We start from the raw sequence: 72089 nt of genomic DNA on the forward strand, positions 1-72089 counted from the left end.
CTGAGAGACAGTGAAATCACCTTGTCTGCAAGATTGAAGTTCCTCTTGCAGATATGTGATACAAAACTTATAACCATGAAAAACGCTGCAGAAGATTGTTCCAAATCTCACATGACAGATTGTTTGATGGGAAGAGACATAGAACATGTTAGCCATGAGATAACTATCTTGTTACATCTCTTCAAGGCTTCATGAAGAACATCATTAAGGGGAGGGCAAGAAATGGTACTGAGAACAAATATTTCTTTGTTCTTGGTTTCACGGGCCACAAGCACATCATGTCTCCATAGTTGAAAATTGGTGTCTGAGAGAGGAGGGGTAACAAAAATTAGGATTGGATTTTTTTCAAGTTGAAGATATAAAGGATGGACAGAATTAAAAAGATGATTGAAGAAAGAGATCGAAATGACCATGAGAATATAAGAGATATTCAATCTAATATCATAACGATGCTTGACATAATACTCAAAGAAAAGATATTTCATTATTAAAGAGAATAGACTAGACGTATAGCAAACAAAAGTTATATAAAAAATAAAACAAATATAAATGGTTACAACAAAAAAAGAAGTACATTATCTCTCTATCAAACACCCATATTATATTTGAATAATATTCTTTTTCCTTTCAAATGTTGGTGAGTATTGTTAAGATGATCAACTTACATGAGTTATGTCTCAAATAAATTAAGGATATCAAAGGAAGTTAACATTTAATATGTTTGAAAGTATACTGGTGTTTTCTTTATAATTGGGATACGATAATAATTTAATCTTCTTATATAAAGGACAGGAAGAGTATTGTACAAAGTTACCGTACCACTTGTTGAATAAACAAAAGACTGACCTGGCTTTCATCAAAGACAATAAGAGGGAGAGATTGGTGTTTTTTTTTTTTTTAAAAAAAAAAAAAAGGTGTCTACAGAAAACATTTTCATTCAAAAACAACATTTCCTTACTCTTTTTACTTTCTTTTGAATGGTGATGTTTAAGGTTTTCAGTGTGTCTCTCTCTCAATGGTTTTCCACATTAAGATAAACATTATAACGTGTTTATGAAATTTTTATAAAAACGTTTTATCAATAAAAATATCATTTTAATATGAATAATGTAAATATGAATTTTTTAAGATTAAATAAATTTACTTATATTGTAAATCTTCTTTAACTTTAAAGTAATATTTATAACCCAATGCTAAAGTAATATTTTTATTGATAGAAACTCTAGTCAAACAAGTTTCATCGAGACTATTTCTATTACTTTTAAGAATATAAGTTTTGTTCCCCTTTACTACGAGTCATGTTTATATATTATATAGCACAAATAAGGTTATATTGGTATAATTTTGAATACATGTTAAATGATTTAATAACTATATATTCAGATATAACCATAATACTAAGAAAATACATTTCATTTATTACAACTTATATTGTAGACTTTGAATTAGAAAAGTCTGCCCTCTCAAAATGGTCAAGGTCAAAGATTCTTTCATTAATAAATAATGAATGCTAGTTAGTAAATGAGATTACTAATATTGTAGCATTTTCTCATATGCAATCTAATTCGTAGCATACACCAAAATGTAACACACAAATTGAAAGAAAAAAATGTACCCTGAACTTATGATTTTGTCCACATTTTTCATCTTTGTTGTCAAGCGTATGTTTCTTTATCGTTTATAGAATTCTTAAAAAAATTTGATAATGATTTTAAAAAAATTAAATGTATTTTAAATTGATACAAAATATTATTATTATTTTCAATAGCACAAACCAATAAAACAGTTATATAAAAGAAAAAGTTCAAATAACAAACCACATGAGTAGCATGTTATTTGTTTAGTAGAGTTCATTGTTGACCACTTAAACAAAAATATTATTGATGAAATGAAAAATTAAACAAAAAAAAAAAACAGTGAACAACTATTAGAAGAGTTAAACACTCATAAAATCTAAGGACTAAAATCATATTCAATCTATATAAATTTGATCTAGCAGTACCATAATCCCTTATGCATTATTTTAAATATTAATTTGAAAAATAAAATCCTAAATCTGAGGTTGAATGAGTCAATATTTAATATCACACATTGCTTGCACCAAATGAAATCTTAAATAAAATCCAAATTAATATAATTGTGAAAAACCAATATTTAATAAAATATTTTTATAGTAAGTAAATAGTTTTTTAAACAATATATGTAGAATCATATTTTATATAAAAAATAATTTTGAATATATATATATATATATATATATATATATATATATATATATATATATATATATATATATGGGGTTTGCTAACTTGCGTACGNTATATCATGAATTCTAAGTTTTAAGGTTAAGGATATTTTAATAATTTTCATTCTCAAAATTAAAAAAATAAAAAAAAAAACCTTAAATCCTTATCCACCTCTCTCATTCCTCTCAATCCTTTTTCTTTTATCTCTTTCCCTCCAACATTTTCTCTGTCATCCATACTTTAACTCCAATTGAAAAAAATAAGAAACACTTGCCTTATTTTAATAATTTTCATTTTCAAAACTAAAAAAAGAAACCCCAAACCCTTACTCACATCCTTTATTCCTCTCAACCCTTTCTCCTTCATCTCTCTCACTCAAACATTTTCTCTCTCATCTCTGCCATAGCCCCAACTAAAAAAACACTCATTATTAAATGATTTACTTTTGTAAAGAGTTGAGTCATTGACATATTCATCTTACAAAAAAAGTTCATTCAAAATCTCTTTAATTTCATTATCTTCACTATACATATTATTGCCGCCGGGCAGAAAAAACAAATCAAAATACAATAAAATTCCGATAAAATCAAACAATAAAAATTCTAAATCTTGAAATTTTATTTAAAATTATATAAAGAAAAAATTAGGTGCTTTAATTTTTTTTATTTATGTAAGTATTTTTTTTTCTAACCATTTTATTTAATAATGAGTGTTTTTTTAGTTGGAGCTAGTGCAAAAATGACAGAGAAGATGTTTGAGTGAGAGAGATGAAGGAGAAAGGGTTGAGAGGAATGAAAGATGTGAGTAAGGGTTTGGGGTTTCTTTTTTTAGTTTTGAGAATGAAAATTATTAAAATAAGGCAAGTGTTTCTGATTTTTTTGAATTGGGGCTAAAGTAGGGATGACAGAGAAAAGGTTGGAGTGAAAGAGAAAGGGTTGAGAGGAATGAGAGAGGTGGACAAGGGTTTGGGAGGTTTCTTTTTTTATTTTTTTAATTTTGAGAATGAAAATTATTAAAATACCCTTAACCTTAAAACTTAGAATTCATGATATAAGGGTATTTTTGTCTACTGAAACCCGGTACACATTGCTAAAATGTACCAACTGAAAAACAGGCGTACAGAAATTAGCAAACCCCTATATATATATAAAATCTAAATATGAGTATAAGTCTCACACTTATTAAAAATAAAAAAAAATCGTTAACTCATTCTTTATATAGTTTCACTCAGATATTAGTGATATTTAATTAATCCATAGATAACTTTCTCCTAGATATTATTATAGTTGAACTCAATCTTTTATAATATTTAAAGTAAATATCAATTACCTAAGATTTTCTCGAGCTACACCGATATTAAATTATCATGCATTTATATTAAACGTTCTTCTTTTATAATTTAAAAAAACGTTACATCCTTAACTAAGAAGATAGTTGCAATGATAATTAAAAATGGACTGTAAATATGATTTGAACAAAATCTACATCAATATAATTAACTTTAACTTATATTTGTAAAGATAATTATTTCAAATAATTTTTACGTTTCAGATACTGTTTTTGTGTTCTGTATTCAATTACAATATTGTATTATACTACAAAATATTCCAGAAAGAGTTTACAATAAAATAGAAATAACATACACAAAACAACCGTCTTGCTTTCATTATGGTTATTTGTATGTTAACAACATTTTAAAAGTTAACAAAAATATATGAAATGTTAAATGGCAAAAACTTAAAAGCTAAATGAAAAGAAATATCAAAAAGTAATATATATATATATATATATATATATATATATATATATATATATATATATATAAATATATATATGGTTTAAAGATAAAGATCAAATACTATTAGCACATAAAAGTTAAAGTATATAGAAATATAAAAATATATGTAGTTATTTGATTGGTAGTAAAGAAAAATAATTGTGGTGCAGCGGCACTAAAAAAGCTAGGAATTAAAAGTTTGGGGGTCTAACTAGAAAAAATATAGAAAATGAAGCATTAATTTATAGGCCTGCCTCAATGGTAATGTCTATATGGATAAGGACACGTAGCTACAGCAATTTGTTTCCATTAGCATAGGCAAATGCAACCCTATCATGGATTATAAGTAATTAGTTAGGAAAGTGATATTTTAACACTATTTTTTGACATCATTTTGACATTGCACACGTGTTAAAATGTGATTGGACGATTTCAAATTAAAAAAATTGAAGTAGGGATATATTTGAAAGAGAAAAACCAAAGTTTGTTTTTTTAATTTGAAATCGTCCAATCATATTTTGACACGTGTGCATTGTCAAAATGATGTGAAAAAATTGTGTCAAAATATCATTTTCCAATTAGTTATTATTGAAAACACTAAATGAAAGTAATTTTTTTACATTTTATGATGAGTTTATTATAATAAAGAAAAATAATTTTGATAGAAGCATTGTGGATAAAGTGAGAGAGAGTTGGTTAATTTTGGATAGGTTAATGAAAAGTAGGTTATGTATCTAGGGAATAAGAATGAAGTAGGAAAGAACAAAAGTGATGGTGATATTGGAAATTATGAAAGTAGGACCCCTTCAATGAAATTCTTTAAACTTCTCACCTAACAAAAGGGAGTAACTTTTTGTAAGTCACAGAAAAGCAAAGCCCTACTATAATTAAAGCATTTGCATCATCTACAAAGATAGATAATAACAATCCCGTGTAATGATGCCCTTTTTTTTTTTTTTCAAAAATCAAAAGCACCATCGATTTAAATTAAATCCCTATCTATTCTCTTTAATCACTAATACAGTAACCCATTCCACATCATTGTGTTTCCCTAATTGCAAACCCTTTGCCTTTTTACCATCCTAATCATAAAAACAACATAAAAGATACTTTATTTTACCGATAAACTTAACAACAACTCTCACGTTTTCAGATCAAAACATTTTCGCTCACTTTCTTCTTCGTCAGAACCTTTCTTTTGTTCACATTTTGTGTCCATTTCCTCATGTAACTCGGTTTCAATTCTTCATCTAAGACTTTCACTTTCACTATAATTTATAGATGTCAAAACAAATTCTATGAAGGTTCTAGGCCAATTATATTTAATTTTTTTTTTTCATGCCATGTGTATATGGATATGTACTTTATTATTTAATTTGATTAAGATACTATCGCATACAAGGATGCTAAAACCATTATAGAATTTCTCATTTAATAATATAACAAATAATTTTCCCTTTTTGAGTAAGAATAATTTTTCTTAAGAAAAAACGATTATTTTTGTGTGTGTAGGGTTTAAGTCTTATTATGTGTTGGTTTTAAACATTGAGAAGAGAATTAAAAATGTAACAAGATGGTAAAAATATAGTGTAAGAGATACGAGAGAGATGTTCTTATTGTAAATCTTATGTATAAAATGTTGCTGAAATTGCATCGTAATATTATATGAATAGTTGAATTCTCTCATGTAGAGGTTGAATGAAATCAATTCTAATTCTTTATACCTCTACTTCTTGAATATTATTTGTACTTTTATTCAATAGTTTATGGTTTGATTTATGTGTAATGATGAATTGACAACTCATTCTAATTGGTTTGGATTGAGTTGAAAGACTAGTGGTCTAATCAAATCACCTCATTCTTGTTATATGCTTCCACATAACTCTGAATAATTACAACTTTGAGAGTGTTAATGAGTATGAATAATAAGTATTTTTCACACTTATCAATGATTTGTATAGTAAGTATACAAGATCAATAATGCTGCACTAGAAGAAGAGAATGAGATGAAATCCAATCATATCCTCCACTCCACTCAATCTATATAATATATAATACTATATTTTCATACAAAAAAACCCCAAAAAGAAACTATCAATATACTTGCTAAATCTCTCTAAATACCATAACCCTCATTAAGTTGTATTACAACTAACTTGACACACTTGCTTATAGGTCATACAATCAAATAATTCTTTTAAAACTTAATATTATGTGATGTTGGAGCTTAAGCCTAATGAACATAAAATTCTCAACCCAAGTTTATCCCCATCGATAGTATCCTATAAGAGTGAAAGCTTGTATAATTGTGTTAGAGTTAAGAGGCTAGGTAAGGGAAGGTAGCCCAATTTTCAAATTTTATTATAAGTTAGATTGTTTGGTGTGAGTTGGTCACCAATTTTTGATAATTTTATGATATTTTATGCAAATATAAAAGTTAATATTGATGAAATGCGAGTGAGATTCTATTAAGAATGAATTAATGTTGATTTGTATATTTTACGTGTATTTAAGTAGCACATATTATGATGATTATGCTTTTTATAAGAAATGGATACTGATTATGAATATTGAATGAAAAATAATTAATCAAAAAGTTGTGTTGAGTGAGTTATTGAATAATTTCTATATATCAAATTGTTCTATGTGAGCATATTTTTTAAACTTAATGTAATATTTTTGACATGAGAAAGGAGTAAAATTAGCCTTGAATTATCAAATGTATTTGTTGAGTGTTTCTGAATTATGCAAACTTATTGAATGAGTCATTCATTCGTTTAGAGAAATTTTTGTTTTTAAAATCCAATAAACTTTCTATGCTTTACTCGTTGAGTTAGCCAAAATTTGTTAGACACGCCTTTGAAATTAGACTCCTAGATTTTGGGTCATTAAGAAACTAAATCACTTATCGAACAAAATTGTTTTCATAAAAATATAGAGAACTCTGAGTAGTATAGTCCCTAAGCGAGTTTAGTCTCATTGGGAAAATTTATTATATTATGCTCCCAGTACCTAATTGCTAGGCAGGTCAATTTCCTTGTTGATTGAAATTAATTTGATAAAAATTCAAAGAGCATAAAGGGACTTGATCATTGCTTAGACGATTAAGCAAGGTTGTCGATATTAGGGAAATCTTGTTGGAGACTAATATCCATTGTAAGCTACATTGAAGAATATTATAAACATCCTTGATATTCACCTCAATTTGATCTATATACAGATACTTGATGAAGGTGGTTATCATAATTCTTTTGATGATGAAAATGGAATGAACTAAAGAAAAATGATGGTAGAAAAAAGAGAGAAGGAAAATATTCTTTATTAGACATCAACAAAGTGGTATGTGCCTCAAGTAAATGAAGTTGATGATTGTTCCATAAGACTATAGCTAGCATAAACGACTTGGTCACTTGAGTGAGAAAGACCTTGTTAGAATTGTAAAACGAGTTGCTTTCCGTTAGAGGTTTATCTCTTGAAACTTGTTCCTATTGTCTTATTGGTACAAGCAAAGTTTTTTTTTTCTCACTTATGCTTTAAGTAGAAGACCACATATCTTGGATTTGATTCAAATTGATATTTGTATTGTGGATGCTAAATCAATTAGTCGTTGTTACTTTGTTACTTTTATTGATGTTTGAGTATATATATATATATATATATATATATATATATGAATATGGGTAATACTTAATTTTTCAAGGTTGTTAAATTATTTATTTTCAAGTAGAACAATGAGACTATCCTGATTCTACTAGTATCTAACTCACATAGAAGGAAATAAGTAGGTAATGAGAGTACAATGAGACTTTATATAATAAATGACATGGTATAAAAAAGAATCATGCTCTAGAAGTTAGTGAAGTTAATCTTATTTATAACATATATTATGTTTTACTTGATTGTGTTGTTGAGGAGGAGAAAAGAGACAATATAGCATAAATATTAGTCTTTCAAAAATAATATTTGTTAGTTTTTGAATTTTTGAATTTTACACATGTATTTTTTTTTTTAAATTTCTAAAAATATGTAATTTATTAGATTAATTTTAATTCTTAATTTTGGGATTTATTTATAAGAAACATTTTATCATTTTTATTTATTTTTTCTTGTTTAATATTTATACAATTTCTTTTAGATTTGATATTAAAATATAAAAAATGTATATGTTCTTTTATGTTGAATACTTTATGATATTTTGTTGTTTATTTTTTATAAAATAATTATTTATTTAATATTTAAAATAAAAAAAATATAAATATCAACCAAGTATGAGTATATTGCTTTTTATACCAATTAAACATGTCAATGAATTTTTTCTTTAAAAACAAACATAAAATTGCCAATAAAATTGTTAAACCCTAACATGTTTCCCAAATCGAAATCTATATTAGCAGTTTACTTCCTTAAACAACATTTAAACTTGTAAATTAACAACTTGAATGAATTATTAGGTGTAAATTTGTTTCCATGTATCTGAGTCAGTAATACAAGTTATCAAAGTGTGTTTAAGATGAAGATCATTAAATTAATCTCAAATAATATGACCTTAAAGTTAATCTCAAAACAAAAACTGACTATATTATATTGAAAATATACAAATAAAACACAATCACTCTTACATTTAAAATATTTAATTTTGAGAAAATAAATAATATATATTAAATTAAATCCAGCAAAAAATTTCCCTCTCTTAAAACTTGTTTCCCAAGACTTTAGTCTAAAAAAAATTTCCTCTCTCATTTCACATCAATGGGTTCAAATTTGATTAATGCAGAATCAGCACGATCACAATGCAGTCGGGGTGGTTTTCCATAACCCCCAGAACACGAGGGGCATCTACCCGATATTCCACGTAGTGGAAAGGGTACAACAGTCAATTCATCTAAAAGAACCCCAATGCTTATGGCGCACTATAATCACTATAATCTTTCTCAACACGCGTCACCAACTTAAGTGCTCCGTGATTTTCTTGGCTATGCAGATCGTCCATTCCTCATAGATCCTACGTGGCATATAAAGCCATGTCAGCAACTTTGCCTCTTTGCTATAAATACCCTTCCCTCCTCACTTGCACCTAATCCAGAAACCTAAACAACCAATACACAGGTGATTTTGTTTTTTTAACTCTTTAACATTCTTCACTGTTTTTCTTCCAAAACTCGTGATCTACCTCCTCCGGCGACAGGGATATCGCCGGTGAAATGAACATTCCGGAAAAACTATCTTCTCTCTCTATGAACAATGCACGTCTCTCTTATAATCGCAGTCATGTTTTTCAGGAAAACCTTGATTTCCAAATGTTTTTCAACTTCTCCTCTACTCTCTTAGTCTAGAAGTTATTAGATACTTCTTCCCTTAAAATGGAACATACATGATAGAGTGTTTGTTAAAGATAGATACAAGTTTTCCTAAGATTTCTATTTTCTAGAGGTTTTCCTCCTCTGCTTTGTCATTCATGCCTCCAATGAAGATCCAACCCATACCTGTGGATTCACAGAAGCTAGCGGTGGTTCGGAACGACCCCGTTAAGCCGGTGCTGAAGTCTCGCTTGAAAAGGCTTTTCGTGTTTGACCGTCAGTTTCCAAATGTCCTCAAGACTTCCTCCTCCTCCTCCTCCTCGGATAAACCTGCTGCCGGGGAGCCTCCTCAGTCCAACGGTAGAGAAGTGGCTGCGGAGTTCGAGCCCAGCTCCGTCTGCCTGGACAAAATGGTGCAGAGCTTCATAGAGGAGAGCAACGAGAAACCGGCTCCGACCACCGCAAAATGTGGTCGCAACCGCTGCAACTGCTTTAACGGCAACAGCAACGACAGCTCCGACGAGGAACTCGACATCTTTGGCGAATCTATTTCCTCTGGCTCGTTCGGCGAAGCCAGTGACGCTCTCAAGGTAACTAGCAAGCTAACTTCTCAAATTGCCAATACCTATATAGCTAGTTCAGGATTTTCCCTGCATCCAAACACTTTAGTTTGAATTACTTACTTTCCTTTTTCGCAGAGCTTGATTCCTTGTGCGAGTGTGGTGGAGAGAAACCTCCTAGCTGACACATCCAAGATTGTTGACAACAACAGCAAGGTCTACAAGCGAAAAGACGATTTAAGGAAGATCGTTACCGAAAGCCTCTCGTCTCTCGGTTATGATTCCTCCATATGTACATCAAAATGGGACAAAACCCCAACCTTCCCTGCTGGTAATCTATTTTACTTATTTTCCCCAAATTTTCTGAAAAAGAAAATATCCAGGATTCTTTAAATAATTATGGAGAGGTGATTGTTGTGATGTTGGTTCAGGTGAATATGAATACATCGATGTGATTGTGGAAGGTGAGAGGTTGATAATTGATATCGATTTCCGATCGGAGTTCGACATAGCACGATCCACAGGGACATACAAGGCCATCCTTCAGTCCCTGCCGTTCATTTTCGTCGGGAAATCGGATCGTCTTTGCCAGATCGTAGCCTCTGTGTCGGAGGCGGCGAAGCAGAGCTTGAAGAAGAAAGGGATGCATGTTCCGCCCTGGAGGAAGGCGGACTACATGTTAGCCAAGTGGCTCTCCAACTCCTGCACCAGGGTGAATCCGCCGTCTTCCTCTTCCTCTAACGTCAATGGGTCGACGGAGAACTTGAGCGTCGGCGACGGTGCTGCGGCCGAGAGTGATTGTGGTGAATTAGAACTGATCTTCGGCGAAAAAATATCGTCGCCGGGGTTGGAGATTTGTTGCAGTGGCGAGAGGAACTTGCCTCCGGTTGCGACTCCGTCGTGGCAGCCACCTGCATTGAAAGTGAGGAGTCTTGAGAGAGGAACGAAGGTGGTCACCGGATTAGCCTCTCTTCTCAAGGACAAGCCATAACAAAATTTTGCACTTAGTTTTTTGAAAAAAAAAAGTTAATTAAAAATTAAAAGTATAACCAAAAAAATTTGGATAAGAGCAAGCCCTTTTTCTTTTGCCCTTTAAGTTTTACTCTCTTTTTTCTTTTGTTTTTTTTTTTTTTTCTTAAGTTTTGCAAGGGGACTCTGTAAGAAGCATCAATGAGTACTCCATGTAATAAAGATGAGTAAATATTTGCAGAATCTAACTTTAGAAGAAGATACATTGTTTATTTGAAGTTCCAAAAACTGCATTAAGTTATTTCTCGATATTACAGTGAGAGAATAATTGTTTAATTATATCCGTGTTTGGGTTTTTATGTGTGTATGTTTGTAATGATTTCTTGAAACAAAAATAGTTCCATTAGGAAATTGTTGTTTGGTAATCATGATGTATTTAGGAAGTGGGATTTTAGTAAAAAGATTTATTAACAGCTTAGCCTTGAACTTTCACAAATGATATTCCATCACCACTGTGGTTGGGTGGTTGATTTCTGAGATGGAAAGCAGGGATAGAGCAGTCACAAGGTCTCTGTCCGTGTAAAGGGGACAGCGGGTCTCGTTAAATTTTATCAGTAGTATTAAAACTTGTATTCATGTTTTTATGACTTTAATTAGTAAGATCACAGTTTATGTTTTCATCAAACTACAGCAGCAGAGTAAGCATAGGAACCAAGGTTTGTATTTTTTGGTTTCTTATTTTTATTTTTTCCTTTTATATTATTTCCAATATTACCCTCACGTTTCCTATCTTTTCTCCTTCCTTCTGCTCGTTGCCGACACTACTGGAGTTGATTTCCGGCAGCTGCGATTCATTTGTTTTCTTTTTTCCTCTTTCTTTTTTGTGTCTCTTACCTTGGGACATACGGAGGGGTTTCCCACCCTATTCGAAATGAACTAAAACAGGAAATCCGTGAAGAACAACAGAGACCACATTAATCTATCACTTATATTATTACAAGAAAAGAAAACGGAGTTTTTATATTTATGCCATTATAAAAAATGGAATATTATTAGAAAATTTTATTCCAGAAACGTTAAAAAAAAATAATAATGAAAAATGGTTGTTCCCATGATTTTACAACGGATGGAGGGCCCACAGTAAAGAAAGAAAGGTGAGAATGCGTGAGGAGGTAAATTAAGCTAATTTGACTGTGACTCGCTAGTAATGGCATATTATTCCACTTTCTCAGTCTGTGGGAACACAGGGAAACTGCCTTCTAAATGCATGACACGTGTCTACCATCACATTCGGTGTGCCTTTTGAAAATGCTGAATTTAAACGTTTTCATACTTTTTTACATTATTATAAACCAATCATTTTTAAATTATTATTTTTAACTAGTAATATAAATAAATCTTCTCGCTGCCCTTGTTACCAGAAACAAAATTAAATAATTTAATATACAAGAATATTTTTAAGCACAGGGATTTTTGTATTTGAAAATTAAACTAGTTAGAAAAACCTCGATACTCCTGAGTTATAAGTTCTTACCACCGACCACCGTTTTTACTCTTTTACCCTCAAAAACCTTGGTGAAATCTCATTTTGAAGAAGGATTTTTTGTTTTCTTGCATACAGTTAATAACATTTTTATCTATTTGAAACATATTTAACTATATTGTATTTAAGTTAAACTAAGAGCTATAAATCTTTCCTTAATTATCTTTGTCGTCTTTATAATTAAGACATCATTGATTGAAGGAGAAAACCAACCCATTTTTACTTCACGATTACTTGTCTTTTGGTTTAAATCCTAACCATGATCGAGTATGACTTTCATGGTTGATCATAATTAGTGTTTATTATTTGGAATAAACTCCTCTAATGGCCTTTCCAATCCAAAATCTATTTTCGGATGGTTAATTAGTTATATTTGTTACTATTAAATTTAAATTATCTATATATAGTCTCTTTGTGTTGTTTTCTCACACCTTTTAGACTACAAACATATTTAGTTTTATTGTTTTTTAAGTCATAATCGAGCTTTAAATTATTGAATTTTGAAATTTAAGGCAAGATTCTATTCTGTGTGACTTTATCCTTAAAATGAAACTAAACAATTAGTATCACTTTTACATCTGGATTGAAGAGACGTGAAATGTGGGATATCATTTTTCAACTCCAATTTATAATAACCAAATTTATTTATATACTATGTACAGTAGTCAACTTGTTGTAGACAAATTAAATCTAATAAATAATTATACAAAGAAAATTACTCACTAATAAAAGGTAAACTTTTGACCTTAAGAATATACAACATTTCGCATTCTTACATATATCACCTCAATGAAATGTATTTGTTAAGTGAATTTATTGTATTAAATTTTACTCCTTGTATATTTTTTTTTCACACATTTATATTATTTTTATTACATGCCAAATTCTAGCTTTGAGTTAACAATTTTGGAATGGAATTTAAAAGTAGACTATATCCATTTTGAGTTAACATTGTACTTTGTTTGTGTATGTATGTAGAAAATACAATACAATACAATACGAATACGAATGAGATTGGTGTCAATGATTGCAGTGGGCCTGTGTAATGAATCCACTGTGCTATGTAAAGACATAACATACGTACCCTACAAGGTAATATTCTAGAATTTGAAAAAGTTTATAATAGGTTATTTATTTTTTCTTTAAAATGGGTAAAGCTAATCACAAAGTTGTCAGAGATATTATAAGAAAAACTGTGGGGTCCTCTCTACTCTCATCTCTTTTGCGACACCTATTCTCATCTTTATTATATATTAAAGTAATTAATTAAACCTTATTTCAACAACATCTAATATACCTAGGACAAAACTTAAACACATATTTTTTATTTTATTTTAAAAAATTAATTAAAAAACCCAAAAGTATGTTCAATCTTAATAGCAACAGACGGAGGATTAAATCAAGCTGTGTAAGTTTTCTCCTTTAGATAAAATTTATTATATTTCTTAAATTTACACGCTCAATAAACAGAGAGTGAGTAATTACCAGATTATTATATTCATTAGCAATATTGTTAAAAAAAACAGTCATTTTCCAAATATTTTATACAATTAATTAATACTTGAGTTGGATCCCACATAAATTTTAAAAAATTATACAATTTCTGCAATCATAATAAATTTAGTTAATAAATAAAAACCGTGTTGTAAAAATGTTTTAAAAGAACATTTTATTAATGATTTTTTTTTTCAAAAGTAATGCTCCATTGATATCAGAAGTTGACATTTAAGAACCTGATTAAAAAATATATTATAAATAAGATTTATTAACATTAATGATTAAAAAATCAAATCAATATTTTCTGAATTTGACTATTAAGATATATTATTAACTTTAAATAATTAACAATTAACGATTAAGAAAATACAAATACATAGTTTGATGAAAATATTACTTTTTATTTTTATACTTCCTTATACCTATTTCCACGATTAACTTAACAAAATTAATTAATATATTAAGTATTTGAGATATGGAGGTCAACAAACATTTATTAGTCAACTTTGGTGCTATTTGGGCCAGAGCCCATTCGGTGTGCAAGACTTTGACTAATTAATGTTGTTGGAGAATGGGAATCAACCACTGACTCATCTAATCAAATACCCTACTATGTCACAATATTCATGACAATTTGGAGAAAGAACAAGGACAACAAAAATCAATATTACCCTCTCAATTTGTAGCATCTCTTTAATTTTCTTTATAGCAACTGCATTTACAACTTCTTCAAACATTTATAAACCTAAATCACCATTGCAATTAGTTGCATTAGGCAAAACATTGTTTTCTAAATGCATACAATAAGTGTGTGTGTGTGTGTGTGAGAGAGAGAGATATGGTAAAAGCTTTTCTACATTTGTCAGTAGAAAATGGTTGTTTCAGTTCTGAGTTTTCAGATATAATGCCTATTATGACTCTCTGAGGAAACTAAATGCTTACTTGTTCAGTATATCGTTGCTGAAACTGAAACAGCCATTGTTGTGTGTGTGTGATGAAGCAATAATTGTGAAGATGAAGAAGGAAATGGCAAAAGATTCATTAAATTATTGAGTAGAAGACAGCTTGCATCAGAGCTTTAGGAAAGGATACATCACAGAAATCAGAGAAAACCAGAAAGAAGTAATGATATTAGCCTTGGCTCACTTGGATCATGAGCTTCACCACATAATGCTTACTTTTAAGTTTTGCCTTCTTTAAGCTAAAGGAATCCTAGAAACTAGTGGTGTGATCTCAATACAATAAATGACATTTGCAGATGGCAAGTAAGAAATTCAAAGGCTCTTGCCAGAATTACAGATAATCAATACTTTTATCTATAATATATCTTATTTAACCCTCTCTTTCTTCATTATGATAGGATAATAAAGTTAAATAAAAAAATTCATCTGAAATAATAGATAAAGGAATAATGTTTTCCATATAAAGCTTGTGGCTTTGGGATAGAACTAGTGCTTCCATCGTGGTTGTTTGTTTGCACTGTGCCGGAGACATGTTTGTCAAAATGCAATTACCACTTTGTGATCATTAATTTCCTAATTAAGGCTTACCACTGGCTACTTTATTTTCCAATTCCACGCGGATCATAAGGATTTATTTTGAGTTGGTGGGAACATGCCAAAGAAGCAGTCACGTCACATTGACACAGACCAGAATTGTTTTATAGCAGCAACTGTGTTATACAATACTATGTGATTACCTTTTCGGGTACTCATAGTGCCACCAAGATTTTGTAAGATAACAATGTTTGGAGTATTCAACACACAGAACTAAACCAATTACCTGCTATATAATTGCTTCAGCTTCTAATTTGTCATAATGTGGGCATCATCGTCTAGTCACTAGTGGCTGTTCTTTTTTATTCAGGAAACTATTCTTTTGAGGCAATGCTTCGTTGGTACTGAAATCTAATTGGCTCACTGATCTCCATCTCATTCATTAGTACTCTACCGTCTGAGATGTTTCAGCCAATTAATTCAACATTAAACTTAACCTCGAACCATGTTTCTGGGTCGCTTCAAATTCCTCATGAACATAATTTGTTCAGTTTTGAACTTGAAACCCAACAATACCCTTATTTTATTTTTTTCATTTGAAAGCAATTTAACAAAGCAGGAAGAGGTTTTTGTGATTAATTTTAATGAAAGTATTTACACAAAATCATGACGAATTAAGCAATGCTTGGCATGGACTGAAACACTTAAAAAAGTATATATTGTGTGCGTTGTCCAAAGCATCTTAAATTTCCCTTCAGTGAGTTTGGAATCTCAACAATAAAATTTGTGCTCCTACAGCAGTAAAATAATACTTCTTCCCACTTATGCCTCTGATTTGATGACCACTTTACCTTAAAGTACTTCAACTTAAAAGTTCAGTTATTAAAACTAGTTACAATGGTACCCCACCCATCATACAAAAACAGATACAGATAAAGACAAGAAAGATAAGCATTTCTCTTCAAAATTTTATGTCATCTTTAAGTGTATGACTGTGATTTAGTAACTGCAAATGTATATACATATATTGAGGTTATAAAAACACAAACCATATCAGAGTAATGTGAAGAATCTAGAACATGAAGAAATAGTTTTATTTAAAAGTTATATAATAATTTTATGATAATATGAAAATGAAATGTTATAAAAACATACAGGAATAGCTAATGCTACAAGGATTTGCAGGATCAAGAAAAGCACCTACTGCAGAAGCATTAATCAGCAATAATGATGTTAAAAGCTTTAGTTATGATGCAGAATCAACCCATCAAGCAGTTGATAAGGGAAAACAAGGTTCGCATAATTAATACTGCGAAAGGTAAGAATAAAGCATGATAATACATTTTGCTGTTTCATGATTAACAAACAGGTAAGTGGTCCTGATAAGATTAGTCTGTAGCTGGCTGGGCCATGTTGAAGAGAATGATGTGAAAAGCTAGAAACTGTGTTGACTATTATTATGTATACAGTTTTTAATACTTTTAGTAGGCAATTAAACAGTGTTAAAGCACACTTGGAAAACAAGATTATAGCTTACAGACACAAGTATCAATGTTAGAAGACCCAGTTTAATAGTATTACAGGAACCATAAAATCATTTACACCCTGCAACCAAGCTGACACTGTGCAACAACTATGTCACTTCTGAGTAAAATATAAGAGATATGCCTAAAAAACTGGGTACTTGTGTAGTAAATAACCCCACTAAACAAAATTTGTCAGAATATAATAGTAAAGGAACCCACAAGGGACAAAGCCAAAGAATGTATAATGCATTTTAACACTTTTATTTAGATCCCACAATATTCAACAAGTTAAAAGAAGAGGTTTAGCAGCTTTTTATGGCTTCTTCCCACGTGGATTCCCTTGTAATGTTACATAAAATGTTGAAATTTTAAACACTCGTGAAGTTCTCCGTAAGCTGCAGTTTAGACCTTGACATTATAAACCAAATGAAATGGCTCACCAGAGTTTATTACTGTCTTACATTGTACAATTTAAAGTACTGTGTAGTGAATTCCTCTTAATATTTCAACCTTTTAGAAGATGGCACTTATTTAAAGTACAAAATCATATTAGGAAATAATGGTCACTTACTTTATCTATCTTTGAAGCCAACTATTGCATCAATAAATTTATTAACCTGAAAAAACCAGCATCTTAACGTAATAAATTAAACTAGTTCTAAACAAAATTAATGGTGACAGTACTCAGTAGTCGTCTACTTGCTGCCAATGTACACAAGCTGACAATTTCAATAGTGTAAGTTATGAAATGTTGGCATGTGTAGCCACTGTCTAACACAAAAACATATATGTACTTACTTACACAGAAAGAAAACCAGATATTTTGCGCAATTTATTTTGGAATTATAAATCTAAAAGGAAAAATCGAAATCTAAGCAAAGGTTATACAAGTTGCTTTTTTATTTGAATATATTTTCACTTTCCACCTAGCCAAATAATATTTTTTTTTTAAATTAATAAAATTTTAGATTATAGGTCAAGATTAAAACTAATTTTTTCATAAAAAGGTGTTATTAAGGTATGTTTACCATCTTTTTGTTTTTCTATTTTTTGTTTATTTTTCTTTGTTGGAGATTAAGTTAGGTTTAATGATATTTTTTAACAGTACATTATAATCTAAGCGTATCCCAAAATTCACATTTAACACTTTTCAATAGAACGTCTTTAGGTTTTATTTATTTTTTTCACCTAATTTCACTCGTCATTTTTTCCAAAGCCCATTAATCTGACCCACATTTGATTAGATTTCCTTGTCGGCTTAATGGCTTTTTCTTTCTGTACTCCCACAATTTCTTTGTGCACCATCAAATTTTCAAAATGACATTTTACCTTTTGTAAAAGTGAGTTTCACGCTTCCTGTTATGGAAAATTTTCAGAACAAGTTTTTTCAGAATATGATTTCCAGAACAGCTTTTCCAAAGTAAGACTTATGGAAGGGGGGTTTTCAGAACGGGATTTTTTGAATGCATAAAATTTATTTTGGAACAAATTTTTTAAAACGCATATAATCCTTTCAAGAACTGTTTTTTAGAATGAGCTTTCAAGAATATATGATTTTTTTTCACAACTATTTATATTTCTCTTTTCTTCCTCTGCAGTGTTTTCCTCTTTTCTTCTTCCTCTACAGTGGTGACAATGATAGCAATAGTAAGTGAAGGTATTTTAGTCTTTTTCTGTTGATGTAAATGGGAGTGCAGGAAGGGAAATATCAAGAAAATAGTAGAAAGAGACCCAAAGATCCATTAATGTAAAGCCTATGTCCAATATATAATTGATAAGTGGGTTGTTAATGTAACACTGTAGAAGAAGTGGGAGGTAGGAAAGAGAAGCAGGAGGAGGACTGAAGATGAAAGAAAGATGGAGGAAAGGTCTTATCGGGTTGATGCTATGCAAGACGAATACAAGCTCTTGTCTAAAATATTTCTTTGGGATCCAAGCATTTTATTATTAACTGAGAATTTTTATTTTTTTTGTCAATATAAATATTTTCTTGAACTCTTAAAGGATATTTTGATAATTTGGATATTATATATTCGAGTTAGTGCTTTTCAAATAATCATATGAATGCTGTATCTTCTGAACTCTTGACTACAAAACCAGCCTTCCAATTTCCAATAGGAGCGTATGTTGTTGAACTACCCACTATAAGACAAATTATTCGTTGTAGTATTTAATAATATCCTATAGAGCATAAGCATCTTGAACCAAATGCAATATGAAAGTTATTCTGATTCCATGTTGGAAAATATGGCAATGGCATAAGAAAAAGTAGGTAGGTAATGAAGGATAAGTGCTGCAGAGAAAAATGCGTATGCAATTAAGTTATCGTGCTGCAGCTCCAATGGCGAAATATTACAGTCAAGTTCTGATACGTACACAAGAAAGGCTTCGTCATTTTATGCATTATACAGAGAGACCCTTGGACATCAAAACATGACCTACAAATTAATATAACCCTGTCACTGCAGAGTTGTGTATAACAAGAATCACCCTGCTATTATTAGCACAGATAACATATAGCTGGGTGATACCGAAAGTAGCTTTGAACTATTGATGCGATTGTGAAAGATCGATCAATAATTTCAGACCCTATTCAAGATGAATCAACATTTTTCTGTTCTTTTATTTCCACAGCCAGCAAGGCAACTTAAATTTATTAGCTTCCCTAGAAAAAATGACAAAATATATAAATTAGTGAAAGCCTCCGTTTCAGTCCCCAAAAATACAAAGTGTCACTATTTTAGTTATTCACACAAATTTTACATCATTCTCAGTCTCTCTATCATGTGAACTTAATATCAATTTATTTCCTGGATCACTATCAACGCATCAATGTAGTTCTTTGGTGAAAGAAGTAGAAGAAATGAAAATAGAAAAGAAATAAGTTGAAAAAAAGATAAATATACCAAAGAAAGATACTGATGGCACTATCCATGACTAGAGAACTAAATTGACGTCAGAATTATTTATAGAAACAAGTGATGACACTTCTTTCTTGAGTTTAAAAGACTAAACTGGGATTTAGTTCATTAATTATGAGGACCGTGTCAAATCAGAAAAATGGGCCAGAAGTTTGTTCGGAACGTACTGTGAGTGAAGTTAATTATTTTAAGTGGAACCACCATGGTGGTGGGCACTGGGCACCACTAACTGATTCCAGATAAGTTAATGATTTCTTTTAGACAAGGTGCACGCCGTGACTGAAGGACAAATTCAGCAGTAGTAAGCAGAAATTATACATGTATGGGATCAGTTGGTAACCTTGGATGCATCAATTGTCAAGGAAAGACTCAAACAAACTTCAATTTTTGCTATCTCACCAACTTCACACTCATACCTGTTACTTTCTCTTCATCACAAACCAACACGTCAGATATATTTCTGATTCCAAACATATACTACAATCTTATTGCATAATTAAGGAATTTAACTTAAATTTTACTATGAAGTAAATAACTACAAACAACATTTGTGAGTTGTGGTATCCAAGCGAGTCGTTTTGCTCAAGCAGGTTGTGCAGATAGCTTCACTTAGGAACTGAAATTTTTGTTTTAAAGAACAAAAGCATAGGAAATGCTGATGAATATGAAGTAGACAAGAGCTTTAACGTTATCAAAAGGGAATGCTTCTCGGTTCTCTGCTAGAGATGGAGCCCAAAAAGGCTTCCTCAGCTAAAGGAAAAGTGCAGAAAGGGTTCTTCGGTATTACACAGTTCCCAGATTCCAAGCTCTAACATCTCTCAACACTCCCACAAGTAAATGGAAGGAAAAAATGCAAATATGAGGCAAGGGAAAATGTGAAAACACAAGCTAAAGTAAAAAAAAGGAAGAGAAAGAAACCTTGTAAGTTGTAACCCCACTTGAGGCATTCACGGCGACTCGCCCATTTGTCTCCCTGTACCATGCACATCTGCAACTGCCAGCATCCCAACATGCCCACCTCTTCCCCCACAGCATTCCTATCACCTCATAATTTTTCACACCCACCAACCAAGTCCCAATCTTTTCCATGGATCACGGCCAGGGTTTCAAGTTTCAACTTCAAGGACGTACTTTCTGCTGCAGAGCGACCCCATCCTTCATCCACCACCAACACCAAGCTTAGGGGGTAAAGTAGTAAAAAAAAGAAAACAAAACAAAACAAAAGTGCCACTAGTGAGTAAAGTAAAGCAACGTAACATGCCTACTGTTATGAACGAGAGAGTAAAGCAAACTAGTAAAAGGCCTAAAGGGTTAATTAGTCAACAAGATTTCGAAAACAAACAGTGTAAAAAAAAACAATAGTGTGAGAGAGAGATGAAAGAGATATTTATGATTGATTTTGGTGAGAAAAGTGCGCCCACACATGGCAGCTGTCTCCAGCCCATGTTCCCTCCTTCACTTGAAAACCACTTAAATATCCTTCTTACCATATTCACTCTCACCCGCAACACACACCACTCCTTCACTCTTTTTCTTGCTCAGTTATCACCATGCCATTATTCCCCAACTTGCTCTTCTTTCTGTTCCTGCTAATTGGTGTGTGCAATTGCAGAACTGCAACAAAAAATGAAGAGGGGCATATGCAAATGCAGACACAAACCCTTAACACAAACCCAACTCTCTTCAACCCGCAGGTCCCACCCCTCCGAACCCTCTCTTCCTCCAAGCGATTCGAGGGTTCCTCGGAGTTCGTCAAGCTCAAATATCACATGGGGCCGGTGTTGTCTTCCCCGATCAACATCTACCTCATCTGGTACGGCAAGTGGCCCCAATCGCAGAAGCTTCTCATTAAGGACTTCCTCCTTTCAATCTCCGCCTCCGATCGCCGGGCCGCCCCCTCTCCCTCCGTCTCCGACTGGTGGCAAACTGTCTCCCTCTACACCGACCAGACCGGCGCCAACATCTCCCGCTCCGTCTCCATCGCCGGCGAGTATTCCGACCTCCTCTACTCCCACGGCACGCACCTCACGCGCCTATCAGTGCAGGAGGTCATCGCGACCGCCGTCCGCGCCAAGCCCTTCCCCGTAGATCATCGCAACGGGATCTACCTGATCCTCACGGCCGAGGACGTCACCATGGAGGACTTCTGCCGCGCCGTCTGCGGCTTCCACTACTTCACCTTCCCCTCCAAGGTCGGCTACACCCTCCCCTACGCCTGGGTTGGGAACTCCGGCAAGCAGTGCCCGGAAGTGTGCGCCTACCCCTTTGCCGTCCCCGGATACATGGGCGGAGGCGGCCCCGGCCACCTCACTCCGCCCAATGGCGACGTGGGCGTGGACGGCATGATCAGCGTCATCGGGCACGAGCTGGCCGAGCTCTCCTCTAACCCCCTGGTGAACGCCTGGTACGCCGGCGAGGACCCGACCGCACCCACCGAGATCGGTGACCTCTGCGAGGGCTTGTACGGAACGGGTGGTGGAGGTGGTTATATCGGGTCCGTCATGAAAGATGGAGAAGGAAGAACGTTCAATATAAACGGTAGAAACGGAAGAAAGTTTCTGGTGCAGTGGATTTGGAGCCCCGTTTTGAAGGCTTGTGCTGGCCCCAATGCTTTAGATTGAATTCACTTCATACATTGCAGCATACTTACTTCAATTCCTCTTTCTTTTTTTCTTACTTACTATGTATCATATCTGATGATGCTCTATCATTTTATTTTATTTTATTTTATTTTATTTTATTTTATTTTATTTTATTTTATTTTTTAACCTCCCTACTTCAAAGACCAAATTAATTCATATTTTTTTTTTTTCATTCTATGAGCTTATCAAACTATGGTTTTCATGCACAACCAGAAGGACTCGTATTCTTCTCATAAAAATATCTAAAGCCAAGAAACTATCTACAGCACTGTACACTTATAATAATTGAATGCTTTTTTCAAATTAGATTTTTTACAAAAGAATAATAATAATAAAAGATATGCTGGGAATATCACTGTCTCAGATAGATATCATCTCATTACTAAATTCGTTGAATAAAAGTTATATGCATTGCTAACCTAATTAATCTATTATTTCCGTATTATGAATGGAATTAAATCTTACTGAAAGTGAGCGATGATGAGGCTGGGCAAGAATCTTAAATAGTTTGATCGTGGAGCATGAAAGTAATATTTTCTAACTCGTTTAACATGTTAGGCTAAATGATTTGGTTATGCAATCATCTATAGTTTTAATTGGTTGCCTTTTTAAAATGTTGGTTACTGTATCAATTTCTTTAAAAGAGAAAAGAAAAAGCAACCTCCAATTTTGTTATGAAGAAATTCATCACCCACTTGGTTGGTTGATAGAACTAAAACTAATTTATTGAGCTTTTAACGAATAATGAAATGTCCCATTTGAGTAAGATGTATTGTTTTCCAACAGTATGTTGTTATTGATAGATATAAAATTGGTAGAGTGTAGTTTCTTTCTACCTACCAAAATGAAAGGATTTTGAGGTGGTACTGAAAACTGCACATGCAAACGTGAAGTGAAGTGAAGTGGTAATGCAAAAACAGTAGGAAGAAGGGAGAAGCACCCACTTAGACAAAGGGCAATGATGGCACTAATTATGTTTGATTGTAGGTTTTTGGCATGTTTAGTTTTGGATTGGATGAAAGCTTCAAGAAATTTTGTCCATGCTGAAAGCTGTTAGCAAATTCAGGCCCACTTTTACTACAATATTTGTTGTACACAGCTAATCACATGTCCCACACCGTGCACAATTACAAATAGCACCACCCATCTTTTTAAAATATTCATACACATTTCTCTCTCTAATTTGTCTGAGTTTCTTTATTCCTATCTCACACAAATACTTAGAAACACAACAATTTTTTCATTTCCCACTGCTCTTTAATACCTTTCATCTTTTTGTAAATACAAACATTTCTTTTTCTTTATAATCATTTTACCATTATCATTAATATCATATGAATGCTTTTTTTCTCAAAACATATTTTTCCATTAATATTAGGATAAACTTATTAATTCATAAATTACTTTTATTTCTTCCTAAAATTATAGACTCTTTATTTATTTTATCAAAAATAAGATAAATTTCTAAATAAATGTAAATTTTATTTTAAAAATCAATTTTATGAAATCAAATTAAGTTTGAAGTTTCGTGTTTAAATATCTTTTACACTCATATTTTAAATTAAAATAATTAGATTGTTTTATTTATAAAAGTGGGACATATTCTTTTTTATCTTTTTCTTAAACACTTTTATTTATTTATTTTAGGGTTACATATGTATTTCATCCCTTAAGTATCACATGATTTTAATTTTAGTCCCTGTTTAAAACATTAATAGCATTTAGTTCTCGTAATATTGAAACATGTAATATTAATCCTTAAAAATAAACGGTGTTAACTTTTCTATTGATGTGGCAGACGGCGATGCCACGTCTGCTAGCTCCACTTCCACCTTGCGCCGCTCCCTCTCTCCCCGTCTAGTCTCCGCCTCCTAAACACCAGCGCAAGGATCCCGACAATGCTCTCCGGCCAGTCTCTCACTGTCACAACCTCTTCATCCGATCTCACCGTTCAACGATTCTCCCTTCTCCGATCTAGTGCCCCTCATGACCATTTCCGAAGTTAGAATGGAAGTTTGGTGGCGGCAGAACCGATTTCAAGGAAAATTAAAATAAAACAAAAACCTTTTTTCCCTTGCCGTGAGAAATCGTTGCTCTGTTACCGTGCGCAGTTCACATAGAGACACCATAGTCTCTTTCTTTCTCCAATAGATTTGACACACAACGTAACATAATAGCAATTGCAGAACACAAGTGCCAGAACCTCACTATTTTACCTTTTTTTTTTCTTTTTTACATTGATATGCATTTACCTTTTCCCTATCCATATATCTTCTCATTAAGTGTGCTGTGTGATTTTTGTTATCCATGATATTATATTACTGCTTTTCTTCAATTAGGATTTCGATTATGTTCATTGAAGAGCGAGGGTTGTTAATATGGTGATGGGTAAGTGGAGGAAAGCGATGGCATAAAGGAATCGTTCAGAAATTTGTTGTTTGTAAAAACTAGGGTTGCAAAATGGAGGGAGAGGATATTAGGTCTAGGACCAGGAAGAAGCGATCAAGAAGGAAACTGGTTTTGACTCCGACGACGACGAGCCCATTGGCTCAATCTTTAAGGTGAAGAGGTCCAAGAAGAAGGGTAGTGGTGGTGGTGAGGCTGTTAGGGAGAAGGAGGATTTGGGGGTATGGATGATAATGATACCTTGGCTAGCTTTAGGAAGAGATTGAAGAGTCCTAAAAGAGATCAGGGATCTGGGTTTGGAAGAGAAACAAGTCCTAATTTTTTTAATAAGAGCTTGGAATTAGAATCCCATGAAATGTTTTGGGGTCATAAGGATTTGGGATTGAAATCAGAATGCGTTGCTTGTGGCAGTAGAGACGCCGTGAAGGAGTCTCTTGCAGCGTTTGAGGCGTCATGAGAGAATGACGGTGGAGACCAAAAGAAACAGGGGACGGTCGCCTGGTTGGTGTTGCCAGACTACTTTGACTCTGCATTGAAAAATATTAACGTGGCAGAACGGTTAGCCACGCGATTTAAAACTTGACGTCGTCCATTTTAAGGACTATTTATATATGTTTTAATACTAAAAGAATTAAATGTCATCAATGGTTTGAATAGGAACTAAAACCAAAAATCAATGATACTTAAAAAAGACTAAAAACATATTTAACCATTTATTTTATAACTAGTATACTCAAAGTAAATAGTAGTAGTATTCTTTGTACCTTTTAATTAGATGTAACTGCAGAAAATTTATTAAAGAGAATTGTAAAGTAGTTATACCTTTTCTACCTTTTATATGTCTATCTGACATTGGAAAGACAAAGTTTGAGCCACTACAGATTTTTCTATTGTAAATTCAAAAGGTATAGTCTTGTAAATTATGTTTATTTATAATTTTCATACTTTTATATAGAATTTACTGATAAATTACTAATGTTAGAATGATGATCCTCCATACTTTTATTAATTGGGTTAAATATGTTTTTAGTCCCTATACTTTGGGACGATTTTGGTTTTAGTCCCTCTTTTAAACTATAGTACAATTTAATCCTTCAACTTTAGAAAACTCTGGTTTTAGTCCTTTTTACCAAATTTTTTAAACTTTATTTGCTGTTTCAAGCACGTTACATTATAGCATTTGGATTGTTTACACTGTTTGACATATTTTTGCTCCAATGTTAACTGAGAAACGCGTTTGAAACAGTAAATAAAGTTAAAAAAATTTGGTAAAAGGGACTAAAACCAGAGTTTTCTAAAGTTGAAGGACTAAATTGTACTATAATTTAAAAGAGGGACTAAAACCAAAATCGTCCCAAAGTATAGGGACTAAAAACATATTTAACCCTTATTAATTCTATTTGTTACTATTTGATTTTATTATTGAAAATATTGTTTTTAAACTATTTTACTCATTGGAGTTGTAGTTTTTTTTTCATTTATTGGAAATAATTTTTAATGTAGATTTATAATTTTTTAACACAAAATAGGCAAGAGAGAAAAATAAATTTGAAATTTTAGTTTTCGGTTTCCCTTTCTGTTATCTTTTCTTGGTACATAGCTCTATAAAGCTATTCTCTTGTGCTTTTCTAAACTTGACTTGATCAGTAAGAAGTTCAAACATATCTTTCTTTCTTCCCTGTTCCATCAATCCCTAATATCATGCTATGACCAATATTATATTTGAATCTGAGTACGAAGAAGAAGGTTAATACACTTGAGACCATCCTTTTGAAATCGTTGCCATGTAAACAAGAGAATAATTAAAACAATTTAGGCTTTGTCACTTATAAACTAAGGATGACACAAACATTAAAGTAACTGAACGAATCTCAATTCTACTACTTATAAATAAGTATGAGATAGAGATATTAAGGTAATTGAAACAATCTCAATCAAATTAATATTTAAATGTAAAAATAATTAGATCTGATACTCTTATTGTAAAAAGGAAAACTATTAAAAAAATAGAAATTAATATAGTCTCGTATATGTTTACTAAAGAAAAAAAATCGTATTTAAATGTTGTTTTATTTATAGTATATATTGTTCTTTGGGGCCATTTTAATATAAAAGTATGGATCATTATAAAATAAAGTTGAATTACTTCTCCATCTTATTTATTGTTGTTTCATTTGTTATTTTCTTGCTTATCTCTCTCTCTCTGCAATAACTATGGGAGAAATAGAATCATCCAAAACTCTGGTGCTGAAAAGGAAACAAAAAGGTGGAAACTTGTAGAGGGAAAAGTTGAAAAATTGTAGAATGAGAAGAAATAAAGCTGAAAAATGAAGAAGGAAAAAATGTTAATCTGGTATAGATGGAGTCACCATGGAATTTGAAATTTAAATTGTGAATGAGATAATGACTGTTCAGACATTCATCGAAGACACTGACACTCACAATTCTGAATGAAGGAATTGCTTCTTCAAAACTCACGAATGGGCATTCTAAAACGTCTACCAAAGTTGAATTGAATGTTTCCATTTTATTCATTATTTTTTTATTTATATATTATTAATATTATAAATATATGAATTTTATTTCTTATTTGCTTTACTTTTTTATGTATATATTTTCTTCTTTACTTGAAATAAATAACAAATATATATTATTTTCTTTTATTTTACAGTAAATATATATTTTCACCAACCATTAGAAGTTGATTTTTCCTGATTAAGTGCACGAGTTTCCAGGTTTAGCAATGATGAAGTTTCCATTTTTCATTCTGAAGAAGTTATACATTTTATGAAAAAATGTGTAAAATGTTTCATTTGACAATATAACTGTATGCACACTCTTACAACTTGAACACACACTAGAACAAGATCAAAGAAACTGCGAAAGCAGAAAATCTGGTGGGATGAATCTTCTCTTCTAATTTGCACACCTTCTAAGATTAACTATGAAAATATGAAATAATGAAATTTTCTGAGAAAAAAAGTAAGAGGTTTAACCTAGGAGGAACCAATGGTTGCCACTTTAGGCACATGAACAGGAAAGTCGTGAATCTCATCCATCCAAGGATTTTTCTCTTTGGCAGGATTAATGGTCCTCAATGCACGCCACACGGCACTGTTGCACTTGAAGCCAGAGCCAAATGCTATCTGCCAAGTCCTGTCACCTTTTCTGATTCTCCCTTTAGCTTCAGTGTAGGCCAGTTCATACCACAAGGAACTGCTAGAAGTGTTACCAAACCTATTCAGAGTCATTCTGGATGGCTCCATGTGCCAATCACTCAGCTCCAGATTCTTCTCCAACTCATCCAACACTGCTCTTCCTCCAGCATGGATGCAAAAGTGCTCAAAAGCTAGCTTGAAGTCAGGGATGTAGGGCTTTATCTTCATCTTGAACACTTTTCTAGCCACCAAAGTTGCGAAAAACAAAAGCTGCTCTGACATCGGAAGTACTAATGGCCCAAGTGTTGTGATATTGGTCTTCAGGGCTTCTCCAGCAACAGCCATTAAGTCCTTTGAGAGTGCCACACCAATTGTTTTCTTCTCATCCTCTTCTTGGAAAACGCAACCGTAGCATTTGTCATCTGCACCCTTATGAGTACGCACTGTGTGGATCAATTGGTATTTGGCTCTTCTGCGATCAGAAGACCTGTTGGAGAGAAGGACTGCTGCTCCACCCATTCTGAACAGACAATTTGAAACAAGCATTGACCGGTTGTTGCCAAAATACCAGTTCAGAGTGATATTCTCCATGCTTACCACTAAGGCATAAGAATTTGGATGAACCTATAATCACAAAAGAACTTAATATTAGTCTTTTAAATTCATCCTTAGTATAAAGAAAAAAGGATTCAATTCACATGTACAAAACCACCAATAAAAATTAATTTGACCCAGTCATTGTAATGACAACTGTTGACTGTTAAGGGATGTAAGAACATCAAAAAAGGTCTATATCTATTGGATTGCTCGGACCCTATTAATTGGGTGGCAAAATGGATGACCTAACAAAACTGCCACCAAAATTGACAATAAGCAAGACCAACTGGACATGTGGACAACTGGGGCAACAAATGCCACAAGAAACATTTCCTTTGCTTGTGGTCCCACCTGATGTTTTTATTGAACATACTGTTACATAAATAATTTGCTCCTTTTTATTTTTAATTTTGCTACATGAAGATATAGACCACAGAGGCATGCATGGTAGACAGTGAAAACTCGAATAGAAATGAAGTGATAGCTTAATATATATATAACAATCATGAGCATAACAGATCGTGTGACTAAGGGAAGATTTTCTTAAAGTGCAAACAAACCTGGAGGAGCTGCTTGGCAAGGTCTATGGAGATAAGGCCAGCGCTGCAACCCATGCCACCAAGATTATAACTTTGGATGTTCCCTCTCAACTTGTAGTGGTTCACAATCATTGCAGAGAGAGATGGTGTGGGGTTGAACAAGCTACAATTCACCACCAAAATCCCAATATCCTTTGCCTTAACCCCAGTTTTTGCCAGAAGCTGGTCAATAGCTCCAAACATTACTTGCTCCGCTTCTTTCCTTGCTTCAGCCATACAGGGGTTTGGTGGGAGACTCAAGATTGCCGGAGGCAAGTATGTCTTCTGCCCCAAACCAGACCTCTCAAGTATTTTCTTCTGAAAGGCCAAGTTCTCCTCTGAAAACACCCCGGTTTTCGCAGAGCGGTCCATGAAAGTCTCCCTTGTGCAAGTGCAGTCCGGCTCTGGTTTGTAACAGGCAAAGTCCACCAAGTAAACACCTCTTGGACGGCTCATGAAGTAAAAGGTAACAAGGAACACTATGAGACTAGAACATAGAGTGACCGAGACAAGATTGAACTTTAGGTTTTCCCATAATTGAGCAACATCTTGGTAAGAGAAAGTTGACAGATGAGCAGAAGCTACCCCAATAAAGGGTATAAGCAAAAGGTACATAGCATTGGAGATTACATAGTGGTAGCCAAGCTTGACATACTTAAGTCTGACAGATAGCAGAAAGTTGGGAAGCTTCCTTCTTTCAGGTGAAGGTTGAACGGAAACGGTTCCTGAATCCCGGGTTTGATCTGCCATGAGTTGGAGGAAGAAAAGAAGGAATGGAAATGCAGAAAGTAAAGAAGAGTGTTAGAATGAGGAAGATGAATGGTTGGAAAATGATGAAAGATGGAAGGATTTTAAAGGGTGAGAGGAGAGAGGGAAGAGGGGAAGGGGGAGGATAGTGGATACAACTACCCCAACGAACTTTTAATTGTTACATGAGGGGGCATTGAATAAGCCAACTGGGTTGAGAGTTGTACGTGTTTTTTAGCCTTGTCTTTTCCTTTTTATTGCTGCTTTTGCCACTTTTCTTATTGATTCAGAGAAATGGGTAGAACACTGGCATACCACCCACATGCATGCGTATGCGTGTTAATCGACTCCTACTACTGTAGATTGGTAAACAGTCTTCTTTTTCGGTCAAAATCACACGTTATTGATTGGTGAACCATAAACAAACAAATAAATGATGTTTATACGTCTCCTTTCTTTCTTTCTTTCTTTCACTTTTGTAATACTTCTTTTTCCTTTTTTACTTTTCACACACACAATATAAAACACTTTCATCCATTTAAACAATGCGCGCCGCCTCTCCTTATATTATAATTCAAAAGTATATTTCGATATGTCTTCTCCCTTTGACTCATGGAACCAAATCTTGAAAAAAATAAGTAATTTAAACATTGTCTAATTTTTCTATAAAATAAATTATTATATTTGAAAGTATATTTTGAAAAAAAAAATAGTGTGTACTAATAGGAAATCTATATTATATCACTTCAAAATGATGTGAAATTTCACAAAAAATAATATCTTAATTAGTTTAATTGGAATGAATTAGTGCACATTTCATATCAGAGTGAACCCCATTAATCAATTCAACAAATGAAATAAATATTTTTAATATTAGTTAAAGTATATAAACTACACTTTTTATATTTAAAAAGAAAAGAATTAGTATACGATGTAGTGAGAACAAAAAAACTAGAAGATTATGGTACACAATAGTGCCAAGTTTTTGTTTTATTTTATTAATCAACATTTAAAGGCAACTAAATTTGAAAATGGTTTATTCCATTATTCAAATCCATTTTTGCCTCTTACTATTATAATCATTAGTAGGGTTTGTGTTTGTCATTAAAATGCTATAAAATCATTGAGGAATCATCTCTTACCTGTACCATTTAATGATATCAGACATCTCAGCTTCTATATACTGCTATCAGCTTAATTAATATGATCCCATTGTTATTTTCAAGCTTTCATTGTGATATATAAAAGCATTAATGACAATGGCTTAGGTCTCACACTCAATCAAATCGATTCAAAACATTAATCTTAGCACAAAACAACCTTGTCTTATCGTGAATATGGAGATTGTCTAATTTGCAAATGTAGTTGAAAATGTCTCGCTACTTATGCTATTATTTCAATTGTATGTTGTTAACAAAAATTGCTAGTCTATAATAATAATAATGAAAGATAACAATGAATTGTATAATTCAATGGTTGTTGATAATTATATATAACCTTTTTTTGGAAATGATATCATTAAGAATACATATCATATTTAATTTTGCTATGATGTTATGAAATTAAAGCTTGCATACTTTAAACAGGTTGTTTTAATTATCGGTTGATAATCATTATAGGTTGATGATCACTGTTGTTAACATCAGTAACGGTGGATAATGACTCTTGTTATAAAATTAGAAAACTTTTTTTAAAGAAAAAAAAATATTTTTAAGGGATAAAAATATATTTAATTTTATTTTTCTTTGACGGTGGCAGAAAAATTGAAAGAGAAGTTAAAAAAATGATAAGTATGAAAATTAGAATAAATGGTGTGACTCAGCGTCTCAAGGAGTTGACTTGAAGTTCAAAGTCAGTCACTGCTTACGCTATTCCGTGTTTGGACAGCTTCTTTCATAACTAAATTAAATGCTACAACTTCCCACCAAACCAAACAGGCCGCAGTTTGACCTTTGGTTTGCAATTGCAGTGCCATGTTGCGGCATGTGAACCACAATCTTGTTTGGTTTTAAAATTGTAGAAGTAAATGGGTAATTTTGGGCATAAGATTATTGGGTGTTTCTATTGGGAGTTGGCAACGGTAGAGAAGAATTATCCCTCACGAAACAACCTACCAAAATATGATATGCTTTATTTTTTTAAGTACTTCAATTTAATGCTAAATCGGTTTCTTCACATTTTCCAAACTTCAATGTTTCTTCCTCTCCTCTCTTTTCCTTTTCGTCTTCATTCGTCTAATCTTTGTCAATTGGATCAAAACTTCAACAATCCACTCACGCAAGTTTTCATTTTCCATGCAAATCCAATATTTTAATTTTATACTTTTTTTAACGTTCCTGTACTAGTTGTTTCAGGCCTGTTTTACCATCTTTATTATTATACGTTGTAGTATTAAGGGTTTACGCATATATAATATTATTGTGTCCATCAATCATATTAAAGAAATAAGTTTACGATTTTTTTTTAGGTAAGAGTAAAATAGTTTATAATATATATAAAAGTGAGGTGTAAAACTCACATTACAAGTCGATTTTGTGAGATAGAGTTAGATTTAAACTCATTTTCTAATATGGTATCAGAGTCATATTTAAAACTTATCTTCACTTATATATATTGTAAATTGATTTTATTTTTAATCCATGTAGAACTTCCAATATTAAATAAGAGTAAAATAACAAGTTTGTGATTTTTTTTCCTTATTATTATTGTTTATATTATGTGATGGTTTTTTTGAGGAAAAATAATTGAAAGACACAACATCAATATTGAGATACAAGTTCAACTCACATATAAAATATTGACATAATTTTTAAGTTAATGTTTATAAGGTTTTCTCTTATGATGTTTAATTTCTTTTTTTTTATTCATACTTAAATTCACTTGAATTTTCAACAGAATGGAAGGTTGGATCAAAAGAAAAAAATTTTAAATTATAGAAAAAATAGTGTTGTAAAAATGGATTAGAATTGATGGGCCAACTTAATCCACCACGGATTCTTACTAAGTTGGATTTAAAAAAAAACGTTATTTTTTTATATGAACCAATTTTCAATCTGACCCACTTAAAACTCGACTCACCTGTGTTGAATCCATGATGAGCTAGATTGACTCACCAACCCACCTAGTTAACACTTTCTTTTATTGTATTGTGAATGAGGATAAAGAAGATGTTTTAAGAGAGCAAAATATTATAGATTTATCCATTCAAAATTCTAATCTTATAAATGGATAAGTGACACAAAAATGACTAGTTAGAAACTTATTTTTTCGCTTTTTGAGTTTGTTTTTGGATTAAATTTGAGTTGTATGTAACTCTTTTTTTTTTTTTTTTTATTTTGAGTTGTGTTTGGAATTTAACATAATTTTAGAGAATGAAATGTATTTAGATTTAAATTGCAAAAAAAAAATATTTAGAAAAAAAAAACTTGTAACTAAGTGGGTCAGTGAATCAACCTGTTTAACCCATCAACTCATGATGAGCCGAACCGAGTTTAAATTTTTTTTAACTTGCTAATAAGTGAGTCAGGTTGGATTGACTCACTAAGTACTAATCCATAATTGACCAAACTTACTAACATGTTTTGACCACCCTAAAAAAAATAACATTTTAGAACTTAAAAGCCCCCATAGACATAAATGACTAATGAAAAAAAATGTCATGAAAACATCATTGTCTTTTACTTCAAAGAATGACACTACTAATAAAAAAATTATATAAAAATAATAAATATAAAAGTACAACATAAAATCTCCAAAACTAAAGAAAATATATGACTAGTATTGTCTATTGACAACTAACTAAATATTATTATATGAAAATTTTTACATCACACAAACTACTCTCTCAGTCTTTTAATTCTAAATACAACAAAAATGTAAACTAAACCTTCACAACATTCTATTATAAAAATATAAAAAAAAGTTAAATAAAAAAATCAAATACAAACTTAGTGTTCTAACTAGATATTTTCAAAAGATGTTATTTTTATCCATCCAACAATAATGACATTAAAGAGGATAAGAATGAGATGTTAACTCGTAGGTTCTTTATTTGGATATGTCCTTGGGAAGGAGTTTAATTCATCGATAAATTTCACTAAGGTATTGAAGGACTCTTCCATACATAATGGTAAAAGAATTTAAAAGGGTAAAATTATAACTGTGGTACGGGTAATATGTTATTAAAAAAGAAATTGGTAGTGAAAGAATTATTGTGTATGGAGTAAGTGCATAGGATAATTTTAAATTAAAATGTTTATGTCTAAGCATTGTGTTAGGGATTTTGGAAATAAGCAAAAAAAACAAAAAAGTACTTCGAGTTGATATCAAAATGTTTATTTCTAGAAAAGTTGCAAACAACTTTCACTACAATCATTACTAAGAATATGCATGAGATTTTGATTTTATGAAAAGGATATTTCACATACACATTGATGACACCATTTTTAGAGATTTGAGGAAAGCAGGACAAGTTTGAAAGAACAATATAACATTAACTAGTCATGAGTTGTTATGGTGCAACAATAAATTAATTATGCTAATTAATTGTATGATCCTTCTAGAAAGAGTTTCTTAAGTGAGTATGTGTCTACTTTGTTAGTTTCTTTCTAATGATGCTTTTAAATATTTGGCCTTATTTATTAGAGCCTACAATTTCATTACCAAAATGATGTTTTATAACTTTTTTACCACATGATATAGCTTCCTACATGATATCCCATTTCAATATCATAATTTCTTTTTAGAAATTCAACGCTGGGAGGAGAGGGAGAAAATGTTATGATTCCAAAAGTTAGAATAAGTTTAGGTTTTGAAAATTCCTCAACAAAATTTAATTCATTACACACCCCAAACGACAATATACACATCATGAATACCGTAACACATCCTAATTTAGTAAATTTAAGCTCATTTCTTATGTTTTCTAGCTTCAATAAACAAGAACAATGGGTGAAAAAAAAAGGAGTATGAAGGAGGGGGATTACGAGAGAGGAATAATGAAGAGAAGTAGCAATACAACAAAAATTATTCAATAAAGTATATGATAGTATTTCAAATTTCAAAATTTACATTTTAACTATATAAAACTTAATAATATTGCCAAGAAATTCAACATCAAATTACATTCTGCCAATTATAAAAAAATCATTTTCTCTTTTCCGTCTCTCCGTTATATACAACAATAAAATCTTACTCGAGACGATAAGACATCGATTCAAATCTATTTCATAGATATTAAAAGCAGTCTTAAATTTAATATTTAAATTATGGTTATCAAATTTGTAAGTTAATTCGTTAACTTAGACAAGTTTACATGTTTACTCATGGCTTCTGAGTTAACTCGAAAATAAACTCGTTTTTTGTGTTGAATCGGTAAAGTCGATTGTGGAATCGGTAAACTCATACAAACTTGCAAGTTTAGAAGCGTGTGTGCGAGTTCGATGGAAAATTTTTTTGAACTAGAATTTAGTTGCATGAACTCACCAGATTAGGGCTTTTGCAATTAATCCTCTTCTTCTTAACACTGTCATACATCACCCTCTCACCTTACGCAATCTATCGCACAATGTATCGCTTATGCTTGCATTCGCTGTCAACAACGTCGTATCCGTTGCCGATTGTCATTGCCTAGGTCGTCGTCGTCGTTACACTAGGACGTCGTTGCCTGAGTCGTTATTGTCGTCGCGCTTGATCGGTGTTACCTCGCATGCCATCAGCTCGGTGGTCATTGCCTTATTCGTCGTCGGCCAAAACACATGTTCCTCCTCTACTCTATTTTCTTGTGTAAGTTCTACGTTAGAAGATACTTTAAAAAAAATAGTTTAAGTGTTATAAGTAAATTATAACGTAAACCTGCACTCATTCATTTCCCAAACACCTTTAGTTACTCTTTAATTTTAAAAACAAAGTTTATTTATAACATTTTTTAATTTTTGTAATGAAAACCTAATATAATTAAGGAAAAGGTCTCTTTAACAACTCTTTTTTGACAATTTTTTGACAATGCATACGTGGCAGTTTGTAAGTGGTCCGTTTCAAATATTTTTTTAGAATAAATTCAAACAGACCAATAGAATTGTGACAGGTGTCCTGTTGTAAAACAATTGTTAAAAAAGAATTGTTAAAATATCATTGTCCTATAATTAACATAAAATCTCTTTGAATGGTTATAATTATGTCCAGAGAAATCCAAATCCATCTTCATGTGTAAGTATTAGATGGAAACATTAGATAAATATTGATGATAATAACATTAATTATTGTTTGAAGATGATGAGTAAAAGAATATATAGATTCAAACATCATCTTGCTGGAAATAGGGAATATGTTATTCATATAAGTTATTACTATTTTCAAATAAAATAAATTCTTACGAATTTATGAGTTGAATTTACTGTATTCTCACGAATTTACGTAAACTCTCGAGTTTAACTATTTTATTTAAATGTGACAAAAAAATATATTAAAATAATAATGAAACTGTCATTATTCTAATCAAATTTACACTTTCTAATCTAATCAAGTTTCTTAATGAAATTCTAATTAAACTCTGAATCTAATCAAATGTATTTCAATACTATCAATTGTCATTCTAATAATATATTTTTTAATATTCTATAACTTGTAAGAAACTAAGATTTAAAGATATAAAGATTTCTTCATTGAGATAAAATTTACAAAAATATAATGACTTGTTTAAAAAGTTCATGAGTACTAATGTTCATTTAAAGTAAAATAAGAATGCATGAATTCTCAAAAGATCACGTTGTTATATTGTTTTTTCTTTGGATCTCATACAGTGTATAGCATATAACAACTAATTTTAAATAAAAAATATTTTTTTTGACAATATTTCGATATAGTATATGTATATCTTTTTACTAATTTATTATTTATTTATTATTATATTAAACGTGTATTAAATTAATAAAAAAATAGACGTATGACATGTTAAAATGTTAATAAAAAAAATCCGTGTTAATCAGAATTTGGACTAATAGAATCGTATAAATTCATAGAATTTTTTACACACATTAATTATTTCAACTCCATTTAAACACGTCAAAATGGCAAGTGTAATGCATAAATAAACTGCTACTACTTACCTGAAACAAAAAACGATAAAAGGCTCCAGAAAAGTAATCTCCATTAATAGATTGAAGGTAAAAAAGGCGACAAGGGCCCAGAAGTTGATTTATGTCTTACCTAAGTTCATTAAATTTCCAATGTAAAGCACAACGCGTTGGCGTTGGTAGAGACTCAGCCACCCCATTATCAGTGTCAAATGGATAATGAATCTATTAAAATCTATGAACTGATACCTGTTTTGCTGAGAAAATTAAATTTTGCCGTGTCACTGTGATCTTTCATATTCAGGGAAGGGTTGGTTCGTGTTTTATACCAATGATTGGGACTCTGTAACGTTTCATTTCATGTTAGCTTTACCTAGTCCAAGCACTGGTAGTAAGAGAGTTAAATTTCAGACATCTTTCACTTTTCACTGGCTTTGTGGTCAATATGTTATGAAAATGAGAAACATTCAGTTCTATCAGTGCCTTTTGCTTCTACCTTTCCCGAGATTTAGTTTATCATGTGGAATAGCAACCTCCCTTTTCCCACGGGCTACGTATGCAAGTAGGGGCATGGTCCCATGGTAATCAAATAATGATAATAACAGGATAAACAAGGTAGTTGGCACACACGTATTCATAACTGGCATCTAGCATGATTTTAGAGACTCACAATTTCAACACATGATGGAACATTAATGAGTTACAATTTTCAAGTTTGGAGATTTAATACTACTCTTTAAAAGTTCCACAAAAGCTTTCCTATTCACTCTGACACGCATGTACACTGGATTTTTAAGCAATTCTTATGTAAAAACCTTGTAATATTAGAGGATAGCTTAAAAGCTTCCGTGAAAATGCCAACACACTAGAGTGAAAACACAAAGAGGTAAATAAAACTACTAAAGGACTACAATTTCACTCCAGAACACCGGAGATGGCAGATGATGACGACTTTGAATAGCGTTCAAGCAATGATAGTACTTTGGCAGCCTTTCTCCTGAGGTGACCATCTCCATATATATTCATGCCAGTCAAACCAATAAGACGTGATCTAGCTGTTGTTCCATAATATTCTACCATTTCCTTTGACACAAACACCTTCTCTAACAGTCCTAGAGCTTCTGCCTTGAGAGAATCAGTTCCCCAGTTCAAAATGTCCAATAAGGATCTTATTGTATTATTCTCATGCAAGACACGAGCTCCCCTTTGAGGAAATTCTTCCAAAACCAATGTGGAAAGTGTCTGTATTGCTTCATAAGCAGTGGCATGAACCTCCCCATGTAATAGCTTTATCAAACCAGGTAAAGCCTTAGCCTCCAAAAGACAAAATGTGCTGTTCACACTGCATACACTCCCATGTGCTGGACACAAAGGAACACGTGATGATCTGAAAAGCCAGCAACCAGTTGGCTTTGGAATAACTGTGAGCTTTGGAGTGCTGATCGAAAGATCACCGATGAAAGCTGCTGCTCTTGCCTTTGCCGTGACTGAGCCAGTGTTGAGAAAATCTACAAGCAAAGGGTATATTCCGCGTTTAACCAGATCTTGCTGTGACTCAATATTTGTAGGGTCTGTGAACCTGAAGAGTGCACTGAGAGCATTTTCTTTTGCTTCCATTTTGCCAGTTTTCAAAATGCTTATGATTGCGTCAAGTCCACCCAGCTCAATCAACTTCATAGTGAGTTCTCGTTCTGATTTTGGCAGGTTAGCAAGTAAACCAGCAGCAGCCATCTGTACATTATCATTCTCCTCATTCTCAAGAAATCCAATCAAGGCTTCAAGCCTCCTAGGCTTGAAAAGGTATTCAACTACTCCTTCTGGCTCGTGTTGAGAGAAAAGATAGAGTAGAATTATGGAGGTCTCCCTGATTTCTGAGTCGGGATCGTCAAGAAGTGGAAGAATTAGAGATACACCGTTGGCTGCAAGAATTGCTTTCTTAACCAAATCAGTCTCAAATTTGCAAATGCCAAGAAGTGCACGCAGCGCAGGCTTACGTATGTTAGGACCTAAGCTGGAACTCTGCTGCAAAGCTAGTACTTTGGTGATGATGGAATCTAACTCAAGCTGTTTTCCCTCTCCATCAACGAAGAAATCAATTCCATCACCATTTGAAGAAAGCTTCTCGATGATTTCAGAGCATTTAATGATGATGAATGCCCGTGTCCGAGGAGAGAACATTAAATCTAGAATAAGAGGAACTCCTCCAGATGCAGCAATAATTCCTTTATTACCATGAGATCCCGCTAATTTAATCAGGGCTGACAATGACAAGTCTTTTGATTCAGCGCTTCCCGACAGCATTTCTAGCAAAGGAGGTATAACTCCTTCGTTGCCAAGGATTTTCAAGTTTGAAGCATTCAACTCCAAATTAACAATGGCTTTTGTCATTGATATTCTTGAATCTGGTCCTAGAAGATAAAGAAGAACAAATAACTCATAATGATCAACTCACTAGTTACTATACAAGTGCTCTTTCAGTCAAAAGGATTGTAAATCAATGATATACAAACTATTTCATTGAAGTTCTAATAATCACCCGTTTCATTTTTTCAACAAAAGAACTTTAGGCATACTAGTTAGCAACGTAGGATTATTCTGTATTTCCTTAGCTAGCTAGATGACATGACATCTTTGTCTTCTTCCACAGCAGGTGGGAAGGGCTAATTCTATGCGCATACATACACATATATATTCAATATAATGGAAAAATATTCATTATATCACATACAAGTTGAAAATAATAAATCTTCTTACCTTCAATCATGCGATCAACAAGTGGTTTGTACCAGCCAAAATTAGCAGCAATAGTAATGGTTTCCTCGTTTAGTTCAAAAAGCTTCATCAAAATCTTTTCGGCAACTTCGGAAGACTGGCTGGAAAGATTCTTTAGAAGGGCAACAAGGGACCAAACTGCAGTGCGATTTTCACAAAGCTTTTTACAGAGATATTGATTCCAACCAGATTGTTCTTGAAGGAGTTCATATAGCAGATCAATTGCTTCCTTGGAAATGCTAGAGTCACTCCCTAAGCAGGAAAGAATGTGATCCCATCCTTGAGATTCAGCCACTTTCTCCTATAAAAATTTAATGAAAGTGTTAAATTTAAATTGATTTTTAGATTGCATGTACAATATGTGTGTAAAAATTGAAAGGAATTCGGACTCTCTCAACGGTAAAATCGGTCCACTTTCTACTCAGGAAAGAACTGAGAGAAACTTCAAACGGTAACATGAAATAAAATCAATGAGCCATGAGCTGCATATGACATTTTAAGAACATCATGCTCAAAAAAATAAAATCAAGAAAATATTAACACATTTGTAGTACCTATGTTTTTCCCATTTGTCCCTCTAAATCATAAATTGCAAATCCTCAAAGAAGTGTGTGGTTTGACTGAAGCAAGAAAAAGAAACAGTTTGCTTACCTTGTTTCGTGTATTCCCCTCAACGGCATCCTTCAAAGTTATCAAAATCTTCCTCTTTACTTCTTTGTCATCAGAGTTCCCAAGGATAGAGATAACAATATCAGTAAGCTCTCCTATAGAAATCCAATCCTTGTTAATAGAATTCTTTCTTACAAGATCCTGCATTTGGGTCAAGGATTCTTGCAGGTCAGAAGATGATAATAAATTTTCTCTGATAGACCTTATTGTCAGACAATAATTAAGTTCTCTCCATTCTTCAATAGATTGTCTTAGAGGAATGTTAGACCTCAAGGTAGTATCTTCAAGAACCTCTTTAGTTTCTGGGTCTTTCCTGTTGCCATCGTAAAACCAAGTTTCAATAGCATGTCTCTCACATGTAGTACCAGTGCAAAGGCTGACAGGATCTTCCATAACAGCTCCAGTAATAGAACAATGGAAAGAATTGAGTGGGGGGATATATTTTTCCCTTGAACCATATCTCTCTATCACCTTAACCCTTTCAAAGTATTGCCTCTCTACTTCTTCATAATCCCTTGCAGCATCAGCTCGAGAGAGTAACTGAATGATCTGATCCAAAAGAACACATTCAGCTCTTTCTTTCCTTTCAGAAGCTTCTTCTTTTTCCTTCCTAATGCTAGCCAACTCTTTGCTTATCTCCGAGGGTTCCACTGGCACCCCAACTGCCCTTGCTATCTCCTCTAACATGTCATTTGCAAAAGCCTGATCTAGTTTCTGTTCTCTAAGTCCCTGGTTTAACTTGTCAACAATTTGAATCTGGGACTGGGAAGCCTCAAACTCCACCCTTTGCATCTCATTTTGCAATCTATTCACCTGATCAGAAATTCTTGATAGGACTTCAGTATTTGCAATAGACAATGCAGCCAGAGACTTTCCAATATCCCTTGTGACTTGTTCAACCTCCTCAACAATTGATCGACACTTAATCAGTAAGTAAAAACGGCCACGGTTCCTATACTTTTCCACCAAATTATTTGCCTTCTTAACATCTGCTTCAAGAGACTCCAGAGCAACTCTTGCGGCTTGAGAGTCATTCAATTCTTGAAGCTGCAATTCCTTCAGCACTGGCTCAATATCAAATAGATGTTTTGAAAGGGCCTTGAAACTTTCTTTACCAACAAGAACATCAGATGCTGCTTGAGCTGTTTTCAAGATTTGTGAAGTTACCAATGTCAGAATTGTACCTATGGGAACGAGCTCCAACCCAACCATGCTGAAAAGTCTATACTGAATTCTTTACTCAAACAATATAAACTGAACACTTTCTATTTCCAGGAAGTTTGAACTAATGAACCTGCAAATTGTATCTCTCTTTCCCTGGAATCAAATTCCTCCAAATCAATCCTCTTATAAAGCACAACAAGTTTCTAAATTAATTCGAGAGCAGGCCATTTAACAGATTGAATAAAAGGATATTAACTAATGAATACCAATTCAACTATCTAGATCATTCTATATACAGCAAACATCATGCTTAAGCTCAATATATTGAGAGTATATGATTTTAACTTATAAATTGAGCTTTTGGGTACTTCTTACAGTTAGATAGGAAAATAAAAAGTGAACTATGATATCAATTCAAACTTCTAAAAGTGAAGTTGATCCAAAATGGTATTGTGTTTACAAAACTGACGCAATGGATTCTTATCCCATCTGCTGGAAAATACAAAAATATAAATCACAAGTAAAATTGCTTGGGTTGGGTATGTAATTCGTAATATTGGGCAGCAATTGTCCATAAATATTTCTCTCGCTTTGGTTAGGGAAATAAACAAGGGCTTTAGGACCAAAGAACCAAAAGCTTCAATTAGGGGGATTGTTTGATGAACATTCAAGTTATAAACATAAAGAAACAATTTCAGAAAAATAACAAGACCATGAAAATATGCACAGCAATCAAGGAGTTTATATACCAACAAGATACAAGCTGTCAACATATTCGAGAAAAATTAAGAAGTAGAGTAGATTTTCAGAATTTCTTATGATTAGGATAAAATCAATTTCATATAGTAGCAGCAAGAATAAGAAAAAAGAGAGAAATGCATACCTTTTATACTTGCTGAAGTTCGAAGCTAGTGTTAGATAGAACTCATAAGTGAGAAGAAAAGTTGATTGTTACTGGTTTCCTTTCATTGGCATCAGACACAAAAGATATTCGAGAGGAGTTGAAGAAGTCAATGGTGAGGAAAACAGCAAGAAAGTTGCATTTTGCCATATCTTTATATGTTGCTAATATGAGTTGGAAAACTGATGAATGCAGTGAGTGACAGTGACAGTGACAGATTAATTTCCTGGAAAGTTAGCACCGTTATTACGCTTACGTAGAATGCGGTCCAGAGCGTAGAAAACGCAGACACTTGATTTGATTTGGTCGTGTGAGATTACAAACGTTGAGTAGAGTTGACCTCAAAGTCAGTAAAAACAAAAGCAAAACACTGTTAGTGTTTACGCTTTTTAAAAGTCCGCTAATTTAGTTTATAACCTTAAATAATTAACTTATGAAGAGAATTGATAATATTAAAATTTCAATTTTTAAAATTAAACTCTTTAATTTTTTAATTAGAGGGAGAAAGACACCGTCCATGCTTATTTCACAAGTCTGAATTACCTAATAGTTAATTAATTTAATTGATAAAAAAAAAAATTATCGTAAACTTTTTATTGTTCTTTCTAACTACCTTTTGTCATTAACAATTTCTCTCTTCTGAATGCGTGTCAATACATGATCTGTCAATTAAGAATATTTTAACTTAAAATAATTATTACATTGAGACTTATTAAAAAAAAAAAACCAATATCACCTCTAACTTGAGACTGAAAAAGAAGGGGTGATATCTATTTGCTATGAATTAATTAATTACTAAGGAATTATTTAGTTTTAAGAAATATGGCTTAGACGAAAGTAACATTGATACATTTATTTTAATAGCTTTTTTTAATGTCGTTGAATGAAATTTTATATAGGTCTCACTCAGTAATTTAATATAACCTTCTTTTTTAAAGATTGACGTGGAATTTTAACAGATAAAAACATTCCAAAACACCAGAAAAATATATTATTAGTTTTTCTTAACAAGGTGTATTTAGTTAGATGTGATGCAGTGGTAAAAGGTGAAGAATATTTAAGTATTTTTCTTATATTGATGGGTGCAGGAATATATTCATGAGGAACAGGATATAATTGCCATCTTCCTTTCAAATAAACCTCTTTCTTCCTCCAATCTCATGGTTGTTTGAAAAGTGTAAATTATCCATTTATTATTTTTCTATTGTATAATTTTAAAGTATATTTTGAACTGTATAATTTATTATATATTTTTTAATTTAAAGATATATTATGAATTGTATAATATGAAAAATGTAAATTGTATTAATCCTTAATGTACTTTTAAAATCAAAATACATTCCAAATTTAGAAATCCTATATGGGTTTGATTTTGATGGACTTGGGTTCTTATTTCTTATTATTCTGTCTCTAATTTGTTTGAGTTTTATAGGCCCAGTTATAAAATTGTTATTTACACCTATTTTAATAATAAAAATAAATTCTTAATTTTTAAAATACATAATCAAAATATTATTTTATTTTATAAATATATACTATTGTTTAATATTTGTTTTCATTATTGCATAAATTGTTGCTCTTGTACAACTCAACCAAGCCAACAAGAAGGCAAGAGCAATAGCAGGTTCTTTAATCAATTGTGTCGTTTGCCTTTCTGGTATCGGCCATAATAATGCCACCCCACATGCTGGATCACAGAAAGAAAGCCCAAAACCCAAAACCCAAAGCCCAAGTCCATGCACGACGAAGTTGAAAGTTTGGAGGATAAAACTCAAATAAATAGTACAAGCATGAAGGAAGCTGATGATACTCTGAATGATTGAATTATGGATTTAACAAACAAACAGCTGAAAACACATGTTTCGTGGATTTCAAACAGGTGAATGGGCAACAAAAGAGAAAAAAAAAAGATCTTGCCCATAATTGCAACAAGTGCTAATATACTAGACAAAAAAATTATTTCAAAAACACTAAAAGCAATGCATAAACTATCTTAAAACCATCTCAAAACTGCTTAAAAACACATAAGTTCATCTGAAAAGTATTGTGAAAAGTATCTCAAAAGTGTTAAAAATAACACAAACTCACATGAAAAATAACTTCCTTTCAGTCATGGCTAAATTGATGGATCTTCTCTCATTAAAACTTGAAGTTTTCTAACAAGATGCAATAATTTGACTTTTGAAAACATAATAATCTAATTCGAAGATGAAACTTTAATGAAACTCAATAATAATAACTTACAAACTGGTCTCAATCAAAAGGACTATGAAATCTTCCTTGCATGAAAATGTTAATAGAAAGATATGTATAAAAAGATAATCACATGCTACTAAAGCTTGACAAGATATTTAGAGCAGAACACAAAAACCTCTAAAATTATCTAAATCTCACTAATGAAGTTTATGAAGAAATTTACATAAGAAAAACAACAACAAAACATAAAGTTGCAAGATAGTACAACAGTTTATCAGAACTCTGCTGCAGCGAAATGGTTAGTGTGGAATAACAAACCAAGAGGGTTTTTAATACAAACGTGTATCTTTTAATTTCTTCTCACTTTTACTTACTAAGCGGATAATTAAAATAAATAATCAGAGTAAGGAAGAGAGAAAAATTTGCACGGATGATTTTTATACTGGTTCGAATCTTACCAATCCTACGTTCAGTCGCTTATCTCAAACCAAGATAAACAGTTCACAAATCACAAAACAATTACAAATTACAATCACAAAAAAATAATTTGTAAGAGTTTAGAAACCACCTCTCTTGATACCACAAGAGATGAAATTCCACCTCCTTTGAATCTTCACAAAGGATGAACCACCTCCTCCGAATACTTCACGAAGGATGAAACACTGTAACATCCCGCTATTTTAGGTGTCCAGATTATGAGAAAATTTAAAACTTTTAAAATTTCATACCATCGTAGAAATCCAATGACAAAATGCCGAAATTTATAAGATAAACAACAAACTAAAGTAAATCCAATTACATTGTTTCTGAAATTTATAATTCAAAGCTTTAAATAAATCAGGTTGTCCCCCACTCTCATGTCGCTATCATGAATCTTGAGCATCTGCTACACCTCCTGCTCCCGTATAACCAAGGTCATACGATCATCGCAAGACACACATAACCACAAGCACAAATAAATATGGGTAAGCCACCATAACACAACCAATAACAATTAAATAAATTGTGTACAAGATAAGTAAACACAACTTAACAATAATTCACTATCTATAATGTTATCCACAAACAGAATCATTATGATCATCATTAACATTCTCATTAACTATATCATTACTATACTATCCACACTTATCCTTATCAACATCATCTCTAGACACAAGTTATTATGAATTCTCAACATTTTCATGAAGGACATTGGTTTATCTCCTGTACCTAACCCTACCACCTGTAGCTTCCCCATACAGGTTTATAAACATACCACCTGTAGCTTCCCCATACAGGCTCATAAACATACCATGTAACGTCCCGACAACTTACAGGGACTGCTGACTGCCCCCACACATCAACACGAGGCTTTCCAGTGTGCTTTGTCCTCACTCACACACTTTCCGAGAAAATTTCCCAAAAAGTCACCCATCCCATGATTACTCTAGGCTAAGCACGCTTAACCATGGAGTTCTTACGAGTTAGGCTACCGAAAAGCAAATGCATTTGTTGATATGAGTAGCCAAATTAATTCCTTTAAGCTACCCTTCAACTGTATAGTCCCACACCTATACAGTCTCCAGATCCCTCTCATTCCGGTGTATGTTCAATTCGTCCATGTGTCCCTTCCACTCAAAGCCTGCCAGGAGCCGCTCCTTGTCTATGCCCCCTGCACCATGCCTCTTGCATCGACGATCACTCCCCGGCCTCATCAGTGCTCGGGTGTCACATGCTCACCAGCTTCCGTCTGGTTCGTCCTCGAACCACACCGTACTGGGAGAGGCTAGGCTCTGATACCATTTGTAACGTCCCGACAACTTACAGGGACTGCTGACTGCCCCCACACATCAACACGAGGCTTTCCAATGTGCTTTGTCCTCACTCACACACTTTCCGAGAAAACTTCCCAGAAGGTCACCCATCCCATAATTACTCTAGGCTAAGCACGCTTAACCATGAAGTTCTTACGAGTTAGGCTACCGAAAAGCAAATGCATTTATTGATATGAGTAGCCAAATCAATACCCTTTAAGCTACCCTTTAAGACCCGAGAAAATTCTAGATTTTATTATGTTATTGTAATGTGATGTGTTGGCTTGTTGATAAATATGTAGGCCTAAGGGCAAAAATGTCTTTTCCATTTTTGTAATTGGGGTGCAGATATTATAAATAGGGGTATAGGAAGTAAAGACATACATTAAATAAAAAAATAAAATAAAATAAAAGATATAGGAGTTGTGTTTTCAAAATAAGTGGTTGAGAGATTTTAGGAATAGTGGGTGAAAGATTTTAGGAAGAGCAGTTACTTTAAATTTTAATTATAAAGAATGGAAAACATAAAAAAAGTTACGTTACTTTTGTGAGATAGGAAAAAGAAACATTAGACAAAGAGAGACTAAAAGGAAAGAAAGTCTGTAGAAGAATGGGTGAAAGCTTATTCTTTTTATTAGCTAAGGTATGGGAAGCTTATTGTTATTATATGATGAATGTGATTATAATATTGATTTTGAGTATTCATCTAATTATTTGTTTTATAGTAAATTAATTTTGGAAACTATGTATGAATGTTTGTACTGGAACTATATCATCTTGAAATTTTTGATAAGCTTTTCGATGATGAATAATCCGTGTTTAATTAATAAACGTTATATTCTATTATAGTAATTCACCTTTAGCATTCATTTTATTGAATTCAATTAGGAATTCACGTGATTGAATTTCTTAACTTCCTAATTAGGAATTCACGTATGAATTCTTTCTTTTATGGAGATATAGAATTCTTTCTTTTATGGAGGTAAGATTTGTTAGGAATATTATAAAATTAGGGTTCATTTAATTGTAATTAAAATCAAAATTTGGGTTCTAATATTCTTTTAATTAGGAGTTAATGGGAATTAGGGTTAGTATACCAAGTTAATTGTTTCCTTAAGTCCACAGTATTCTTTTCTTGTTTTTGTCTGTTTTGTTTTCAATTGGGCTTGAACCAAATTTAGGGTCCAACCCTTATTTCCTTCGAGGGGTCACTTGGCTGTGTCTCATTCTGCTCTTTTCTTTCTTCCTTATCTCCTTCAAACCAAAAGTTTGAAGCTTCTGCCTTTCTCTCCACCGCGAACGAACCATCATTGGGTTCTTTTTCTTTACATCTTGACCAGAAGCTTTGAGCTTCTTTTCCATCTGCATTCTCGTGGACCACCCAGCTTTGGGGAAAGGCAGCTTTGGCGCGGCGATATCGGTAAGGGGACGGCGACTGCACGGTAGAGGCACGGTGAGGGCTGGTATTTCCTTCGTGACGGCGTGTGTTGCAGTGGCGACTTTTCGCGGCGCAAGGATGGAGGCCTTATTCTTCTTTTCCTCTTCTTCCGAATCTGCGTTTTAGCATTTGGGTTGGTCTTGATTTTCTCTGCAGGTCTGGGTTTCGTTAATTTTGGGGCTTAGGATTCCGATTGAAAAGGTTAGGGTTTGAATTGGGAAAAATTATTTTGGGGTTCTGATACTTGCGATTGCTGTGTTCCGTGGTGGTGGTCGGAGTCGAGCGAGTGGCGTGGCGGTGGTTGCAGCTAGGGTTGCGGTGGCAAGCTATATTGGACTGCTGGGCTTGCAGACTAGCATTGGGTTGTGGTTTGGACTAACAGATTGGGGCTGAGCTGATAGTTTTGGGTCCGACTAACTATTTGGGCCTGCGGCCCAGTGTTGAGCAGAAACTTAGACATTGGATAATAATAATCTGAATTTAATTGGGTTGGCTATGCTTACAATGGATGTGTAGAGAATTCCTAATGAATTCATAATTATTGACTTTAATTAATAAAAATTAAAGTGTAAAATGAGAGATGAAATCATTAATTTATAATATTAGTTTTTATAATTATAGGAAGAAAATTATTAGTAATTAATTGGTAATTAATTGTAATCAAATTAATTTATTGGAAAGAAAAATTAATTTGATTTGAAAAGGAAGGTAATTAAAGATGAATTGTTAATCAAAATAATTTAAAATAATTATTTTGGAATTAGAAATTAATTTAGTTTCAAAAATAGAAGTAGTGAGATTTTAATGATTAATTAAGTTAATAATGAGTTATTATTTTGAATTGAGTTGTGACTCTTAAATTATTATAGAAATTTATATTGTTTTTACATAAGATTTTATATTGATGTGTAAGTGATGAAAAATGAGGTGTGAATAGTATTTAGTTTGACTATGGATTATGTTTGGTTGACTTTATTAGTATTATACAATTGAGGAGAGAGACGTGTCTATCCTGTACCTAGTAAATCCTGAATTATGAATTATCTACCATATGACTGTAAACCTGTATGGGGAAGCTACAGGTAGTATGATTGTGAACCTGTACTACAGGTAGTATGATTGTGAACCTGTATGGGGAAGCTACAGGTAATGTGATTATGAACCTGTATGGAGAAGCTACAGGTGGTACGGTTATGAACCTGTATGGGGAAGCTACAGGTGTTATGTTCGTGAACCTGTATGGGGAAAGCTACAGGTGGTAGGGTTAGGTACAGGAGATAAACCAATGTCCTTCATGAAAATGTTGAGAATTCATAATAACTTGTGCCTAGAGATGATGTTGATAAGAATAAATGTGGATAGTACAGTAATTATAGTTAATTTGTAGATAACATTATAGATAGTGAATTATTGTTAAGTTGTGTTTACTTATCTTATACACATTTTTATTGGTTGTGTTATGGTGGCTTACCCATACTTGTTTGTACTTGTGGTTGTGTGTGTCTTGCGATGATCGTATGACCTTGGTTATACGGGAGCAGGGGGTGTAGCAGATGCTCAAGATTCATGATAGCGACGTGAGAGTGGGGGACAGCCTGATTTATTTAAAGCTTTGAATTATAAATTTCAGAAACAATGTAATTGGATTTACTTTAGTTCGTTATTTATCTTATAAATTTCGGCATTTTGTCATTAGATTTCCACGATGGTATGATGATTTTAAAAGTTTTAATTTTTCTCATAATCCGGAAATCTAAAATATCGGGATGTTACATACCACCTGTATACAGGCTCTTAAACATACCACCTGTAGCTCCTCATACAGATTCACAAACATACTACCTCTTCCTCATACAGATTCACAAACATACTACTTGTAGCTTCCCCATACCGGCTCACAAACATATACCTGTAGCTTCCCCATACAGGCTCACAATCATAAGCTCGGGATTTACCAAGTACAGGATAAACACATCTCTCTCTTCAAGTGTATAATAATAATAAAGTCAACCAAACATAATCCGTAGTCAAACTAAATACTATTCATACCTCTTTTTTCATCACTTACACATCAATATAAAGTCTTTAATAAAGACAATATAAATTTCTATAATAATTTAAGAGTCACAACTCAATCTAAAATTATAACTCATTATTAATTTGATTAATCATTAAAATCCCACTACTTCTCCTTTTGAAATAAATTAATTTCTAATTACGAAATAATTATTTTAAATTACTTCGATTAACAATTCATCTTTAATTACCTTCCTTTTCAAATCAAATTAATTTCTCTTTCCAATAAATTAAATTTGATTACAATTAATTACTAATTAAATAATAACAATTTTCCTCTTATAATTATAACAATTAATATTATAAAATAATAACACCATCTCTTCCTTTTCACTTTAATTTTAGTAATTAAAGTTAATAAATATGAATTTTGCACACGTCCAAACACGACCCTGGCTATCCCAATTAAATTCTGATTATTATTGTTAAATGTTAAGTTTTTGCTCATTGGGCCTGCGGGCCCAAACTGTTAATCGAATCCAAAAATTGCCAGTCCAAACCAAAACCCTAGCTTGCCACCACCAACAGTGCTTGCCACCGCCAACCTAGCTGCAGCCATCACGACTTCGCTGCCAACCACCGCGTAACGGTTGCTGCTGCCCTCAAAATCACGGCGAGAAATCTAACCCAAAACGAACCAGAAACGCTATCCCAATACACAGAAACAAAACACAAATCCCTAACTCAATGCGAATCAACCTTATATCTCAAATCAAAAGAATTCCTAGAAATCCCCAAAATCAGAATTGAAGATGAAAACAGGAAAACTCCAAAATCCCCAACGAAACCCTAATTGCAACACATAGAGTCTCTCTTCACGGAACGCAGGAGCCCTCATCGCGCCTTCCTGCACCTCCGTCGCGCAATAGCCGCGCCTTCCTGCGAGCCAACACGAAGAGAAACGAGAAAAACCAGGATGACCATGTCCTCGCACAATCGTCGCGCCTCCGCCGCAACCTTATCGCGTCTCTCATCTCCATCACTGCATTCTCACCGCTGTTCGCAAGAAAAGGGAGAAGAGAAAGGAAAGAAGCTTCGCTTCTGATGTGTACGTTTCAGGAAAAGTAAAGAAAACCAAATGAGCCCCTGAGAATCTGACCCCTTCCAAAAGAACGAGAGCTGGGCCCTTAATTGGGTTGCATTTATTCAAGCCCAATTAGAAACGGAAAGAGAAAGAAATCTGGACTTAGAAAACAATTGACTTGGTCACTTATTAGGGATTTAGTTTTTAAAACTAACCCTAACACCAATTAACTCTTAATTAAAGAATCTTTAAAACCCTAATTTTTATATTAATTGCAATTAATTGAAAACCCTACTTTTATTATATTCCTAAAGAGAAAAAAAAAAAGAAGAAACTTTTAATATCTTCTCACAAAGAATTCAACACGGGAATTCCTATAGGGTTTAATTACGTGAATTCTTAGAATTCACTTAGATAGAATTCAATTGCTTGAATTCAAGATGATACTAATGTAACACTACACAATAAACAATGCAATGAGTAAAAATACCAATCAAAATTTAATCAAACAAATTAATTCAAAAATAGTTTTTCATAATCATAAAAGATACTCAAGAAAGTTTCCACATACATCATACAATAAAGAAATGTAGGCTTCCCATACCTTAGCAAATAAAAAAAAATAAGCTTTCACCCACATACTCTTCTTCCCTTCAGTCTCTTTCTTTTTCCTTTTTTTTCACAAAAGTAACGTACGTTCTTTTTACCTTTTTCTTTCTTTTTAAATAGAACTTAAGGTAACTGCTTTTCCTAAAATCTTTCAACCACTATTTTAAAAACACAACTACTTTATCTTTTATTTTTCTATTTAATATATGTCTTTACTTCCTATATCCCTATTTATAATATCTACACCCCAATTATGAAAATGGAAAAGACATTTTTGGCCCTTAGGCATACATATATACCAACAAACCAACACATCACATTACAATAACATAATAAAAGATAGAATTTTCTCGGGTCTTACAAACACCTCCTCCGAATACTTCACGAAGGATGATCTTCTTCCAAACACTTCCTCAGACGCACCAAGGATGAACCGGCTATTTCCTCTGTCACCATAGCAGCACTTCACCAGCTCCACAGACAAGAGTTTCACAAGCCGAACAAGAACACACACTTCTAAAGAGTTTCCGAGTTCTTAAGCACAAGGGAAGAGTTCCTGTTGATGGATAAAGAGAGTCTATTTATAGACTCAAAGAAAAACTCTTTCATTCTTCGTAACTGGCCATTTAACGCTTTTAATCGATTAATATTAATGTTAATCGATTAAAATGAGTATAACGACTAGTTTTTCAAATCTGAAACCTCCAACAACTAGTATTAATCGATTATTCCTGATTTTAATCGATTAACTAATCGATTAAATTAAGTATTAATCAATTATTTCTATATCAGTTGAGTTTTCAGCTTTTACTCGTTTTAATCGATTAATACTAGTTTTAATTGATTAAAACAATGTGATTTTGACTCTTAACACTAATTACAATGTATGAAAGTACATGGAATCAAAACCAATGAAAATCTAAGTCCTAAACAATAAACTACAATTATTACAAAAGTTTTTTATAACAAAAATAAGTCTTCAAAGGATCTTCGTGAATCTTGATATATCTTGACATGATTTGAGCATCATCAAAACTTCATCTTCATCATTTTGCTAACACACTTTGTAAAAAAAAAGAAATAAATATCCCTCCAAACATAATCTTGATAAACTATTAACATTTTATTTATAGACAAATCAATTACAAATTGTATATTGTTAATATAGAGTGAGAGTAACCGATTGGTTATAACATAACTGTGTGTTAAGTCGAATTAATGAAATGGAAGTACAGAACAGGATTTCTATGTTGATCGGTTACGATAGTAATTAAGCACAACGACAAAGAATCAAATTATCACTATATTTCTTTCTTTTTCTACTTTTTCTTTCAAGTGCACGAAAACCCCAAGGAGTTGCGGTTTTTTTTTTCTACCAATTAGGCCTCCCTTCACCATCCCATGTGGATAGTCTACAGGGTTCATAACTACTCCTCTTACTATAGGATGTTTACCTAGCCAACATTTAGACCCGGTTCTACCTAAATTTTTCTGGTTTATCCCAACATTTCTCACTTGTCCAAATGTTGTGGAGCATCAAAGGGACATCTCCAAAAGTTAAAACGCAATGAATACGATAACTACTATTGATGAATGGTTAAGGTTGGCATTAATTATCATTAAGAGGTAAATTAATTGGTCAGATTCTTTTAAACTATAAATAGAAGTTTAGTTTGGAAGTAAAGGGACTTTTCTTTTTCATAATTGAATTACTTTAGACCTCTAGAAAAAAGTTTTAACTTACGGATTCGTTATACCCTGTCTCTACATTGGATCAAGAACAGGGTCAAAGGGATCAAAAACTGCAAATTCATATAGAGTCATCGAACTGAACCAGCAACTAGAGTTGTGTACATTATATGAACAGAAAGCAAACGACCCGGATAATTTAAAAAGTGTTAGAATTACTTCTTCAGCTTATTCCCCTCAAATCGATCGGTCATCCAGAACAAGAAGAGGAACAGACGTCCATTCAGACAGAAGTGTTACGGAAGAATCATCCTCATCCCAATTTAGTAAAAACATATAAATCCCCTAAGAGAATAGTTGAGTTACAAAGAAAACAATCAAAATAAATATTACAAAAATAACCACCTATCATATATTCTATATAACTGTATTTGTTACAAAGAATAATAACTAAAATAAAGGTTTCAAAATAATAACTAAATATTTGATCTTCTGTTAAATAATCAAAGTTATCTAAATTTGTTATTGGACTCGTTTAGGCCCAATCTTGGTCCGATCCTATGCACTTATGCAGATTGAATCAATCCAACAATATGTACTTCCACATTTTGTTCTGATGATCGAATTTTAGATCAGATTCAGGTCAAGATTAAAACATATACGTTAAGGTCAGTAATGTCTTGTACAAGTAAACAAAACGTGAGACATTAAAGTGAATTCATCTTTTTTTTGGGCATGCCTAAATTGTATATTTAATGTTTCTTCTGCATGTTGGTCTTATCTTTCAACTTCAACCATGTCCATTGTTTAACCTAAGTGGCTGCATCAGTGTGCAGTGATAAGTGATATCAGACATGACATAATATCTATGGCTCTCATTCTAATGGACATTATCAAATCATCTTGTTATTGACCGTCTCATCAAATAATTCCAACCATAAGGTCCTCATTCTTCAATAACTTTTTCTTTTTAATCAACCATACCTAAAACAAATCACTTTCTTTAATCAAGATATTTTACTCTTCTTGACGTCATTGTTGCTTCCAAAATCTTCATTTTCCATGCCAAACATTTCATCTTGTAAAATAAGTTACTTAGATGCTATCATTCAATTCTCCTATCCATTTCAGCCTAGCTTTCCATTTATATAGTGGTTTATTTTTAAACAATTGTTTTTCTAGAACGAAATTAAACACAAAATAATATATTAAAATACTTCACAATCGATTTGTTTTATTTTATCTTATTATGAAAACTTAGTACGTTTTAAGTACTTTTGAAACACCGAATAAGAATATCAAGTATATTGTTAACGAAGATCGTGCATATGTTTTAATATTTAATGAAATACAGCTTACTCTCAAAACGGACTGTTTGAAGTTCTAATGTTAATATTACGAACTTGTATTTCATTTTAACATTAACATCTGTGCTTAAACTTCATTAGCACTTTATAATTGATTAAGTTTTGCATAAATTTCACTATCACTTTCTAATTGATAAATTTTTCAAAAATTCTTATAAAATTCTTTTAAGTCTTTTAAATTCATGAAGTTAGTTTCAAATCTTTGAAATTCTTATCATTTAAATATATTAATATTCAAACTGTAAAGTTTTAAACATAAAAAAGCCTTTTGAAAAAGAAAAAAAAAATCCATAAGTTACAAATGATGCTTATGGACTTATTTGGAAGTAGTTAAATATTATCTTTTGGTTTATAATCCAGTACTTAAATAAAAAAGTAATATATAATTTAATAAATATTTTCATTTATAGGATAAACAAGTCTAAATATGTTGATTCATTAAATGGATTTCATAACAACAACTCTCATTTTGTGTATATTTTTAAACAGATCAAACTTTCACATATTATCAAAACAGAATTTTTGACACAGTTTATATTTATTGGAAACATTTCAGAACTCAAATTTGCTCATAAATCACATAGGGATGACAAATGAATCTTTATTCGTGGATCTTATTCAAATTCATTTTTGTTTTAACAAAAATTTCACATTACATAAATACGGATATATGTAATATCTTATTGTTTATAAATTTTTAAAATAAAATTAAAAAAATTATAAAATATAATATAAATTAAAATTTTATTTTATTAAATTTGACCTAATAAAATATAAAATAATTTTAATTTTAATTAAATTTAACTTAATAAAGTATAAATTAAGTTTAAATTTAATTTTTTTTATGCAATAGATATTTGTAGATAAGATAATATAATACTTACACCTAACTTGTTTATAAACTGATGATATAATACCCATTACCTTTTTGTATCAAGAATTTTATACCTCTTTTAATATTTATTATATCTTCGTTTATATTATTAAAGCATTTATAATTTATTGGATAATAATATATATTCTATTTCTCATCACATATAATTGTTTGATTTGTTTTATATTTACAAAATTCACTCACACTTTCACATTATTTTTGTTTATTATGTTCAAATGATTTATTAGCCATTTTAATAAATAAAATAGATTTTGTCTCAATTATTTATATCTTTTTTAATATTTTTTTTATTTATTACTTGTTTTTTTACATGACGATGTTTGACTCAATTTTAAATAATCAATTGCGTAAACTTTTCAATTACTGAGTAATAAAAAACATTATTTTATTTATTTTCTTTTTATCCTTAATGTTTGTTTTATTTGAAAAACTTTTGTTGCCTTAAAACAATTTTCATTATTTCTCAATCATTCAACTTCTTTTATATACATGAAAAGCTTTCTCAAATTTCTAATGTATTTTTCCTCTTATCATACCTTTAATTATACTTTTTTTTTTCCTTTGTGCGATTTTACTCAAAGATTTATCAAATTGTTTCTAAACACATGTTTAATTTATTTTACTCTTTTTTACTATTTTTATTTGTTGTTTATTTTCAATCATATAGAATACTATTTTGATAATTTTTTCTATAATTATTTGTATTTTCTAGTTTATATCATAACATAAGTGTAATTTTACCATAACTGATATTTACAAAGATGTTCTATTTATTATAGTATAATAATTTAATTTAATATCTTTGTCCTAAATCTTATTTGCACAGTTAGAAGTTTCACATTGATTAGAAATGAAGTTAATTTATAATATATAAGTAAATGCAAATATCACCTTATAAACTAGTTTTGTAAAGTTGAATTAGGTTTAAAGTCAACTGCTAACATGGTATCAAAGTTATGTTAAAGTCTATTCTAACATTTGTTGTTTATTAGGAATGGATAAAGATACTTAGACAATATTTTTTTACAACATTTGAACATCATCATATGTGTCATTGTGTGATTGGTTCATTGTAGTGTCATTGTGTCATTTGGACCAATCACACAATGACACGTATGATTGATGTTCAAATGTTGTCAAAAAATGTTGTCTATATATCATTACCCATTAGGAATACCACTTCATATGATATCGGACCACTTATTAATGTTTAACCTCACACTCGAAATATAAGAGTCCACCTCTTCACATACATCATCCAAAATTGATAAAATATTTATATCTAAATTTAAAATATTATTAGTTTGTTATTTTCCCCCTTACCATTACATTCAATGAGATTTCATTAGAACTTTAAAAAATAAAATAAAGACATTTAAAATATTTTTAAACTTGAATGTCTTTTTTCTTTCTATAATTTTTTAATAATATTCTTTTAACTTTATTTTGATTGTCATGAAAATATTTTATATAATTTTTTTCATTTTTATCTAATTATTATTTGATACTTTGATTTAAAATTTATATAATTATAATTATAGTTATTATTTGATATTATATAAATATTTTAAATATTTCACTTTTAATATTGAATAGTTAATGATATTGTGTTTTTTTTATTGTGATGTTTTTTAAAATAATTAATTAATATTAAGAAGTAAAATATATGTATAAATATGAGTATAGGTTTATTTGATGAAAATGAAAATAAACAAATATCTTATATTAGTTAGGCATAATACACAGAAATAAAAATGAACTTTCCCTTAAAGAAATAGTATAAAATAATGAAATGGGTTCTCTCCGTATCATTTCTATTCCTAATATTATATATGTATATATGATATCTCATCTTATATTTTTATATTTCTTGATGTTATCTTTAGAAAGACACAAATTATTAAAATAACAGTATGTGAGACATTTGACTGTATCCCACATAGTGTATAATTCATAAAATAATAAACAAGAATGAAAAGAAAAATTAAAAACTCATTTTTCGTCCTTATATATTAATTAAAAATCTAAAGGTGGGAAGGGGATGAGAAGATGTTTATCATCAAATACTAATCGTGCTTTGGGGCCATTTCCCATATCTTCTTCTTCACTATATGAAACTAATTTTAAGCAACATGCTAAACAAAGAACAATTATTTTATAGAAACGTGTTGAGTTGAATAAGAATGAATAGACAAGTCCTTTGTGATGAATGTTGTCGCTACTGATATCTCAGACTCATTTATACCAGAACCCAATAAACGACAGTTCTGGAAAAAACATAGTAGGCAAACAAACTTAGATATTACTGGAGAAATTTATAAAAAATATGTATAATTGTGTTTAACGATAATGACAAACTATAAATCAAATGGTTGTTATGTTTCTTAATAAATTATAGGATTGTGATACTTAGACAATATTTTTTTGACAATATTTGAATATCATTTTCGTGTCATTTTGTGATTGGTCCAAAATTATTCCACAATTAATAATAATAATTATAAACATTATCATGAATCAATCACAGAATAACAAATGTTATAAAAAAATGTTGTCTAAATATCATTATCCTAAATTATATGCTGTTACAGTCACAACTTAAATTCATCCACACACATTTTTATTTTGCAAAATGACAGAGTATTTCCCTACATATTTATACTTAAATAATGGTATTATAATTTATTTTTACGTTCATTTAACACAAAATATAAAAATAGATAAAAAATATATGTTTATAATTTAAAAAGAAAAAAATAAAAATAATATTGAATATAAAAGATTTAAGTGTGTAAAATAATATTTTTCCTCTAAGAAATATTGTATTTGACTAACGGTTAAAGAATAAAAAGACAGTGAAAACATGCAATATCATGTAATTATTGCATGTATTGTCGACAATTGCTCCTACCTATCTCTATCAATAATTGTTAGAGATCAGTTTTTTTCACTCATATATATTATCTTAGCACGGTTTTCCCTTCCAGTGTTACTTTTCAATCTGCCGTCTCATAATTACATTTGGATGCTGCGAAAAGAAAAATATTGATGGAAAGAAAAAGTGTATTAACACATAATATATTTTTTAAAAGAATAAATGGTTATATTATCAAGAAAATAGATAAAAAATATATATAAAGGATGTATATTTACATAGTTAATATGTATTTGTATTATCGTTCATTATCCAGATATATCATTCAATCTAATATTCATTATAAGTTCGAGTTAAAATTTTAAAAATAGATTAAACTAAATCTGAGTTACTTAATTCATAAATTAAATAAATTCATAAATTAAATAGATTTAAGAGAGTTGAGAGTGAATTAATCCATATCTTATAAATAATTATCTTTTATTAAAATTTTCTTTTTTTAATATTTTTTTATTATAATTATTTATTATTTATAATTATATAAGTTCATAATTTTCTTTTTCTAAAATTATAATATTTTTTGAGGATATTTGAATAGTTTAACTATTTTATTTATTTATTTTTGAAGATTAATATTTTAATTTTTAATTATTATATTCACAATAATATTTGATAAAATAGATAAAATTATTATAAAAGAATATTCATTCAGTCTACTTCAATTACATTAAAATAAATTAAAAAATTAAATATCTTAAGTAAGTCAACTTTCTTAATCCTTCAATTCAAGTTAAGTTAGATTATAAAATTTTCAACTCATAAAGAATAAATAAGATTTAACTAATTCATTTTTAAATGAAATTAACTCTTTAAGGATAAAGTGACAACTGTATTTACATGGTTTAGTCTCGTATTAATTTTATTCTTTGTTTGTTTCTCTTCTTCTTTTTTATGTATAGATGTGTATAAGGGTTAAATGTTCTTTGTTCCTTAATTTTAATAAAAAATACAGATTTTTTTAAAATTTTAGTTTAATTTTCATTTTTCAATTTTAAAAATACATAAATTTATTTTTTTTAATTAAATTTTGTTAAATTTATTTAATATTTTAAATATATTCTGTGATAATGTTTGAATGTTTTTAGTATTTGACATATTTTTGTTTGAATATTAATTTAAAAACGCATTATGTTAGTAACTATTCATGTGGTTGTTATGTTGCAATTTCATATATTAAAAGCGTTGATTAATTTATTATCATATCAAACAGTATAAAATTTAATGGCCTCGTACATGCACTAATTGACTTTTGATACCGCAATAATTAATGTTGGGAGGTAATTAATATGCAGTGAATCTGTTAAAAAGTCACTAAGTGCTACAACACATGCCTTGTTAGGCCTAAAAGGTGACTAACATGTTAAAAACACACTAATGTTTAGTAAAAAACATTCAAAATAATTTAGTTTTACCAACTTTCGAAGAACATCAACGATAATAGAAACCATGGTTGTGATGAAACAAAATTATTTTTTTATCTCCATATATATAAGCAATATTTTCAAAAAATAATTTATCATTATTAATTATTTAACCTCTCATTTTAATAATATAATATCATTAAAATAAGATATTTCATAATAAATAAGTAAAAAAACATTCAATGTATACTCATTCAAAAAATTAGATTATATCAATATCACACATATATTTAAAGCTATTATATATGATTCTTTCCAAAATTACACTTAATATAATTTAATATCGTTCCACGACTAAAATAGTTAATTCTTTGTCTAAGAGAAGTATTCATACACTTGCACTTTTATCTATTGACACCAATAAATAATTATTGCAAAGAAAGAAAAAAAACACATTAACCACGAAACATATAATAGGGTAAGCTAGCTGGAAAAAGAGATAACACATGTTTATAATACAATGAGTCATTCAATTATTCCATAAAAGAATACATATAACAAAATTCTTCTAGAACTCAATTTATTCACATATATGTGTCCTTAAGTCTGACTAGTGAAACCATGTACTCGTAGTGGTAAAAATACTGCTCTACTGAACCGACACACACAAGGTTAGTCCCTATCACAAGACCTCACGTCACTCTCACCACCTGACCATTCTCCTTTACAAGAGTATGAATGATTAATATGTTATCATAAAGCTAAAGAGTAGAGGTTTTGATATGTCTCAAAGTCTTGGAGTAACAAAAGATGTGTTCTAACATTAAACTGTTTTATTTTTTTTTTGTTGTAACAATTTGTTGGTTTGTGTTAGTGAAACGTTAATCCTCAATTGAGATTAACAACTGGATATAGGATCTGTGTGATCCGAACCAGTATAAAAATCACCTACGTAATTTTCTTTATTCCTTACTCTTTTATTTGGTTAAATTTTTATTAAGAAATGTATATTTTGTGAGAAAGTTATTAAAGGTATTATTTGCGATAAGAAACCAATTCACCTCCTCTTGGTTTGTTATACATGTTAACCATTTCGCTGCACTGTTTTGACATAGTAGAGTTCAGAATGACCACATAAAATGGAGCAATCTTTACTTTAAGGCACCTAGTGAATCACTCATTCAAAGAGATTCTCTTCCTAAAAATGCCCTACAATCCATTCATTCATACTAGTATTTTACTTTAATAACCATGTACAACATTTAGATAACAATTGTTATCACAAAAACATGGAAAACAACCAATAAAAGAGGTAGAATAGATGACACCCTACAATATCATATGCGTGTCCAACACTGACTTTCCAAGGGCTTCGCTCCCACCATCCTGTGAGAGAAGGCCCCTAGAACACCTCTAGATGAAAATAAAAATGGCACCCAACATCATAAGGTGGTGACCAGCGACACAAAGTCAATAAACTCACTTATTTTTGTTTCATTCAATGGAGCACATAGTCGCATAGTGAAAATTAAGTCAGAGACCTATTATCAAAGTAATGCTTAGTGGTGCATCCCTACGCCCAATACCATGTAATGCTCCCAGACCTTGAAGTGTGTAGTTGGATGCTCTTCTACTACTGTCCAATTCAATGACAAAAAGTGTTATGAATGAATGAGTTTGACTTACTCAATTGCTCAAATAAGTATTTTTTACTTTCCCTTTGATTCACATAATTGTGAAAGACATTTTAATTTGTACCAATTTGATCAATTTCGCATATTATAACTCTCTCATTCAATCATTCATCAAAGCCTCAAACAACACATAATAGAATAAACTTGGAATTTAACAATTTACAACACTACTACACCGTATCAACACATTTCATTTAAAGTTCAACTCAACACCATAACACTAAAATTGTAATTTACAACTTTCATGCAATATCCATTTCAATCACAATTTCACAACAATTAAAAATAAATACTAGCTTCCCTGTTATGCGAGAACAACTCTAAACAACTAAAACTAAAACACATTAAACAAAGAATAAAAAAAAAGTTAAAAAACTCTAAAAAAAATAGTTTCTAAAAAAATAATATATTTTAAAACGATAAAATTAATTTATAACAAAATTATTTATAATAATTTTTTTAATATTAAAATAATCAAATATCAATACTTTTAAATTACTGTGAAATTTAAAATGCAGTTTCTAAATTGTTACAAACAGTTTATGATGATAATATTAATATAGTTAATACATGTTTCTCTTTGTAATGTAAACGAAGTTATTGGTTTGGAATTTGGATCATTATTCCTATTCATTACTGATTAGATGTTTTTTAATTTCATTGATTTAGACGTATAAAAATATTATTAAAAATTTAAAATTTGACTCGTCCCACAATTTGCGGGGTTACACTATTTCGTGATTTTGATTATATTTTTCTAAATAATGTTCTTCTCAATTGATCATGTTTTCAAAAGGATGATTTCACATTATGTTCTAAGAAATCCTTCTACCTATTTCTCCAAGGAAAATGTGATAAACTGTATGTGGATGATGAATAAATAAAATTTTCCAATGGTGTGATAATGAGAGTCGTGAGAAAACATGCATCTATAATAGTTTTACACTATTCTCTAATATAAAAAAAGGATTATTATCATGTACCTAATTTTTTTTTAAATCATACGATTAATAAAACGTGATTGAATGAAAATATAAAACAGTTTTATATAGTAGTATATGGCTGTGAAATAAATGTGATAAAATTAAAATATTTAAATAGTAATAATATTCATTATATAAGCTGGCTTGTTAAGTATAAATTGATCGATAATTCAAAATCTGAATATATAATATTCAATTAATTTATATTTAACTGAGTTGTTACAAAAGATAGAGTTGAATACCTGATATAAAATCAATGGTGAGTATTATTCAACGACCATTGCCCATAACTTCCAACTTCCAATTAATTTGTCTTTAATGCTTTCAAATGGGCGTGCTAATTATTTATTATTGATTTCATATTCTGTAAGCAGAAAACTAGTGTTTGAAGCATTTGATTAATTTGTAATGAAGATATGTTGTATGAGATTCCTTGGTGAAGAACACACGAAATTGTTACTATGAATACGAAAATAAAGGAGCCGCCTTAGTACTTTGTACTAACGTAACTGTCTATTCAACGTAGACAGGTCTATTTGTCCTCATTCTATCGCGGACTTCCAGAATCGATTATGGACTTTCAAATATTATGCTAGAATAAAGTTTATTGTTTTTATTTCAATAAGGTAATAGTTTTATGAAAATAGTTACTTATCTTTTTTAATTTTCTTAGAAAACTAGAAAAATAACTTATATTTATGTATATTGTATTTTAAAATGAGCTCAAAACATATTTTTATTAATAATTGCTGATTTATTTAAGTTCTTCCTATTTAAAAGCTTTTTCAAAATAATATGAAATGGAGATTTAATTGATTATTTTTATTATTTTATAAATCTAAATATTTTTAATTTTTGTTAAAAAATTATATTACTATATTTTCAAATCTTTATGCTTTTTTACTCCAATTTTTACTATTTGAGTTTATTGCTAAATGAAGTGAAATTTCTATTTATATAAATTCACGTTTTCAAAAATATTGTTAATCATAAAAAATAAAAGTTTCAAAGGTTTCAATTGTTTACGATGTTTATACACTATTCAATTTTTCGAAGGATTATTTATATAATTAAATGTTAAAACAATTGAATTTTCATAGTTTTTCTGCATACTCTCAATCTGTTCCAAGGGCTTGATAAAGAATGAAATAAGTGAAACTAGCTCGTCTAAAGTGTGAAAGTTATACGCTCTGTTTCAAAGACTTGAAAAATAATGAAATAAGTGAAACTAGCTTTTCCAGAGTGTAAAAGATATACGCTCACTATAATAAAATTAGTCGCATGTGCTTTCACCTTTTTACATAAAAAGATGAAATTCTATTTATAAAAACAAATATAAATAATTTTAAAATTTTATTGTCGATAAATTTTATTTACTTTTGCATATAATTTTTATTTATTTAATTTTGAAAATAAATGAGATGTGTTGTGATAAGAGTCTCAAGGAGAGATTCTACATGAGCATTTTACTCAGATAATTGAGTATAACATTGGTTATATGAATTTTATTTTTATAAAATTTAATAAATTGTTAATCTAAATTATGATATTTTAGTTCATTTGTACACTAACTTACTTAGTTTGCTTTGTTTTATTTTCTTTGTATGTTTTGTTTAAATATTTTACTATGATCATGAATTGGTGTGAGTAGAGGATGTTGTACGTGATAGTCTCTATCTTTAATGGAGTCGGAAGATGTTGTTAAGTGGTGATACGAGTAGAATATAGATATGTAAATATTCTTAGATGTTTTGTATAGTGGATTAGAGATATTTTGTGTATAAGAAAGTTTGTAAATATGATTATGTTTTTATTGATATAGTTATTTGGATAACCGTGTTACAAATTACATGTTTTCTCTCTTCTATGTGTTATGATCTATTAATCTTATAATATTTTGTTTAGTAGATTACTCTATTAAATGAAATATTATAATAATTATTGAAATTAAAAAAGTAGTTACTAACATCATAAAATTGAAATTTTTTATAAATTATATATATATATATATATATATATATATATATATATATATATATATATATATATATATATATATATATATATATATATGACATAGGTATAAATTATTATATTATTGTCATAATTTTATAGTAAATTAAAAATTTGTCAATAAATATAATTTATCAAGAAATTTTATATAAATTTTAGAATTTCTTTTATAAAAATATTTGTTGATAAAATTTGTTGGTAGAATCAGTTGAAAAATTAGACTTTTTATTACTGACAAAAATATTTATCAATAAATCAATAATTTAGATTTTTTATTATGGATAAAAATGTTAGTTGATTAAATAAGTCATATATGTTTCTTAACAAAGCTTAAAAAAATTAATTTATGAAAAAAGTGAATTTATCTCCACATCAAACCTGTATTTATAGAATTTATGATAATCAAACCTATTAATTGATCATTAATAGTTATTAAAATACATGTTAACCACTTATTAATGACAGTTATTCCATTAATTAGCCCTTAATTATCTTCAACAATTATTTACACCGACCAGTCTCAACCTATTGGTTGACAACTTGTCTGTATTGCCGATGTTACAACATGCCATGTAATATAATGATAAAATTCATTAGTGATTAAATTTTTTTTAAATTCATCAACAAATAAACTTGTTGATAATGTTTTTTTTTTAAATTATTAATAATTGAATTTTATGAAAATATTTTGATAAAATACTTAGTAATTGAACTTTTAAAATTTTTTCAATATTTTTTTTTAGTTTCTAATAATTTCATTGTTAATTAAATGAGTAAAATAGGTGTTATTATTTTTCAAAATTATTGTAAATTAATTTAATATAAGTGATAAGAATAAGACAATAATAAGAGAAAAAGAAAGATGGTAAAGAAGAAGAGACATATATGACATGTGAAGGCAACAAAAATCGCAACAATAATGACAAAGAAAAATGAGCTCAAGGTTATTATAACTATGAAGGTGATAAAGAAAACGATAAGATAACAAAAGAAAGAAAAAAAAAAGATAGTTATTGCAATATTTATTAATGAATATTTACATAAATAATCACTAAAAAATTTATTCATCAATAATTATTAGCAAATTTTTTAATTTAATAATAAATATATTGATAAAGATTTTATCATAAATTTCTTTTGTTATCATGATTTTCTAATATACTTTTTATGACTATCAATAGATTATATCAATCAATAATTTTTTTTTTGTTGTACAAACATTAAAATGTATTGATAGCCAATTATTACAAAATTAAGATTTGATAATTTGAGTCATCTCAAAGTTCTTGTTCACACCTAATTTTTATTGCAATCTCAACCCTTTAAATTTTCACTCAACAACTTATCGTATTCAGTAAAATGTATAATATCTCATTTGAACATTAGTAAAAGAAAAATTTAAAAAGAAATTAAATGAAAAATAATGTTTTTATTCTCTTACTAATTAGAAAATGAAAGTAAACTGAAAAGTATATTTATAATATACCATAAAGACTATTAAGCAAAATATGAAATATAATGAAATAGTAAAAGAAACATGATCTCTACATGTAATATAAGTGAACTTTTAATCACTGTACATGATAAAATAAATATTAATCCCTTTATTTTTTTTTATAAAATATTAAAATATGAGTTTTCATATGTTTGTTTAAAATTTCAATTATATGTGTTTACTCATAGTTCTTGAACAGTGTTATAAAAGACCAGTTGGAGTTAGAAATTTAAAATATTTTAAACACGAGACTTGTACAAAGGTTTATTGCTTCTCTGGCCTTTCTAGAATTTTCTTTTTATATATAACAATAGAAATTAGATTATAAAAAAAAATCAGTTTATTTTATAGGATAATACATTTAATTTTAATAAATATTAATCCATTAAATAAAATATAATAAAAAGTTAATAAAATATATAGAATATGAAACGAAAATATATTTGTTTTCTTCATTAGTTCATCTGAGTTCATTTTCTTTTAAATAAGAAAACTTAAAAACATTATTTCTTCTATTTTTCATATTTTTTGTTTCTTTAAAGAAAATAAAACATAGCTTTTATTTTGTTTTTATTAATTCTTTGTTCTTTTTTAAGAAAACAAGTAACTTTCTTTTAATTTTTCTTAGAGTGAAATATCAACTTTTGACAATAGATTATGTATCACTATTTTATTTGTTCGTATATTTAAAACGAATAAATCTATAACATAAACAGTTGTAAAAAAATTATAAAAAAAAAATTATTAAAGATAATTTTTCATATTACTTTTGTATACTGTAAGAATTTTTATAAATAAATTTTTATCTTTCAAATTGTAGCCCTCTATGTGTATTTTATTTTATTGATAATAATTAATATATATATTAAACGAACATAAAGAAGTCAGAAAAACTGATACAGCCTGTGTCATGCATGGTAAATTGGTAGAAGCTATGAGAAAAAAGATGAAGTCAAAATAAGGTAGATTTGAATAAGTGCTTATCCCATTGAGAGAAAAGCAAGTTTGATTAGTGGAAATGTTGAGAGAAAAGAGAAGTTAAATATGTATAATGATTGACAGTATATGATTTGCTTTCATATTCTGTTTCCAGATTGTGGCCAATTTGTCACTCGCTTCTTGGTTATCTGAAGAAGAAAAGCAACTAAACGCGAAAAGTTGGAATTGTTACGTGTAGAGTGAACGGTACGAATAAGCTTCCTTCGGCTTCGCCTTCGCAATAATTCTTTTTTGACAAGGATGGGCTCATTATATGATATTTTTGTTTACGGTTTACATTGTCGGCACTTGTACACACCAACAACTCTGTTTAATTTCTGTCAGCCTTTCTTTTTCTTTTTATTTTATTCCCACTTTTTCAATTATTGTTTTACTAATAAAATATATTTCACCTCAACTAAACAAAACAAGTCTCTTCACAATTTAAATATAAATCAAATCAATAATTTGTACTCCATCAAAAATAAAAAGTTAGTTTTTAATTTTTTACAAAAGAACTCTTTTTTTTTAGTTCAAATAATTTAAGCTTGCTAAGTCTTTTTTACGTAAAACTTAAAATTTCCTCCTGCAAACTAAAACAAAGTTATCTTCGATGATTTAGTCCAAAGCAACTTGCAAAAGTTCACACTTCATAATCCCTTTACATTAAAAGTATTAATAGTATAAGAAATGCATGCCAATTTGAGAGAGGTGCATTTCAATTATTATTGAGAGATATTTCAAAGTAAAAGTAAAATGGTATTTAAAATGTTGGCTTAACAACTTCTATGGAAGCTATAAGGATATTTTGACATAGGCTTTTTATATATTCTGTGACTTTTTTAAAATTAATTTTGAATATTTTTTTCAATTGTTAACGAAGGTGTTACTTTTTTCATGTTGGTTTCCCAAACTTGAATGGGTCAATACATTTGAACTAAATACAAAAAAAAAAATCTAGCATTTTATTCTATTATTTTGGTGTGTCTTCTTTGGATTTTCTTGTTCATGTTGTGGCTTTATTTTTATTTTATTTTTTGTGTGGATTCCTTGCAATTGTTGCATTCTGTCATCGTTGCTCTCGATCTATTGTTTGGGTGTATCTATGGCCTTTGTTCCATTGTGTCGCATTTCATTCCTTCGTCTATGTTTGGTCTATGTATCAATGAAATCAATTTCAACACTAGTAAGTAAGATACTTATAACTTCATTTGATTGGTGATAAATATTTTTAATTTTTTGTTATGGTTAGGTTAAATTAAATAAGTTTGATTTTTTTTTATGGTGGCTCGGGATTGAGATTGAGATATATTTAGTGATTTTACTCTTATGATTGTAATGGTTTATTTGTGAATAAGTGGATATGTTGATTTTTAATTTCTGTCTGTGTGACTTTAATGTATTGTAATTGAACAAATTTTCCAATAGGGTGAGTAGTTATAGTTTAAGTGATTTACTGCTTTGAGTTTTTTGTGCAATATACATGACATGCAAAAGTTATTATTATTATTATTATTATTATTATTATTATTATTATTATTATTATTATTATTATTATTATTATTTAATGATGTTCTTATTTGATTTTCTTGTTGATTTCGGGTTGATTGTTTTTTATTGATTTTTTTACTGAATAGGATCTGTAGATGTCATAGGTAGCAAATATAGGAAACCAGGTAAATATGATGTTTAATTTGAAATGATCATATATTTGGCATAAAGAATTTTTATTATTAAACAAGTAATGGTATGCTTTTTTTTTTGTATTTTATTATAGGTTCAACTTTAGCTTTTAGTTTTAATACTGCACTCTTTAAATCCACAAGAAAATTCTTCAAAGGCTTCTTTGACAACAAAACCACAATATTCTTCTTTTGAGACAACAACATCACAAACAACCTATAAAATATGAATTCAATACGTTTTGGGAATAAAAAAACATAAGTGCAAAAAAAAACAACAATCAAAACATTAACAATAGCCTTATCTAAAGCACTTATAATAATAGACTCACCTACTTTGACATTCATCCAAATAACGATCGTGAAAATTTTGTTATCTGACAATGGAACTTTGTGTTGCAAATAAGAAAATGATCAAAAGATCATAATTGAAACATTTTCGAAACCATAAACTTATCATACAACACCGTATAATATAAACTAAATAAGTTACAATGAAAACTAAATAAAGATGTTTTACTTGCAACAAATATGCACATCCAACAACATGGAAGTAACTTGTGTTTCTATTATTCCTCAATACCAATGAAGCACTGCACAAGCTCTTAACCAAATATTCATATACTGAACTATTCCAATTATATTTATTCAAACTTTGTAAGTCATTCACAATCTTAAAAAGCATTGGAAAACTATTATATTTCGATTTGACAGCAAAAAACTCATATATGTATAACAAAATACAAAAGTTGCAAAAATATTTTATAGGAACATTTTCATGTTCTTTCAACAAAAAGTCATATATTCATTAACATGAACTTTTTTGGGATAAAAATACTTCATTCATTCACTATCTATGTCAATCTCATTTAAATCAATTTTATTTCCGACTATCCTTAGTCTCAATCCTAAACATACATTTAATAAATTAAATCCAATTACTTCTACACTAAGTAAAAATTACCTCTCTTTCTAACCCACCTACTATATAACTTATTTTGATAAAGTTATTCAACACAATTAACCACCCAAACGGTGTGCTTTTAGTAAATGTTTTTTTATCCACACTTAAATTTTCATTCAAAATATCAAGAAATTCCTATTTACATGAATGGAAGAAATAAATCTACAAAATAAAAAAATTAGGTAAAAAATCTTAAATCAACATAAAAATATTTATCATACAAACATACAATGTCACATTTACTAATTTGATCATTTTTATTCATATTTGTTATCTTCAAACACCAACAAGAATCAACATGATGAATCGCAATATGTACCACATTATCACCGCAGGTAAAACTTCCATCAATAACTGCGAGGATGACCATTGAAAGTGTACCGTACATTACCCAGCGTACCTACGGTTTTCTGCACACAACCAGGTCGACCATCCAAAACGACCACTTAGGTCTACCACCCAGGCCGGCCAACCACCCCGACCGACCACATGGTTAGATTATAAACGATAATAGCTCATTAAAGTCCCTAATGGAGATTAAAGTGTGATTGGGTCGTCATTAGGCCGACGAAAGGTAAAAGACCATTACAACTAGTATAAATAAAGGTCTCGGGTATGATTTCAGACCACGTTGTACATTATGCACACCACATGCATCACGTGTAGTGATAACTGTTCGGTCATTTTTACTGACTTGAACGTCAGAGTGCCTTTGAGAGGTACATGTCCGCCCGACTTAAAGAAGGAGGAGAAAGAACGAACCAAGTATCAGTCCGTCTGACTTGAAGAAAGAAGAAGGAGGACGAATAACTTGGAATGTGAGAAGACCTAGATGATCGTCCGGCCTTAGATAAAACTTAAAATGTTTTAAGGGATCTCCGAACCCGACCGAAATAATTAATGAAAGAAAGTTTCGATTCATAGAAAAGGGATCAGAATGTCGCGGACGTAAATTTTTAGTCCAATAAATTAAACAGAAAACACACTATTGCAATTTCATATTCCAACATAACAAAAAACTTCTTCCTTAACGATAGAAAAAAATATATATTTTTAACAATTTTTTTATATAATTAACTGGTGATCGATTCATTTTAAATATATGAACTAATAAATTAGTGGTTATCAAAAAATGATTAAAGAAAGGTATTAAAATCATGTTGATTAAAAAAAATATAGAACTAAGTGGCGTGCTCCACTTTATTAAAATGTGGAAAGTAGTGTAGTAAACATAGACTTTGTTTCAATGACTATGATCAATAAACTCACCACCAAGCACCAGCTAAAAATATACTACGCTCGTTCTAAGCTTAGATTCTCAGCATAATTTCCTCCCTATTTCCCAAATCTCTATTTTTACGAAAGTATTTTATTATCATTCAAAAAATAAAAGGAATTTTTAATTTAGAGTGGGAGCCAACCGATGTATTCTCTTTCCCCGCTGTGAAAGCGAAACATCCCAAACCTACACCAAAACTCTATATAAACCCAATTTTTTTCCCATACACCCTGTCCGTGGGTTACAACACTCTTCCGTTGTTCAACGCACAACCATGGAACCGTCATTGCAACAGCAACCATCACCGCCACCGTCACCGCGCCCCCTCACCATCCTCGGGAAATACCAGCTGACGCGCCTTCTCGGCCGTGGCAGCTTCGCCAAGGTCTACCAGGCACGATCCCTAATTGACGGCGCCACCTTCGCCGTCAAAATTATTGACAAATCCAAAACCGTCGACGCCGGCATGGAGCCCCGCATAATCCGCGAGATCGACGCCATGCGCCGCCTCCACCACCACCCTAACATCCTTAAAATCCACGAGGTTATGGCCACGAAGACCAAAATCCACCTCATCGTGGAGCTTGCCGCCGGAGGCGAGCTCTTCGCTAGAATCTCCCGTCGCGGCCGTTTGCCGGAGTCCACAGCGCGCCGTTACTTCCAGCAGCTGGTCTCCGCGCTCCGGTTCTGCCACCGCAACGGTGTGGCGCACCGCGACCTCAAACCGCAGAACCTCCTCCTCGACGGCGAAGGAAACCTCAAAGTCTCCGACTTCGGCCTCTCCGCTCTGCCGGAGCATCTCAAGAATGGCCTTCTCCACACCGCATGCGGTACGCCAGCGTACACAGCGCCCGAGATCCTCCGCCAGAACGGCGGCTACGACGGGTCCAAGGCCGACGCCTGGTCCTGCGGCCTCATTCTCTACGTCTTCCTCGCCGGCTACCTTCCGTTCGACGACACGAACATTCCGGCGATGTACAAGAAGATATCCCGGAGAGATTACCAGTTCCCAGACTGGATATCAAAACCGGCACGCTATGTTATATATAAATTACTGGACCCGAACCCGGAAACAA

The 72089-nt window shown here is 30.9% G+C and overlaps 5 protein-coding genes across 6 annotated transcripts in view; 3 read left to right on the forward strand and 2 right to left on the reverse strand.

Moving 5' to 3' along the window:
* Positions 1-9077: 9077 nt before the first annotated feature.
* On the forward strand, positions 9078-11173 carry LOC106769925. The gene is made up of 3 exons (XM_014655732.2): positions 9078-9910; positions 10019-10211; positions 10312-11173. The coding sequence occupies exons 1-3, from the start codon at positions 9479-9481 to the stop codon at positions 10869-10871; spliced, it is 1185 nt and encodes a 394-aa protein (XP_014511218.1). The 5' UTR covers positions 9078-9478; the 3' UTR covers positions 10872-11173.
* Positions 11174-21218: 10045 nt separating this feature from the next.
* On the forward strand, positions 21219-22582 carry LOC106772798 (protein EXORDIUM-like 5). Its single transcript, XM_014659391.2, has one exon. It carries the CDS (start codon positions 21383-21385, stop codon positions 22451-22453), a length of 1071 nt encoding a protein of 356 aa, XP_014514877.1. The 5' UTR covers positions 21219-21382; the 3' UTR covers positions 22454-22582.
* Positions 22583-27663: 5081 nt separating this feature from the next.
* LOC106772416 (3-ketoacyl-CoA synthase 11) lies at positions 27664-30053 on the reverse strand. Its single transcript, XM_014658809.2, has 2 exons — positions 29196-30053; positions 27664-28662 (listed from the first exon to the last, which is right to left on the reverse strand). Exons 1-2 carry the CDS (start codon positions 29961-29963, stop codon positions 27877-27879), a joined length of 1554 nt encoding a protein of 517 aa, XP_014514295.1. The 5' UTR covers positions 29964-30053; the 3' UTR covers positions 27664-27876.
* A 7715-nt stretch (positions 30054-37768) lies between these two features.
* On the reverse strand, positions 37769-42821 carry LOC106772470 (U-box domain-containing protein 44). Of its 2 annotated transcripts, XM_014658889.2 has the most exons (4): positions 42522-42821; positions 40457-41791; positions 39788-40106; positions 37769-39441 (listed from the first exon to the last, which is right to left on the reverse strand). In XM_014658889.2, exons 2-4 carry the CDS (start codon positions 41684-41686, stop codon positions 37949-37951), a joined length of 3042 nt encoding a protein of 1013 aa, XP_014514375.1. In that variant the 5' UTR covers positions 41687-41791; positions 42522-42821; the 3' UTR covers positions 37769-37948. The 2 variants fall into 2 exon arrangements, with proteins under 2 accessions (XP_014514375.1, XP_014514376.1); XM_014658890.2 differs by lacking the exon at positions 42522-42821 and having other exon boundaries at positions 40457-42495.
* A 28394-nt stretch (positions 42822-71215) lies between these two features.
* LOC106770843 (CBL-interacting serine/threonine-protein kinase 4) overlaps positions 71216-72089 on the forward strand; it is a 1632-nt gene continuing 758 nt past the window's right edge. Inside the window, exon 1 of the mRNA XM_014656669.2 lies at positions 71216-72089. This exon is cut by the window's right edge and continues 758 nt beyond it. Coding sequence (XP_014512155.1) covers positions 71288-72089 — 802 coding nt within the window. The 5' untranslated portion in view covers positions 71216-71287.

This window comes from Vigna radiata, chromosome 8, assembly GCF_000741045.1.
Source record: "Vigna radiata var. radiata cultivar VC1973A chromosome 8, Vradiata_ver6, whole genome shotgun sequence".
In the NCBI taxonomy this organism is placed as follows: domain Eukaryota; kingdom Viridiplantae; phylum Streptophyta; class Magnoliopsida; order Fabales; family Fabaceae; genus Vigna; species Vigna radiata.

Bases quoted from the DNA above. Each gene is read 5' to 3' on its own strand.
- LOC106769925 (XM_014655732.2), top strand. From the start codon at position 9,479: ATGCCTCCAATGAAGATCCAACCCATACCTGTGGATTCACAGAAGCTA. The intron at 9,911-10,018 runs GTAACTAGCAAG...CCTTTTTCGCAG, and splicing joins AAGCCAGTGACGCTCTCAAG to AGCTTGATTCCTTGTGCGAG. The intron at 10,212-10,311 runs GTAATCTATTTT...ATGTTGGTTCAG, and splicing joins AACCCCAACCTTCCCTGCTG to GTGAATATGAATACATCGAT.
- LOC106772798 (XM_014659391.2), top strand. From the start codon at position 21,383: ATGCCATTATTCCCCAACTTGCTCTTCTTTCTGTTCCTGCTAATTGGT.
- LOC106772470 (XM_014658889.2), bottom strand. From the start codon at position 41,686: ATGGTTGGGTTGGAGCTCGTTCCCATAGGTACAATTCTGACATTGGTA. The intron at 40,107-40,456 runs GTAAGCAAACTG...AAATTTTTATAG, and splicing joins AGGGGAATACACGAAACAAG to GAGAAAGTGGCTGAATCTCA. The intron at 39,442-39,787 runs GTAAGAAGATTT...TTTATCTTCTAG, and splicing joins TGTTGATCGCATGATTGAAG to GACCAGATTCAAGAATATCA.
- LOC106772416 (XM_014658809.2), bottom strand. From the start codon at position 29,963: ATGGCAGATCAAACCCGGGATTCAGGAACCGTTTCCGTTCAACCTTCA. The intron at 28,663-29,195 runs GTTTGTTTGCAC...TTGTGATTATAG, and splicing joins TTGCCAAGCAGCTCCTCCAG to GTTCATCCAAATTCTTATGC.